At 41.8% G+C, this 72,089-nt stretch overlaps 1 pseudogene across 1 annotated transcript; it reads left to right on the top strand.

Annotated features, from left to right (window-relative positions):
* Window positions 1-843: 843 nt before the first annotated feature.
* On the top strand, window positions 844-53,259 carry LOC311054516 (high affinity choline transporter 1-like; annotated as a pseudogene). The gene is made up of 9 exons: window positions 844-942; window positions 6,741-6,931; window positions 9,102-9,215; window positions 13,108-13,263; window positions 16,128-16,276; window positions 21,954-22,088; window positions 22,942-23,095; window positions 38,166-38,383; window positions 52,699-53,259. The product of its transcript is annotated as a high affinity choline transporter 1-like (transcript).
* Window positions 53,260-72,089: the final 18,830 nt, after the last annotated feature.

Raw genomic sequence — 72,089 nt, forward strand, 5'->3', positions numbered from 1 at the left:
AAGGTTAAAAAGTGTAAAAACATTGTATTGTATATGTATTAAACTTTATTATTAGACCACAGGAGAGACTGGTGACAGCCGGAATGTAGACGTCATCCCGGGAGCAGTATGGGTTAGCGCCCCATGCTGTGTCTTCCGTGAGGAAGAAGCCCAACAAACCCGCGGTGAGGCCTTTAGGAGGGCCATTCCAGCGTACCGCAAGCGGAGCTAATACCATTATACGGCCCAATTTAGTGGTATCAGCCCAAGGAACCATCACGCCAGAAGGAAATGTTTGGATCGGGGCGGTGCACCTGATCTGGCGCAGCGCTCAGGTCCTGGACCTGGTGAGACGAAGGAGGAGCCGGGCCAGGAGACAACCCACAGAGCCTAGTCCCTCCACGTGCCAGAGCCTCCCCGAGTCCCAGCAGAGTACTTCCGGAGAAGCGGACTGAGTGGCCCTGTCTTTCCCTAGAGGACTGACCGTGGGTGCTACTGGGACGTAAGTCGGGGCTTGATCAACCCTGGCTGGGTCACCTGGGCGAGGGTGTATGTTGTATGTTGCGAGACCCGAAACACCCTATGACCCCAGGCTACAACACTGATGATACGTCCCAGTTGCATCCATGTGATGTTTTTCTTTATTTTGGTGCGGAACGTTCCCTGTACGGTCAAAAAATATATAAACATGATGTGATTAAAACTTTCTGGTGCGGAACGTTCCCTGTCTGTCAGTAGCACACACCATTATTGAATGATGTCATTACACACGGGTGGTTTAAACAAACCTGTTTGATGAAGCTCATCAAACAGTTTGTCATGTCATCTGTCTGTGAAACATTAAGCAGACTGGTACTATAACTACAGAGGCAAGTGTGTCCTTGATCACACCTGGACTTTTTGACAATGAGGCTCCATCTCCCAGCTTGATCAACAAATCTTCTGGATTGCAGACCAAATAAGGTTATCTGATCTTCATCTATTTTTGTGATACTGATATCATACATCTACATTGCTTGTACATACATTATACGTTTGTACCTGTACGCATAAGGACAGGAAGCTAAAGAGAGAGAAAATAAGCTAAAGTGCACTCAATGACAGTCATGTTTTGTATGCCAATGTTTAGAAGGCCTGGGGACCCCCAGGGGTCCGTGAAGGGGTTCCCACAGCATAATGAGTTAATGTAGCATCATAATCAGTTTAACCACTTAACACAATGTTATAGTTCTGTTATCGGGGTCCCTAGCACAAAATCTTTTCAGATGGGTGTTCGCGGCCAAATACATATCAATGTGGGGGTCCTTGGCATGAAAATGTTTGAAAACCACTGGCATGGAAGACAAAAGTTCCATCTGCTTGGTTGTATGGTGATAAGTGCTCTTGAACTTGGGAAGTTTGTTGCATTTACTGTGTGATCTTCTTTCCTCAGCATGATGACTTCTCTTTATTTATTTTACCTTTATTTTTAAAAAGTAGTCACTTGAGTTCAAAGATTTCTTTATCCAGCCTGTGCTTTAACGAACAAGACCTTGCCAAAAATGGCAGCATTTTAAAAAGGGGTCCACAGAGAGCTCTTACCACCAGTGCATTATTTGTTTTTGTTTTACTATTTCTTTATCATCAGTTGTGTTGCAGTATTATCGCATCACATACATGAACAATAGTTTCATTGCATTAGTTATTAGAATATTTTTAAACCAAAACAAATTAATTGCAACACAAACTGAAACAAAGCAAGACAAAAAATACTCAAAATAGTCAACCAAATTATCACACACATAAGATATAATATTACAAGTTAAACATTAGAGAATTAAGTAACTGTGTAGCTAAACATAATTTAAAATGCAACGTAAGTAGGGTGGTAACATTTAACACCCAGGGCCAAAACAGCAGTTATTAAATAAAACTCAAAAAACACAGGTTGGTATGACTTTAAGAACTGCATTGGGGAGCTCAGTGAAGACACTAGAATTTGCAAAAGATAACATTTTATTTCACATTAAATACAAACGGATACAGATTTTTCCACTGCTATACAATATAATGAATATGACTGGTCCTCAACACAATAGTGCACATTTTTCCTCCATACGTCATCACGAGCAGGTAAGCCACACCACTCCAAAAGAGAGCATTAACTCATTTAGTTTCACTGCAGAGCAAAAATAAGCACACACAATTAGTTTTATAAGCTTAACAATACCCAGGCATGGTATCAGTGGAGAGTAGCTCAGGCCTGATGGTGGATTTGAAATCACTGAACTACAGGCTTCAAAACGGGTCTGTATAGACGGATTTCCGCGCGACGTCATCACAGAGCAGAATGCGCAATCTGCGCATGCCCGGGTGAAAGGCGCGTTCGAAAATACAGCCCTGAGCGGCAGTGAGCGCACTGGCCAATACAAACTAATAGGCGAGTGTGCTCCGGTGCGTAATTTCCAAACGCACCCATAGGCTTCCCCCTCCTCTGTGCGGTCATATTCCTCTCATGTTTACTAACAGGAAACCCGTCTATAGAAACTGTCACGTCCCCTTAGTTTTTTGGTAACAGTCTTCCACGCCGACATCTCGCCACTCCGACTAGTGGCTTCCGCGTGCGGTTAGGGTTAGGGTGAGGGTTAGGTATAGGGTTCGTTAACGTCGGAAAGGCGACATGTCGGAAAGCCGCCATGTAACCAGTTTTTTCACCCCCTTTTCTTTTTGTTTTACTGTCTATGGTTGGAATAGTGCAGGCATCACACTGTGTGCGAGCACTAGGCCTATGGACATGATGTCCAAAGCACTTCTCAGCTCAAAAGGCGTTCTCTGTGGACACACACAGAAGGAGGGGGTAGAGTACAGCAGTGGTTCTCAACCTGTGGGTCGGGACAGATGACAGTAAAATGACAATTTGTCAAATAATATAAGAGGCATTTTTTTTTGTTGAAAATAGCCGATCTACAAGCTCACAACGTCTCACATTGCGAGGCGTTGTGAGCTTGTAGATCTGCTATTTTCACAAAATGTATCTGAAGGAACTGAGTCAAACTAAATGCAATGCCTCAACTAATTCCAAGTGCTTGTCAGGGTGGGGGGTCCCCAGTTCATATATGATTATTTTGGGGGGTCGTGTCCTGAAAAGGTTGAGAACCACTGTTTTAGAGGGTAGCTGCAGCTGCTGAGGGGAGAAGGTCACGTTAAATAAAATAAATATACAGACTAATATATAGTAAAACTTTTGCTCTGGCTTTGACCCAGTGGCAGTGCTGAGAGTTCTTAAAACAATTCCTTCTAACAATATTATTACATACTCCAAGCCGACTGGTATCAACACAGCAGGTAGAATGAGACATTTCTCCTGTAGAGAGAATCTTATCAGACAGGATAGAGCAAGTGACCTCGCATAGAGAGAAGTAATCAGAGACTACCTAACATTTTATATGCACTTCACATGAGTCAGGCCAGAGATGACACTAAACAAATGATTATTAAAACACATCTATCAGCCCTTTTCTCAAATCCACTGCAGGTTCTCGGTCACTGAGGCAAGTAAGTAGAGTCCCATATGCTGTAACATGGCTTTATTTGACGTAATAGTGATGTGTGAAACCAAGGTGGGGAGCTAACAATGATTGATTTATAGATGAAGGTGTCAGGGATTGTCGGTTGACTTTAGGACACTGAGTGCAATGATGGGTGAGTGATCTATAGCCAGTAACTTAACCTGTGATGGAAGAAGTACTCAAATCTTTTTAGCCGCATGCGCTAGCGCGGCTCTATAAACAGCACTAGTCCTAGTCGACACCCGAGTGACAAAGTGTCGACACCCGAGTGACATTTAGTGACACCTAAGTGTCATTGGCTGTCCTGGCTGTCCTTCACACTTCACGCCAATGGGGAGACGGTACTTTGAAGCACCCGCCTCTCCTCCTTTGACACTGTTACGACCCCCTGTCTAGGGTAGGGGAGGTGACATAATAATGGAGGACAAAGTCGCTTTCACAAATGAATTGTTTTTATTTCCTTTTTTTATGCAGAGATTTCAAACTCTTTTTGTCTTTTTTCACCAGTGCCAAAGAACTTCAGGGTGCCGGTTTACAGTTGTAAAAAGGCTGCCTAATAAAGAAAATTACCCCTAACCTAAACCTAACAAAAGAAAAATATACATTTACTAAACTTACTTACCTAACTAAAGAATATACAAAAACAAAGTGGTTTAACCAACAAAAAGACCAAACACCCCTACAAGGCGAGGGAATAACTAAATACAAGAAATAATGGAAGTGGACAAATAGTTACAAGACAATGCTTAACTCAAAATAATACTGGACAAAAAGCAACAAGTTTAACTATTATAGATTAAACTAAGAAACTGAAAAGTATAACTGAAGGGCAAACAAAAGTAGCTAAAGAACAAACAAAATAACTGATTGAATCAAAAGTCACTGATGGACAAATGAACAAACAGAAGGCAAAGAAACAGAAACAAAACACAACAGAACAGATCAGACCAGGCTACATGGGTTCGGGGAGACAGAGGGATTGAATCTCTGCAGCTCTTTCAAGTGAGAGCAACCAGTCCCCATGACAGACAGAGCAGAATGAGCTTTTGTAGGTGAGCTTCAGAGAACAGCCAGCCCTGGCTAGGGCGGAGACAAAGGGGCGACGAATGGGAGCAGGAGAACAGGGCCAGAGGCTGGACCTGTCAATCTGGACAGCTGGAAGGCAATCACTCACTCACTCATACCAGCACCACACCCAGACTCAGACTCACAGCTTCCACCACCACTCATGACCTTATATGGAACACAGAAAGACAACAATATAACACAAGCCACACATAGCACAGACATATAACCAAAATATAACCACACATAATATAACCATACGGCTAGGGCCGTAACAGACACCTATTTGTCATTGGATGTCCTGCCTGTCCTTCACACTTCCCCCCCTTTAAGCCAATGGGGAGACGGCGCTTTGCAGCACCCGCCTCTCCTTCTTTGCAGCAGAGAGAGAGAAAGGGAGATAGCCTCAGGCCGGAGGGATAGCCTAAATGCTAGCGTGCTTCATTAGACCTAGTTTGGCTATTAAGTTATTATTTGGCCATGTTCACACTGACTTCAATCTTAGCTATTGTTGGGAAGACCCGTGTGATGTTGCCACCACTTATATAAAAAACATTAGAGCGTTAATCTGCGTTAATCTGTTGCCAGGTTGCCAAAAAACAAGTAATCAGGTCTATGAAAAAATTGGGCCCAAAAAAGCCTGCCCTTGCGGCTTTATTATGACTTTGGTCATTCTTGTTTACTTGGTAAAAGTATCAATACCCTATTGCAAAAAATAGTCTGTTACAAGTACAAGTTCAGTATTCAAAATGTACTTGAAGTATTGGCAACAAAATGTACTTAAAGTACCAAAAGTAGAAAGTACTCATCATGCAGAATGTCCCATTTAAGTTAAATGTATAAAATGTATAACAATCTTTTGAAAATAGCAGATCTACAAGCTCACAATGCGTCGCATCGAGACGCATTGTGAGCATTGAGGGGTATTTTCAAATGGCCACAATGTATATGGGTTGAAGTGGTTAATGTGTGTTTCGTAATAATAATCAAAATCTACAAAGTAACTAGTAACTACAGTAAAGTTTTCAAATAATTGTAGTGGAGCAAAAGTACAATATTTGCTTCTGAGATGTAGTGGGGTAGAAGTAAAAGCACTGAAACTGTAAATACTGGAAAGTAAAAATACCTCAAAATAGATTTTTGTAACCCATTTTTTTCACCCAGTGCCAATGCTGTAATCATGGGCACTACTCTCCCTCTGCCAGCCTGGGGAGAGCCCCAAACTGAGCTCATGCTTCCTTCAATGGATGAGGAGTGAGCAGGCCGCTGCTTATCACCTGGCAGCCCGGCTGGCAGAATAGAGACCAGGATTACTGCATTTTTTTTGTGAGGGTACCTACCCGAGGGGACACAGGGATAACATGCAAATTCCACACAGTTTGGAGGCCCTTTCGCCAACCCCACCTAGGATATGGGCACTGATGACATGGAGGAGAGAACATGCCCCCAGCGCCCACAGTGTCCCTGGTGGGAATCGAACCCAGGCGACATCGCTACCGTCTGCACCACTGTGCCCGCATACCTTTAGTTTCTTAACCAGACTTTAAACATGGACATGTTGTTATCATTTCAAAAGCCTTTAAAAGTATTTAAGTTGATACAGTCTGAATTGGAATATGTGTGCATATATAGAGGCAAGACAATGCACTTTTGTTTTGGACTTATATTACACATTCTGCACTCATTCTAACCACAATAGTAGCAAAACATCAGCTATCGTAGGCTATGACTCAGATTGTGATACTGTACTGTACTGTAACTTACATTATGTAAGGAATTAAAAAAAAAAAAGGTTGTACCCATGCTGGGCACAAAAAGGGGGTGTAACTGATATGAGAATGTATATACAAATAACAGTTATTTACTTTTGATTCAGAGCAGTTTAGCGAGAGTCCCATCTCCAGATACAGTATGGTCCTTTTGCCCCTGAGGGGAAAAGAAACAAGTGAAAAGGCATGGAATTGACTGCATTTTGCAGCATTCATTATAACATTTCCGTGATAAATAATACATTTTATCATTAGACACACCCGATGGCAGCATCAGCCATGCATGGCAGCAACAGGAACAGTTAGGGATTCAATATATATCTCAAGGACATAATGTTAACTGTAACACATCATGTCTGCTTGCATTTGTGTGTTACAGTTTCACGATGGCTCTAAACATAGCTGCGTTGGTAGCACTGTTGGTCTTCTATGCCTTGATCCTGGCGATGGGGGTCTGGGCTTCTAGGAAATCCATGAGGGAGGAGAAGAAATGTGTGGGATCCAGAAGTGAAGTCACCATGATAGGAGGACGCAACATCAACATTTATATTGGCATCTTCACAATGACAGGTGAGAAAATACAATTTGTACGACGATGCATATATCATAGATCAGGGATACACAAACCTTTTCATGTCAAGGACCCCCAAATTGATGTGAAAGCCGACCCCCAATCCGAAAATCTGTGCCAGGGAAACTTTTCACAATTATTGGAACTTTTCACAATTGTTCAAGATCTCCAAATGTTTCAAAAACAGCAGATCTAAGCCCAAAAATATCTGAAGAAACGTAATTATCTGAAAAACATGAATTGACATAGCCTTCCGAGAAAATGGTTTCACAAAGACTGGTGGCGTCATCTTTGCATCGGTACGGCTGGGTCTATGTATACAGTAAGTCATCGCTCTCCACCAGACTTTGTCAGTTCGTAAAACCATTTCCTGGATTTTCGTAACCAACATCCCATTGTCAGCTTTAGGTAGAGCAATAATTCTCTGTGAGATTGCCTTTTCCCATGACCCCCCTGTTCCCATACTGTAGTTTGAAAATCATTGGTGTCGGGCAGAAAACTTGGCCCTCATTTATCAAAGTGGTGTAGACCAAAAAACGGGTGTGCGGCGAGATCACCACAATTGTCAGCATTTATCATTCTATCGTGACTTTGACTTGAGGGGGTACGGCATGCTCAGATCTCACGTCTGATCTGCTTGTTCCATCGTAGACCTGCGGAGCAGCATTGTCTAACAATTTGACAAGCATCTGGACACATGTATCCACTCCAAAATGAATATCTAACACACTTATAATAACTAATCCCTGTGAAAATATAACATTTTATAAAGGCATACATGGACATGCACGCCTATTTAATTTCCAAGTGACAATGACGAGCAATTAAACTCAAGCGATATGGACACAATCTAACATAGCCTATTTGCAAAGTTATAAGTTTGGTGCTTAATCATTCACCCATTTAAACAAGTGCTTTAACAGTCATTCAGATAAGATTGCGGATCTGGCTCAGACCTAGGCTATACGAACGCTTATGCGAGAGCTTTTTCGGGAGTCGGGACAGGCACAGCTGTAAATCTTTTCATAACAGTGAGGTCTCCAAACGTATATACAGAAGCTACGTCCTCTAAAGTTGTGCAACCTCGGTTAAGGATAAAAACCTGACGTTCCAAACATGTGCCCAGCTAGGTGATCTTTACGCTGTGGATTTATTTGGGCCACGGGAGATCGGAGCTATAACCATCCCAGCACACACCAGCCTTCATCCATTAATGTTTATGCATTCACTCATCAATTACTCCACAAACGTTCAGATTATGACTGCCTTCTCTCATTAACGTGGCTTCACGGCAGCCCGTGACTCACGGGGAATACATGATTGCTTTATTTTAGTGTAACTCGAACGCGAACTGCACACGTCGGTAATGGCTTAAATTAACATACAAACGTATTGCATTCATGACAATGGGATTGGTGTCATTCATGTAGGCTGCTAGCCTACTTGACAAAGATTGTACCGTTGACGGAATACATGAAAGACTGCTGTTTCCACAGTGTGTGTGTGTGTGTGTGTGTGTGTGTGTGTGTGTGTGTGTGTGTGTGTTGGGTATGTGTGTGTGTGTGTGTGTGTGTGTGTGTGTGTGTGTGTGTGTGTGTGTGTGTGTGTGTGTGTGTGTGTGTGTGTGTGTGTGTGTGTGTGTGTGTGTGTGTGTGTGTGTCTGTCTGTCTGTCTGTCTGTCTGTCTGTCTGTCTGTCTGTCTGTGTGCATTATAGGCAGCAAGACAGGCGAGGGTAGCACTTTCTTATAGAGCGTGCCAAAAAATCTTATGACAGCATTGTGAAAAAGTACTGAAAAGATGAAATGTGTTGTAGATTTGCTACTTTTGACAATGTGTGAAACATTTTGCCTATAGTGACATGTTCAAAATAGGGACACCAAGTTGAAAGTGATTAAGTCTTCCATGTGGTCTTTTTGCAGTAAATCATTTTAACCAATGACAAGTATTAAGACAATGTGGCTCTCAATACTACATTGGATCCATTGGAACACAAGTTCTGTATTTTTTCTTCTATTTCCTGAAAAGTAACGGTTTTGGTCATACAGTAGGCCTACAAGGTTTGTTCCCGGCAGCAACAATTTGTGTTGTGTGCAAGTGTCAATCTGTGTGTGTGTTCATGTGTGTGTGTGTATGTGTAACTGTGTTTAATGCCTTATCTTCATCATCAGCCACCTGGGTTGGAGGAGCCTCCATCATGGGTACAGCTGAGGCTGTCTACAGTCCCTCTCGTGGCATCATCTGGGCCCTAGCACCCCTTGCATCTGCGATGACCTTCCTCATCGGTAAAAAGCAGCATGTATATTCTTTCCAATTTCAACTGTAGTCCATTGTAGTCTGGGAAGAGCTGAGATTCAAGTCTGTGATGTAACAGACTTGGAAATCACGTTCAAAATATATGTATTCATTTAATAGAAAAAACTCAAATCACACTCCAACATCATGTTTATTATGCCCTCAACTTCATTAAAATGGGATTTGGGTACACAATCGGTGGGAATTCTTTTGAGCATTTGTGAAAATATAACTTTTTAGGGTATATAATTTGCTGTATTGGGGTATGAGTGTGCAAAAGTACTGATATAGTATATTAACTAGAAAAAGTGCTCTTCGGAGCACAGGTCTCCGCTATAGAGATCATGTGTACCGATTTGTGTGAAATGTTGATAAAATCTAAAAGTATAATATCAAAAAAATGTGTTTTACATAAGTCGGCCTCCTGGTGGCGCTATACAAGGCAAATGTGAAAAATGCAGGGCAGATGTTTTTCCTTCTTCCCTTCCTCTAGGGAGTGTCCTTGCAAAGTTTCACACAGATCGGTGCGGTTATTGTTAAAAATTCAAATTGGCCTGTTGTAGCGCCACCATGAGGCTGATTTAAACATTGATCACATGACTATAAATACTGTGTACTGATTTGCGTGATGATTGGATAAAATCTGTAGGAGTAATATAAAAAAAATGGTTTTGCATAAATCGGCATCCTGGTGGCGCTATAACAGGCCCATGTGAAAAATTTGGGGCAGAGGTTCTGCTCTGGCATCCTGGGAGTGTGTGTGCACATTTTCGCTGCGATCAAGCCAACGTTGCCAGAGATAGCTGTACACAGAATGACACACGGACGGACGGACGGACGGACAGAGGGTAAAACATACTCTCTTGCCACGCCTTCGGCCTGGTGGAGACAATAATCCATAATGATGTGATGGTTGTCATAAAACATGTGGACGTGTTTTGTGGCCCACTGAGAAGTGTCTGTTATCCAGTGATTCTCAACCTTTTCAGGCTGCGAGCCCCCAAATTAATCATATTTGAACTGGGGACCCCCAAAATAATCATATTTGAACTGGGGACCCCCCAAAATAATCACATGTGAAATGGGAAACCCGCAAAATAATCATATTGGAACTGGGGACCCCCCACCTTGACAAGCACTTGGAATTGTAGGAGTTGAGGCATTCAATTTAGTTTGACTTGGTTCCACAGATAAATATTGTGAAAATAGCAGCTCTACAAGCTCACAGCTTGTAAATCGGCTATTTTCACACTTATATTATTTGACCATTTGGCCAATGTTTGACCAGTTTATATAGTATAGTTTGTTGGCTACTTTTGATGCAGTAATGTATTTTTTCTTTTAAATTAAATTGTCTCTTCACTGTCTTCTGTGGAACCCTCAAAAAATAGTGGTCGCAGCACAATTTACGGTACACTAATTTGACACAATAAGCCGTTATCACAAATAATGTGTTTCTTATTAGCAATAATGTTTTTTATTAGAAAGAAACAAACGTTGTTATACCCTTATTTTCCACTATTATCCCTTAATTATGTTCTAATTAGAAATTGAATGAAACATAACAAAAGGCGTTATTAGAAATGGTGTGCTTTGCTATTAGACAGAAACAAATAAACACAGTTATACGCTAATTATGGAACATAATTCCTAGAGGCTAACAAAGCCTAATAAGACCTAACAAGGCCTAATAAGAACTAACAAAGCCTAATAAGACCTAACAAAGCCTAATAAGATGTTATTTCCACTTACTTGACCATACAACCCCGCAACTACTAACTACGCGATGTGATGTTAGGCTAGCTACTATTAGTCTACTGTAAGGGTTTCGTTAGAACAAATGTGTTCTTTATTAGGCCTTTATTTAATGTTATTTCCACTTACTTCAAGTTACTTTACATCTAATTACAACAGAACTGTACCGTAAATTGTACATCAGCTATTCTGGGCTAACTTCATGACCCATTATACTTCTGCCTACCTTTTTGCTTAATAAAAAATATTTTGTTGTTATTAGGAACAAATTACCTCTCATTACCACAGAACTGTACCGTAAATTGTACACCAGCTATTCCGTGCTAACGTCAGGACACATTATACTTCTGCCTACCTTTTTTGCTTAATAAAAAATAATATGTTGTTATTAGGAACACACTACCTCTCATTACTACAGAACTGTACCGTAAATTGTACACCAGCCAGTCCATGCTAACGTCATGAAAGGAAAATGTATGCTCGTTATATATCAGGTGAAGACAAAATAGCCTAAACACATCCTATTGGCTGGTTGCTGTATAGATCATAACATCAACTCGGAAAGCTTAATAAAGTGAAACAATTGCTGCAGCTTATTATTTTATTTTCACTCTCTGCAAAATAAGCCATTTTGACAATGAAATCCAGTATTATGGACACATTTCTTTTAAGCTTTGCCACTCCAAGCACTTTGGGGGAAAAAAATGAAGGACACTAAAACAAACCTTGACAATTAACAATAAAACATTTGTCTCACAAACGTTGAATAAAATATATAAAACAAGTGTCCGAAAGTCTTTATATTCCAAAACGATCCCGGTGTTGCTTGTCACACTGGACATTAGCTCAGCTAGCATGAGGCTAACACCAGTGTAACTCGAGACGCCTGCTTACTACAGTAACGTTAAAACCAGGACTCGTCTTGACTCCAAACAGGATAAATATTAAACACTATCAATACAGATGAGTAAACTCATTCATCATTTATGCACTAAGTGGTACGATTGTCACGTAATGCTCCCGTTTACATACACATATGAGTCCTTCAGACACACCAAAACCACTTCCTCTAAAATTGACTTGCACACACACATCCCAGGTCGTCCCGCCCCCCAACCAATCATATGCTATGGAAAAGTGATGGACCGTCATAAAGACCAATCAGTCAACAAGTTAGATAGCCCCTACGGAACCTCTCCCTCCGCTGTATAGCTCCAAGATGAGGTTCCTCGTTTCTCTGTGCCGTTTTAGCAGGACGTTGTCGCACATTTTCCACTTTACATGTTTCTTACCCCTTTCTGCACATCGTATCCAAAAAGTAAGGGTTTTCTGCCATGCTCTCAAATGTTTTAAGTTCTAGCGCACAATAAAAGCTATCCAACAAGTTGAAAAAAGTATTTAATTTGCCTCTGTCCTCATCCGGTTACATGTTTTTAAGACATTGCGCAAGAGTTGCGCCCGTAGACATAACATTGCTGATTCCCCTACTGGTCAAATGTTGAATTGCATCTTCTAATGCAAAATATTATGGAACCGGCTGAGGACAGAGGCGAATTAATTAGATGTAAAGTAACTTGAAGTAAGTGGAAATAATATTAAATAAAGGCCTAATAAAGAACACATTTGTTCTAACGAAACCCTTACAGTAGACTAATAGTAGCCTAACATCACATCGTGTAGTTAGTAGTTGCGGGGTTGTACGGTCAAGTAAGTGGAAATAACATCTTATTAGGCTTTGTTAGGTCTTATTAGGCTTTGTTAGGTCTTATTGGGCTTTGTCAGCCTCTAGGAATTGTTTCATAATTAGCGTATAACTGTGTTTGTTTGTTTCTGTCTAATAGCAGAGAACACCATTTCTAATAACGCCTTTTGTTACGTTTCATTCAATTTCTAATTAGAACATAATTAAGGGATAATAGTGGAAAATAAGGGTACAACAACGTTTGTTTCTTTCTAATAAAAAAACATTATTGCTAATAAGAAACACATTATTTGTAATAACGGCTTATTATGTCAAATTAGTGTACCGTAATTGTGCTGCGACCAAAATGGTAATAATGTGGGTTCCCGACCTACAGGTTGAGAACCACTGGTCTAATCCATCACCTTCATGTTGTTTCCCAACAGGAGGCTTATTCTTTGCTAAACAAATGAGGTCTAAGCGCTACGTGACGATGATGGATCCATTTCAGCATCGCTATGGCAACGCAATCACCACAGCCCTTCTGCTTCCCAGTCTGCTCAGTGACATTCTGTGGGTGGCCGGCACCCTGGCTGCCTTGGGTCAGTCATAGCCTCGTTCCCTGCCTTTTCTCATCTACTAGGAGAAAAGCCTGGTCACGACCTAATGCAGAGAGTGTCTATAGGGGCGGGACTTCCATCGTATGTACTTCCCCCGGAAACAATCTTTTTCGACCAATCACAACACTTGTTTGCTTCACAGAAAAAGTAAACAGACTTCTAAGCCTTAAAAGGCAAGACCACTTTGGTAGAGGTTTGGGTTGTGTAGTTACCTTGCCATGATCTAACTCCAACGGTGGACAAGAAATCAGAAATAACTGCTCCATTGATTATAAATTCATATATGTTCCTCATTGACTTACATTGTACGGTAACACAACTCTCAAAGTCACTCTTTTAGCACATAAACAAACGCAAACAAAGTTGATTCAGACAATATAGAACGTCACCAAACCCAGTACTGTTTGTTTTTTTAATAACATTTTTAACTTTAACCTGTTGATTTTGCTATTTTTACTAAGAAGAAAACCTGGATCTGTGGACTGGATCCACCGATCCGAATCTTCAAATAGTAAAATCTGAAGGAAGTTGACATTAGTATAAAAAAAAATAAACAGTACTGGGTTTGGTGATATTGTCTGAATCAGCTTTGTTTGCGTTCGTTTATGTGCTAAAAGAGTGACTTTGAGAGCTGTTTTACCATACAATGTAAGTCAATGAGGACCATATTTTGAATTATCAATTTATAATCAATGGAGCAATTATTTTAGATTTATTTTCCACCTTTGGAGTTACAGCATGGTAAGGTAACTACACAACCCAAACCTCTACCAAAGCGGTTTTGCCCTTTAACATAATTTCCTTGGGTGGTACTTCCGCCAAATTCCGGTACTTCCGTACACACTCAACACACAACCAACTAGGTCTTGCCCAGTGTGGGTCAGTCATACTTTATATCACTGTTTATCAATGTCGGGTCCAGTGACCACCTGTGGTCCAAATGGACCCGTACAGATCTGTAACTCTGAGAGTTTACAAATGGCACACAGGATGCAGGCAACATCAATGCTGTTTAACTCTGTTTAGCTGTTCACTATTGCTTATCAGTCAGTACTTCCTACCTAGAGCTCCAAACAGGTTTCAGGAGCAGAAACAAAAAAGAAACAGAAACAAAAGGATATTTTATAGGAACAGAAACCTAAATGGAAACGTCATCATCTTTAAATGTTAGAAATTAGACATCTCCATTACTGGTTAAATAACGTTATGTTTTCTTTCCTACAATATTTAACAACTAGAAAAGTGCGCACCGTGGAAGGCATGTGAGGTTGTAAATCTGCTATCTTTGCTGAACGTTTACCTATTTTCGTGTTTTGTTTCACCTACAGTATTGTGACTTGTGCAGAGTTGGGACACTAGGGTTAAATTGGCTTATTCTGTTATTAAGCCGTCAGAACAACTTCCGGGTCCAAGTGTGTGTGTTTTGCCAATATGCGCAGTGCTGTGTCCCTCACTGTTTTAACAAATCTGAGACAAAAATAACGACTAAAGTGTCATTTTACCGATTTCCTGCCAACGCCAAAAAGAAGAGGAAATCGAAGAGGAAATCGTATATATATATATACTAGAGTTTCGGGGGGCTACGCCCCCCTCAACCCCAGCCGCGCACGGGGCCCAGCGTGGGTGCGTGTATATTGGGGTACCCAAATGGCCGGAGTAAAAGTGTCCAAAAGGAAAAAAAAAAAAAAAAAAATTTGGAAAAAATGTTAATAGTGATTGTTACTTTGGTGGTCCGTGGACCCCCTGGTGGTCCGCCGACCCCTGTGAGTGTTGGGACCCCCGGGGACCCCCCTGGAACATGGCGGACCCCTTCGGCAGTTTTTTTTTTTTTCATGCACGGTTTGCTTGTTTCTGTCGCTTGTTTTTTAAAACCTGGCAGCAAACTTGGCAACCCGACTGACATCACTGACCTATCCTTGGTATTTGTACTTCCGGGTTGCATAATGATGACATCACTGTCGAGTCCTGTGGTGTCATGAACCTAGGCAGGTTTGTTTACCAGATTACCCTGGCCAGCGTGCTGTGCTGTGGCCGACTGGCCGTGGCTGTTTGTTTTTGTGTTTGGGATGAACATGGCACGTGAAGGACGGACATATTGTGATCGAGACATGAGTGAAGTGAAAGTAACGGCCTGGGTGGAACAAAGGAGGTACGTAAGAAGGGGGGGGGGGGGTTGAAGCAAAGGAGGTGTGTGTGTGGTGTTGTGGAGGACATGGGCAGAGTGCAATGGCGGCCGCTCGTGTTGTTTCGGCGAAACCCGTCGCCGTGCGGTGTCGGTGGTGTGCACGGTAAACGGTACGAAGCTGCCTCCCCTTCCGTTTTGTCCGACATTTGGTGAGTAGAATTAATTATGTTGTGCGGTGGAAAAGGTGTAGTGAGCAATGAGATGTCCCCTACGCGACGCGTAAATTCAGCGCGGCCGCCGTGGCGAGTCAGTTGGCGACATGTGGTCTGGCGGTGCGTTGTTTATTCGATAACAGAGCTGTGGGGTGTCGCACCGAGGGTGCGGAAGTCGCTCGCCATTTATATAGTTAGATATATATATATATATATATATATATATATATATATATATATATATATATATATATATATATATATATATATAAAATATTTATATAAATATTATCCTACTTTTTACTGTGTATGATATTAGCATTAAGACCCCTTTTAACCCTCAATGGTTACTTTCTGAAAAAGGAAGTTATTGTTAAAAGATTTACGGGTTCCAACATGTTTGTCTACAATGAAGAGTGGACGGCGCTTGATGCCTCTTGGACCCGAAAGTGACGTCGAACTACAAAAAGGTGTCATACTTAATTGTTTTTTTTTTTTTTTTTTTACAGGTGGGACAGTCAGTGTGATTCTTGATCTTCATTCGTCCTACGCCATTGTCCTGTCTGCAGGTGTTGCTATCACCTACACACTGCTGGGAGGCCTTTACTCAGTGGCCTACACCGATGTCATCCAGCTGTTGATCATCTTCATCAGTCTGGTGAGAGCAGACATAATAATAACTAGAAAAAGTGCTCCTCGGAGCACAAGTCTCCGCCAGCAGACTTGGGAATGTTTGTATAAGTGTCCTATCCGTCCTGTCTGTATAAGTGTCCTATCCGTCCTGTCTGTATAAGTGTCCTATCCGTCCTGTCTATGTAAGTGTCCTATGTAAGTGTCCTATCTGTCCTGTCTGTGTAAGTGTGATTATTCCTGTCTTACCTCACTTTGAAAAAGGCTAAGACTCTTTCAAAGTGACACATGTATTTATAGGCCCCTATACGTCACTAGCCAATCAGATCACACTATTTCACCGAATCACCGTATTGTCACGTGTCACGTGAGGCTTGACCAATGTTAGCTTGACATGTGGAAAGTGAAAACAAAATAATAATACATATAGCTGCAAGCAGCGATACACAGGGTCAAGGAATGCAGAGTGAAAAAAGAAAACAAAAGAAAGAACAAACTATAAGTAATATGCACAATAAGCCATAGAAACATAGAAGACTGAACTTGAGAGAAAGAAGACCATGCAATTAACAAATGAGCATTTTAAATAGCTGACCCTAACCTACTGGCATGCAAACAGCCCTGGGGTGAAAAAAGTAGTGTTGTAGTACTGGAGACCGGTCTCAAGTCCGCATTTTGATTTACTCTGTCTCGTCTCTCGTCTCGCCCATGATTTTACTCGGTCTTGACTCGGTCTCGGACTAAGGGACTCGGGACTCTACCCCCACCGAGTCCACTCGAGTCCAAGTCACTACAATGCAATGTAGGTGGTCTCGACTACAACCCTATAGAAAAAAGTGACAATGTACTTCCCCCACCTCCACCTGTCTCCACCCACCCCCACCCACCTCTACCATGGGCCATCTTGTATGAGGCTGCTGTCCTAGAAACTTTCATTAACTTCAAAGCCACTTTGTCCTGTGCGAGAGTTTGAACAAGCCCCCCTCACCCAACTCCACCCACACCATGGACCATCTTGTATGAGGCTGCTGTCCTAGAAACCTTCATTTCCTTCAAAGTTACTTTGTCCAGAGCGAGAGTTTGAGAAAGCCCCCCCTCACCCACCTCCACCCACCATCACTAACCCTAACCTCAGTAAAACTATGCCTAACCCTAAGCTCAAGAAAAACTATGTCTAAACATATAAATGCCAAATCATGAACACCTCAATACATTGTTGGGGACAGGGATCGGAACCACTGACCTTCAGAGGCTGCCTCTCTTCCCATTGAGCTAGAGCTAAGACCACGCTGTTGGTGTCTGTTGATATGTATAAAGTATTTCCTTCCATTATGAATCAAGCCCCTGTTTCACTATAACTACTCTAGATCAGTGATTCACAAAATGGACGATCTACAAGCTCACAGCGCGTTGCTATCTGAAAAGTTGTGAGATTGTAGATCGGCTATTTTCACAATGAAGTATGTCATACAGTGGAAAAAAACACTCTCAAATAAGCATTTCATGTTATCTGCATTCATGTTTTGTGCGACGCAATTGAAATGTAGCCTGCGTGAGGTGAGGCTTGAATCGGGAACCTTGTGTCTGAGAGGCAGATCCCTTACTGACTAAGCCATTTAATCCACAGACTTGAACCTGTGAAAATTGAGCCCACACAGATGACACAGTTTCACGCAAATTGCTCAAAAATCCTAGGTATAATGCTTTTTCAAACGGCTCAAAATGATAGATGTGTTCCTCATGAGTCAAGGCACATGTGTAAGCAAGTTTCATGGCTGTCGGCCCTTCCTCACGGAGAAGGCAGCCCAGGTGCTCATCCAGGCTCTTGTCATCTCCCGCCTGGACTACTGCAACTCCCTCCTGGCTGGCGCTCCGGCATCTGCCATCAGACCCCTGGAGCTTGTTCAGAAAGCTGCGGCTCGTCTGGTGTTCAACCGCCCCAAGTTCTCTCACACAACTATCCTTCTCCGTTCCCTGCACTGGCTCCCCGTAGCGGCTCGCATTCAGTTTAAAACCCTGGTGCTAGCCTATAGGGCAGTGAAAGGAACAGCTCCCTCTTACCTCCGGGTATTGGTCAATGCCCACAACCCTTCCCGACCACTCCGGTCGGCCACCAAGGGGCGACTGACTCCCCCGCCACTCAACGGTCCTTCTGGTCGATCGACACGGTCACGACTTTTTTCTGTTCTGGCCCCACAGTGGTGGAATGAACTTCCCACTGATGTCAGGACAGCAGAGTCACTGCCCATCTTTCGCCGCAGGCTGAAAACCCACCTCTTCAGGAAACACTACCCTTCCTCTTTGCCTGGCCTACTTGTTGTTAACTAGTTTAGGAACTATTGTTGTATTGGATTGATTAGCTCGTGCTCATTTGATTTGGCTATTTTATCTCATGTGCTTGAAAGTAGATAGCTGATATATTGCACTTTTACCTTAGCGCTAGGTATACTCTTGGTTGCTTGTTTTTACAGGGAAATACACTTAAGACCTCTGGTGATTAGTAGTTTCGTTCCCTACCTATGTTGAATACACTTATTGTAAGTCGCTTTGGATAAAAGCGTCTGCTAAATGACTGTAATGTAATGTAATGTAATGTAATGTCGGCCAAACTAGGCATGACTTATGCCTGTTTAAAGTTAGCATTTTCTTTGGCCAATTGGAATGAGATTGGTTTCAGTGATATTTGGAATGACCCTCTACATTACTGCAAAGTTTTAAAAAAAAATAGTATGCATGTATGTGTTAGGGGCATATGCATAATTTTCATAAAACTGCAATATTCATTGGCTCATAAAAGCTTCATTTTTCACTTGTTTTTTTTCAGGAAGAAGAAGAAAACAAAAGTGTAGAGATGCAATAAGGGTCTAAAGGCCCTATGGCCTTGGCCCCTTAATAATAATAATAATAATATCTCAATTTTATATAGTGCTTTTCGAAGTACCCAAAGACAATTAAAATGGGGGGCATGAGAAAACAGCGAAGAAAAAATACTTTTTAGGGGGAAAAACTCTAAGAAAAGACTAAGGAATCAAGGAAGCAAGGAAGAAAAAAGAAAGAAATTACCTAACAGCATACATTTCCATTACAAATGAGGGGCTAAATACATGTAATACTCCCCCCTCCCTCAATTACAGTACATGTAGGACCCAATACAGCACATTTGAATACATGAAGGAGTAAATGACAGATTTCTTTGTTATAGAGCTCTCTCCACGCTCAGTGTTGCCATGTCCTCTAAGCAACATTGCCCTTGTTTTTCTGTGAAGGTACTTGTAAAGACTGGTGGCTGGGCTTTGTCCCTGTTTCTAAAACGTTGTTGATATATGGCATGAGTTATTTGTTGAAAGCTTGTAGATCTGCTATGTTCTACTACCACCACCACCACTAGTAATAATATAAATAATAGCTAGAAAAAGAGCACAGGTCTCCGCCAGGTCAGGTAGGTTATTGTGGCCTCCTGGTGGCGCTATAATAGGCCAATGTGAAAAGGGTGGCATTTATTCTTAGGCCTTTCATGGCAATCGGACGCTTCATGCATGATTTGCGGCATTTTGTTCCAAAAATGTGTATTGCTAAATTAGATAAGGATAATTCCTTTTAACAGGTTGTTCATGAAAGTCCTTGCGGTCTTGTTTCCAATGAGAACCTGTGAGCAATTAGGGGTTAAGAGTCTTGCTCAGGGACAAATTTCATTTCATTGACACATATGCTGACATGGCCTGGAATCGAACCTGGGAAAACCACGGCCTCTGGCTCCCTTGGCGGGCTCACTAACCATTCAGCTATGGCCGCCCCTGCTGGTGACACTATAACAGGCCAATATGAAAAGAGTGGCATTTCTTCCTCGGCCTAGTGGGAATAAGCGTGCAAAATGTCACTGAAATTGCATGCTGCATTTTGTAGGTGGAGTTAGATTGATTAAGAGTCTAACTGTAAAGACTAGTGGTTGCGGTTTGTCCCTGTTTCTAAAACGTTGTTGATATTTAGTATGAGTTATTGGTTGATATACTGATTTTTGTACCACACCTCCTCAAGTCCATCTGTGATTATTACCAAGATGTTTTACTCTACCAATTCTTATTAATTAAATATTGAAATAATACAGAATCCCAATCAATTGTGATGTAAACATTACAAATGTAACTAGAAAAAGTGCTCCTCGGAGCACAGGTCTCCGCCAGGTCAGGTACGTTATCGTGGCCTCCTGGTGGTGCTATAATAGGCCAATGTGAAAAGGGTGCCGCCTCGTCTTAGGCCTTTCACGGCAATCGGACACCGCACTCATGATTTGAGGCATTTCGTTAAAAAAATGTGTTTTGCTAAATCAGACCTGCTGGTAGCGCTATAACAGGCCAATGTTAAAAGGATGGCATTTGCTCCTCCACATAGTGTGAATGTGCATGCAAAGTTTGACCGTAATCGGATGCTGCGTTCATGATTTGCGGAATTTTGTTCAAAACAAGCCACTACTGCAAACTGTAGATGTCAATCTTAGCCAATCAGGATGGAATATGAGAAATCAAACACATCCGTCTTGATCCCATGACTATAGACATCATGTGTACAGATTTGCGTGAAATTTGGATAACATCAGAAGGAGTAATATAAAAAAATGTGTTTTACATAAGTCGGCCTCCTGGTGGCGCTATAAAAGGCAGATGTGAAAACTGAAGGGCAAGGGGTTTTCCTTGACTTCTAGGGAGTGCGCTTACAACATTTTACACAGATCGGCGCAGTTATAGGTAAAAACACTAATCGGCCTGTTAAAGCGCCACCATGAGGTTGATTTGAACATTTTCAAGTGGCATTTTTTCCTCGGCATAGTGGAAATATGCGTCCACAATTTCAAGGAAATTGCATGCTGTGTTCATGATTTGAGGCATTTTGTTCAAAACGGAGCACTCCTGCAAACTTTGGAAGCTATTTTTAGCCAATCAGGATGGAATATGAAAAATCTGAAAGACCTGTTTCGTTTAATGACTAATAGAGATACTGTGTACCGATTTCCGGGATTTTTTGACAAAATCTGTAGGAGTGCTGTCAAAAAACATGTTTTGCACAAATCGGACTCCTGGTGGCGCTATAAAGGGCCCATGTGAAACATTTGGGGCAGAGGTTCTGCTGTGGCATCCAGGGAGTGTGTGTGCACAGTTTGGCAGCGACCGAGCCAACGGTGCCGGAGATTAGCTGCTCGCGGACGGACAGGACACACGGACACACGGACACACTGACGGACAGGGGGTAAAACAAATTATACAAATTCACAATAACAAATTCTGAACAACTTGTTATCATGTAACAACTACATACTCTTGTAAATCAGGTAACAACTACATATTCTTGTAACTCATGTCTTGCATTACCAATGCTGGCCAAATCAATTAACTACATGACAGAAAACACAAGCATCACACATCCCACTATCCACTACATGCCTGACCTAAAAAAAACGCCTCCCACAGACATACAGGGGACTGACTTGTTTCACACTGTCGCCAGTCTATGCTTGACATCTATGTCATAGGTTCTTGTTTTTTAAAGAGTGTGGCAAGTTTTGGTTAATTTTGATACATTTTAGAATGTGTTAAGGCAACCTCCATCCCCCATCCCTGATAGCATTGGAGGTACACTTCTTCACTGGCGGTGAACATAATTATGTTTTTGTTTAACTATTTCCTTGTTCTGTTTTATCTTGCCTTCCCCAGTGGCTCTGTGTTCCCTTTGTAATTCCCCACCCATCATCATCTAATGTGACACTCACACCTTTACACTCACCGCCCTGGATGGGGGAGCTCAAGACAGAGGATGTGGGAAAATGGATCGATGAATTCCTCTTATTGGTTAGTAGTTGTTTTCCCCCAAATCCTATTCATGTACAGTGAGGGTGCATCTGTGTTGACATAATCCGCACTGTCAGGCAGAGACTTTCAATGTCCATATTTCATCTTTTTATGTTTTTCTCATAAATTAACGCCATATTTTATACTTTATGGTGTGACAGTGTTGCACAAAAGTAGCGGAAACAGCCTACATGCTGGAAGATCTACAATTTTCACATAATGTTTGCCTCATAGCTATTGGGTTCATGTGGTAACAAGAGTTTGTGACTAAGTAATAACTGCATAAACGGTTTGTCTACCCTATCTAGAATAATAAAATGTTTAACATCGTAATAATATGAACTTTGGGTTTTTATGAACTGTCATTGACATTTTCAGATTCTTCTATTAGCTAATATTCTTTGAAAAGTTAAGATGTTTTCCCATTCCAAGTGGCTATGACTGACTTCCAAAGTTTGTGGGCCCTGGGTAGACAAACCGGCCTGGCGGAGATTGGCGGAGATCTGCACTCTGAGTGTCTAGTTAAGGCAGTCCATCAATTCTACATGGCTCAGTCCTTTAGTAACTCTTGCCTTTACTTGTGCTCAAATGTGATCTGCTGCCACGGCACTTTGTAACATTCTAGAATACTCTTTGAATATTTAAATCCAGCATTCTCCACCACTGCAAAGGCTCTTCTTGAGCGCAACCCGCGGGTCGAATCATGGGAGAGTTTGTGGGGAAACACACGGTTTCTCTCTCTGTCAACTCTTCCTTTGTGTGTGTGTGTGTGTGTGTGTGTGTGTGTGTGTGTGTGTGTGTGTGTGTGTGTGTGTGTGTGTGTGTGTGTGTGTGTGTGTGTGTGTGTGTGCAGTCTCTGGGAGGACTGGGTTACCAGGCATTCTATCAGAGGATTCTTTCTGCTGCATCACCTGCTAAGGCCCGAATCACATGTTTTGCATCAATGATCATCTACTTCATCACGTTGATTCCCTCAGTCATCATAGGAGCAGTGGCTGTTTCTGCAGGTACTTTACAAACACACAACTTTCACTGTTAAAGCTGCAATCCGTAACTTTTGTCCTACCCAGGATTCGAACCCTGATCTCCTGCATGAGACTGAATTTCTACCGCTTAGCTAAGACAGATCGCCAGCTTGGCTAAGGGAGAATATTGCCCTTCAGGCAATACCACTTGTCAACCTAGCCTGGAATCCAGACTGATTTGCTCCGTTCGGTGGATTTGTTTTTTTCTCACTTCGCTTCCCAGTCTGTCCATGGTCCTATTTGACTCATATTTCCAAACGTCACCAAATACGTAGGCAAGTCAGGAAGTGATCAGAATTTCACATTGGAAGCCGCTGGTCGCCCCCACAGACCAACCAGAAGCCGCTGCGCCTGGGTGCCTGTGGGTGCTTGTCCTGCCTGAAAAAACCTGCCGAACAGAGAGAATCAGTCTGGGTCCAAGGTGTAAGGTTGGACAATATTGTCCAACCTTACACTTGGGTCTAAATTTGTCAATGGAAGATAGGCAGACCTCCTCCAACCACTGTAGATGTACTAGTTGTATTTATTAACATTGTTAACCGTTCCAGACCACGACTGGAGCGGTACAACACAGATAGGAGGTCCCCTTCACTCAGGGACCTTTTAAACAAGCAACACACAGAAGTGCAGACAACTGTATATTTACTTGTGGCGACGTGAGAACTACCTTTTCTCCGCCATGGTGAATTCAGAGCAAACTCGACCGTGTTAGCAGGCCTGTGGCCTCCGGGGAAATAGCGGCTAATTTTGGATCTAAGTCTGGTCACCACCCGTAAGCCCTTTAATAACTTGATCCACTACCATAATATCCAGTCCCCGACTTAAGACAACCTATGGATCTGAGGATACTGTGTTATAAGAAAGGCAGGAGGCAGAGGGGCCCCCTAAACTTACTGACCAGCTTCAACAGAACATCAACTTGACCTTCACTCAGTCAACAGACACCATTGAAACAACCTATCTTACTCCTATGACTAGAGAAATGCATAGAAGCTCATGCGTTACAACAACCCATTACCTCCCTATGGCCTGCCACCCAGAACTTCACTCATTCTTGAGTCCAGTCACACATAGGGACAATGAGCCCCTCTTCACGCCAAAATGCCAACTCTCAGCACATCATCATAGCACACAGTCCTTGCAACACACCTAAATGCTTACAATTCATTGCATACAAAACATTGCGCTCTTAAAACAGTTGCTCAATACATTACTCCGCTTAGCATTGCATCAAACGTTGGCATCTGTATTAGCCTCAATCACAAATCTCCACCTGTATGGGGTGTGTATTGAATGTGTATGTATATTGCCGTAGTGTGGAATTCTCATACTCACGAGGGCTTGGTGGTGTCCTTCAGAAGAAACCCCTAGTGCATGCCTTATTCTTAGAAGTCAGACGCTATAGGTGATTCTCAGAAGTCAGTGTGTCTGCATGTGGGTGTATGTGTGACTTGACCAACAGCTACCCACACACACAAAAAAACGCTTACTTTGCACCTTGCAAGACATTATCAGCATGGCCATATATGGGCATACTGAGGGGTTAAATGTCCCCCAAAATGTGTCTTATACCTGAGCATAATTCAGTAAATGCAATTATACTACATATTATCAGCAATTATATATGATTAAATTAAATCATTAATCAGAAAATCAAATGATTCACACTTGCATGTGTGCATGTAACATTTGGTTAAAACTATCAAATCCTTGGTACTCTTTGACCTCACTGATCAGCCATAGATGCAAGCTGTATGTCACGTACGCCGCGAGTGCAGCTCACATACAGGAAATGCACATAAAGGAAATGCAGGCCTCTGCCTGCTGCAAGCCTTCGAGTGCACCTCAGCAGTCATTTCAACCAGTCAATATCATATTTTTTCTTTAGGTAAATCTAGTGATAATATAATTTAAAGCCTATATCCTAAAGTGAGCTGTCCAACATAAATTACGTTCTAATCAGAGCACGTGAGCGGAGCGGGTGGGAATGCCGCTCGGCGCTCCAGGGGGCTGGTTTCACGCTCGCTATTCGCTCACGTCGACTCCGCCCGCGCTCCGCTCCCCGTCGCTCCTCACTCACGTTGATTTGCGCAAATCTCGCTCCATGCTCCGCTCAAACCGGGTCGCTCAACAGTAAAAAAAAAGAAAAGAAAAAGAAAGTAGAAATTCTAATGAAATCTGGGTGCGCTGTGCACTGCTGGATGTCTGTGTGTCTCTGAGTCCGTGCGACCGGGCATGCTCAAACATTCGGTGCGCGGCCCCCGCGAGGGCGGCTTGGAGCGGGAGGCGGTCCTCGCTCTGAGTAGCGCTCCAACCTTTTATAAACCAGCTCCGCGCTCACGTCAATATCGCGTCGCTCCGCTCCGCTCACATGCTCTGGTTCTAATACATCTCCAGATGTTCAACAACATACTCTACAATACAGATTGGTTCAAATCATGTTGAAGTTCGAGATTGCAGCTTTAAACTCACACTAGGCTACGTAGGATTTTGGATATCATTTTACAATCATTTTTCAATCATTTTTCAATCAGAATAATTATTCCACATAAAAGTGTTGTGTCCACCACTAATCTAAATACAGTTTTTATTTGCGAGTGTCTGCCCCTATATTCCCACTACACTGAGCTTTTGTCCTTGTGAGATGAGAAAATTATGGAAATGATGTTACATTCCCACCAAACAGCCTATTCTTAATGCAGTGCTTGCACAGGAAATGATGCATGCACGTGCAGGAAGGCAGTAATAAACAAATGCAGCAAAATGCCTAAAGAAACCCATATGGTTTGAATTTGATCTTTAGCAACTGAAAATGTTATTCCAAACATAACATCCAGCATTAGCGAGAAAGAAGATGAGACTAAAAGTATACTATGCTACTACAAGCATGCTAGCTGTGGCTAACTGGAATGCACTGGGATTTGTATTAAATTAAATCACATTTGATGTGGCCACTAGTCACCATAAGGTGTCGCCAAAATACCAAAGATCCAATGCCCCCGATTCACTAAGCTGGTCGTAAATAAGGTGTAAATAAAGTTACTAAAGGAGGGTGAATTTTCTGTAAGCTAAAACTGACATGCAATTCACAAAGGGGTGTGTATATCCCTCAAATGTGCGGATCACAGGTGTAGGTCATGATGAATCTGGACAACTGCCAGCTCGTCGTAATATCTCAAGTGCGTTCCAGAGAAGGTCATTTGCATTGTTCCACTCCCCTTTTAAGGCAACATGAAATTAAATATCCAACTTCAACTTCACCGTACTAAACAGTGTTGCCAGATCCGCTTATTAACTTTGTAAATATTGGTAGTTACAGGCTGAGTTTTTTTTAGCTTGTTTCTAATCTCTCAAGAACAGATTCAGAGCTACGCTACTGAATCTATCGAGAGCCCCGTTCAGAATGTGTGCGCGTTAGCTTACAAGTGGGCGTGCCTTCAGATCAGGAAGCAGGCCGTGCTTTACCCAATCAAATGTAGTGGGCGGGATTGACTGTCTCTGCGCTCCCTTCCCACTGAAAACAAACTGAAACTCATTTAACAATAGCGTCCTTGGAGCAGACAAAACCACGGAAAGATATTCACATTTTAACTTGCTCTTTCATCATAGAAACAAGTGGGCTTATAACCAAAACGATCCATCTTCTCTGGGAGAAGTGGTGTTAGTGTTCCATGTAGAAATATTGTTAGTGGGAATGAGCGTACCACCGGAAGTGGAGTGCTGAGGGCAGACCAAAACCCTGGTTTCCTTGCGTACGGGTGCTCCATTCAGCTTGGCCCAGAGCCAAGTGAAAGAGTAAAAAACAGCAGAGGGCGCTGTTTTTCCTTTTTGTTTGGCAATGGGTTCCCAGATTGGCTTGTTTCTAATATGTACAGTAGTTGCTTATTTGGGCTTGCTTCACAATTTTTTAATTATTTCAACCAGTACTTCTCAAATAGTTTCATGTCATGGACCTCCAAATTAATGTAGTGTGGTGGATAAGTGGTATGTAATGATCTCATGTGTGATGAGACTAAAGCAGTTTACAACGGTTAACCCCCACCACCAAATAATAGACTAATAAAGCCTTTTCTACTGAACATTGCTCACCTTTACCGAGGTTTCCTCATCAGATGGTAAGAAGACTTATTAGGCTATTGTGTTTTGCGTTCATGTGATCAATACAGTATTAGAGTCTACTAGGCATGTAACGATTTATCGTATATCGATTTAAATCGATTCAAAGTGGTGACGATTTAAATCGATGCAATAAAATATGACATCGCGATGCAACCAGCAGAGGGCGCAATCGAGTCAGACTCCCTTCCTTGTTCTCCGCCTACTATTTTGTCCCCTCAGGGCCACCATAGCTTCCTGCCTTCGGTCTCTTCTTCACTCACTCAACGGCAGGCTATGAACGGCAGAGTGGGGTTCACGTCCTCTCAGGCTATGAAATCTAAACAACTAGGCGATCGCACTGTATAAAGAGGGAAATGTGCGTCGCATGTAAACATGTTTATTTGATTGATGAATTGCCCAAACTATACCGTTTACCCCCTCCCCCGTCTGACGACGTTGTTAGCTGTCTGATTTAAACTCTGTAGGAAACATACAACTGATAGGCTTCCAATGAAAACGGCTAATTCTGGAGTGCCTCGGTGCGGCTGCAGAGTACAATGAATGATAATCTAATTTAATAATTTAACAATTGTATCAGACCGCTGACAACGCCAAACTCCTTTCAACACTGTCTTTCAGATATATAGCGAATTTCATTGATATTAATCAATTAATTCTTATCTTATCTCATTTGGAGCAGTTTAAAACAGTTTCCCTTTTTACTGTACATAAATGTGTTGTTTTATACAGAATGCTGAGAATGTAGCATAGATAAAAAATAACTTTTAAATCCCAAGGCTAAGCCTTAGTTTGTTTATTTGAAGGTTTTCTTTATAATTTATTTCATTTGGGATATATGTTTTAAAATTAATTTATTTCACAAGACTTATATATTTAAAGTTATTATTTTACAAATAAAAAAGTATATGTCTTAATGTGACAGTTAATGCATGTACCTCGTGAATAAAAAGGCTTTATTTAATTTCATGTATTAAAAAGAGGATAAGAGAAAATATAGTTTTTTTTAAAATACATGATTTAAAAAAATAATAATAATCAAGGTTTTTCAGTAATTTGTCTGGAAAATAAATGTGCTAAAAAAAATCGTAAACAAAACGTGAAAAATCGTATCGTGAACCTCGAATAGTGATTTGAGTGAATCGTTACATGCTTAGAGTCTACAGTATTAGAAATTAATATCGCGGACTGTGCTAACCTGACTCCCAGATGGAACAAACTTGCGTCACATTTGTTTCACACGTTACTTCCATCTGGGACCCCGGTAGCAGAATCGATGCAAGACGGCGATCCCTTTTTTCAAGCTATTTGGCAGGTTATTGGATGGGACGGTCTGTCTATCACCTTCTATCAACCAATCATATTGACATGTCTACATGACGTATAGTACCTGCGCCAGCAGTAGTTCTTTTGTATACTATTCAACCATGAAGAACTACAACGCAATAAGCGCTTCTCGATGGCGTCACATCCGGTCTCGCCAAGATCCCGATCCTAGCAGCCGCTGATTGGGTCGCACACCCAGCGGTGCGGAGTAGCCTTACTCTCTGAGCGAGCCCAGATGGATGCTGTATTGTGAACCTGTGTCAATACTGCCCCCATCTGGCGGAGTCAGGTTACGTCTGTGCCTGCAGTGACATTAAGGCATGATAGCCTATTTTCATCATTAAGTGAAACTTTGTCTGAGTTGGCCGACACTGGCACCTAATAATTCAGCTCTAAATGCAACTGATAGCCTAGAACATTGTTATTTAACGTTAAATAACAATGTTTAAAAAAAAAAAAAAACTTAAAAACGTAATTAAAAAAAGCAGTGGAATCTGCATCATGTCTATTTTAGGCATAGGCTACAAGCAATACATCGTTTGACATATTTTTTCCTTTTATATATATATGTGACTGGGTACAATGGTTGATGCCGCAAGGTGGCATTTCATATGTAAGCTTTATGATGTATCATTCATTGAAATTGGAATTGAAGATAATTGTCACTTCTAGCACCTTTCAGCTCCAGGTAATGGGCGTGAACAATGGGTAATTTATTCAACCTGGCCACTCCTCTAATCACTCCCCCATTGACACCTTTCAGTCAGCTGTCCACTCTATAAAATATTGTGTGCCAGGGACCCCCATACAGGATCTGTGTTGTAAAAAATAGGCATATTAAATAATCATCATCATGATAGATTTAAAATAGCAGATCTACAAGCTCACAATGCATGCTTGTAGATCGGCAATTTTCAAATAGCCGATAAGTACATGTATTTATAAAATGTATATGTTTATTTGTATAAGATGTACTGTATATAGGGTTAAATGCTTAGAAAACTAAGCATTTAACCCTAGCTATAGCCTAAAGACCAGTCTGGTCTAGGGCTTTCACTACTAGTGATTTATACAGACGCAATACCGTCTCAGGCACCCGCTAGGTAGCAATATCTAGCCCTGTGAAACTTCAACCTGGTGTTTGCACTTTACCTGTACATCTACATAAACGTTCAGATTTTAAATATAAAGTGCTTACCCCATGGCCACAGATGTTACAATTCACTTTGGGTGGGTATAAGTACCCGTATCTTCAGCATTGTTCAATAAAAAGCATTTTAATCCGATCAGCGGCCATTTTCTCATAGAGTTGTAATGTATCAGAGTGCAATACACCTCCCAACCGATACGGTCGCGTAGTTGAAAGCAAATGGTGAGAATGGCCACCGATCGGATTAAAATGCTTTTTATTGAACAATACGGAAGATACGGGTACTTATGTGGTCCCGTACATAATTGTAACATGGCCATGGGTTAAGCACTTTATATTTGAAATCGGAACGTTTATGTAGATGTACGGGCTGTAAATGAAGAAAGTGCAAACACCAGGTTCCAGTTCAGGCAAGACGCTCGCCTCAACGAGCTAACAAGGCTATGCTATCTAGCCTAGATTCACGTTGTTTTGTCCACATCTTCAGTGGAATACTTACATACAAATGAATGTCGAGCGGCCTGTTTAGCTGAAAGGTTGGTATAGCTCAAAATGGGGGGGGGGGGGGGGGTCATCAAACACACAGAGGAAAATTAATGAATAATCCTTTCTGCTGAGCAGATCAGAGCAACTTTCGCTATGCGCCGAAAGTTTAGCAACAACGCCATAGTTTCAGAGACCAGTGTTGCCTGATTCTATGAGAGAAATAAGCAACCAGGTATAGGAAAACAAGCCCAAAAGAAGCGACTATGGGCCACATGAGCACTTTAAACTTACTGTATACATCGGCTATTTGAAAATTTGCCATTTCTACTGTTTATCAACTGGCGACATGAGGAAGGTTCCACCAGGAGAAGTCACACGTGTTGACAAATGTTGGGCACATGCATATTTTATTTGAGGATTGTCACTGTTGTAATTGATTTTGCATGAAGAATAAAGCATTCTAATGACATATGCACCCATTGTTCCTGGTAAGTCAGACTCGGAGCTGACTTGAGAAAGAGCGTCTAAAATCACAGACAATAAAACATTAGTGAATCAGACTACTAACGTAGGAATTGTCATAAATGCCGGTACAATCAAAATATGGGCGTAAATTGCTTTGTGAATCCGGCCCAATGACTTTAAAGATTGATTGATTTTGTTGAATCGTTGCCATCTTGCTGATCAATGATGACATATTTGTCATTGGGCTGCCCTCTGCTGGTCGACAGACTATAAGACAAAAAACATATTCAAGTTCATCTTCTCGTCACTTTGGATGTCCGGTTCCCCCTGTAGTGTGTATGGGGTAATTTAGTGATTAATTATCATTAAATGTCATGAATATCAATGAAATTATATATCACCAGTTTACCAGTTTTTAATACAGATCAGTCTCATAAAATCTGAAGGATTTTGAATTCTTGGCTGAGGCAGGGTCATAGATCATCCAACAATATACAAAAGACAAACAAGTTTTATTTCTAATCAAGGAAGTTTTATTAACTCAAAGGCATAAGCCATAGGAAATATTAATGTTCCAATACAGCCGTACAAGATGTAATTTCTGCTGTGGTCCCTGATTAGAACTTTTTGTGCTAAAAATGGTATACTAATTGTTGTGAGCTCCTAGACAGAAAGAGATAGAAAGAGGGGAAGGTAGGTGAGGGCTGAAAAGAAATAGAAACAGTAGTTAAAGAGCCCTGTCAATAAGGTGATGAAAACAAGCCTAATACACATACAATCCTATTGCCGTTGCACATCAGATGATGGGAACAGACCTGTGATTGACAGGGGTCACTTCTCAAGTAGCGTTCTGGGGCTGTTGGTATTTGTCGCCTGCCTCACTGCCTGCCTGCCTGGCTTTCTTCACACTCCTTAAGTGCCAGCAAATCTTCACTGATTCAACAGCCGTCTTCATGCTGGGTAGACCAACTTTTCTTCGACACTCCTCAAGTGCCAGCAAGTCTTCACTGTTAACAACAGCCGTCTTTTATTCTTCTTTAGAGTCTATATTCTTCACGAAAGAGAATGTAGGTGATACTTTCTCTCTCGACTTTCCACTTTCCACTTTCAAACTTTCGACTTTCCACTGTCCACTTTCGACTTTCCACTGTCCACTTTCCACTTTCCACTTTCCACTGTCCACTGTCCACTTTCCACTGTTGTGTTGAAAGGCACAACTTTGATTCCTTTGCAGTAGTTGAACGCAATATGTAATGACTTGAAAATGTCAATGAATCTTGTAGCTCCCGTTCAAATTGAACAAAACAAAAATACACCTAACTGACACTAAGACAAGAAAAGGGGAGGATAACATAGATGAGACCAGAGAAGACGAGACCTAGACTGGACTGGACATTGGTCACTAAGAGATGGTCTTTTATTCTCCATCCTAAATACCATGCGAAACTCAATCCTCTGCCTGTCATTGGCTCAAACACAGGAAGGTATGTTTAGAAAGAAAGGGGGGGGAGAAGAGAAATCTGAACCCACAACAACACTAATTAACTCAACCTAAAGTTGATTCTCTTACAAGGATTTATTCATTATATTATCGATATTCTCCCATTGTAACTTAGTGTCACGCATCTGGTTCCTATTTAAAAATAATATTGGAAATATATTGGAAATATAATGAATAATAACAATCAAATGATAATATAAATGTACCTTCATGCATAAGTGAAAATATGATAAACAGTTGTACTTAATCATACTGAATGTTACAAATATAACAGCAAGCTTACACAGTAGGACACGTAATAACCACTTGTTTAAAATGGATAATTAACTATGAACGTATGAAACGAACTCTGCCTCAATTCTTTGAGGAGTGCTTGAGGATCGATGATCTCAAGGTCATAGGTCGCAGGCCATTTGGTTGGAAGCAGAGCTCTCCCTGTGACAGCCAACTGTCACAGACTGCAAATTATGGCATTATTTCCAGTTAAATTTGTCCCAAGTTCGTGTCCTGATATCATGGTTCCATGTCAGCAACATTGTCAATCCTAGCCAGTGGGTCTAGGAAACTCTGTGTGTATGTCCGTGCACATCAGTATATTTGTGCGTGCATGTGTGTGTGCGTGCAGGGCACGTAGACTGCAGGATGTGTGTAAACAGAGCTGTTTGGGGCATTTGACCTCTGGGGTCAGCGGCTCCTTCTTCATATGCTTGTAGAGTTGTGTTCATATGCATCAGCAAAAATGGAGATCCAGTTTGGATCGGTGAATGGTTTGATCATAGTGGAATATTCAATTGATAAACCCTCCCCCAAAGCTACTACATAATCCCCCCTTGACAAATGAAAGATGACGTCAGGAGCATCTTGGAATTTGGCAAAGTAGAGAAAAAAAAGAAGAAGAGGATCAATTGAATACATCCACATGTTAGGCACTGTTCATGCACCATCTGTATGTGTCACGGCAAGAGGATATCTAACAGACAGAGTTGAGAGATAGAATTAGAGCGGTAGAAAGTATTGTTGAGAGTGAGTCTTTAGTAATATATCTGAGCTATACTTATCTATGAGTATAATATCACTGAGACAATATAGGACCGTTTGAAGTTTAAAACTCAAATGAACAAGCACTAACTAAATCAATCAAAATTAATCATGCATGCTAAATACTGATAACTTTGATATTGGCTGGCTCGGATCTTTGACTTTTGGTGGCTAAAGAGGGAAAGTCCGGCCTAAATTTAGAGTATCCCTCGTCTTTCAAGTTCAGCGACTAACAGGTCACGGATAGATTGGTTCTCATGATCGTCATCCTCTGTGTCACTAGGTGACTCCATTAATTCCTCTAGTTCCCTGTACGGGGAGGAAGATCTAGATCGGTCATCAGTAAAACTGAGCTCCCGATATGAGCTATGGTTTTGCGATGGACATTGAGAACCATTGTCTGAGGAACGGTATCGATTGTCACCCCCCTTTGACTCCACGGAATAGACCTCCTGGGAGTCAGATGGTTGTTGCTTGTTGTTCTTGTTTGTCATGAAGACTCTATTGGCATGCTCTCGTAATTTAGTGCTATGCATCGTTATGGGGTCCACCATGTGCATTAGCGGGTTGCGGGTACTTGGATGGAGGTTTTGGACAAAGAGTGTCTTAAAATTCACGTCTTCTTCCATGTCAACCTCCAAACGCATGCCAAAATAAGCATTTCTCAGCCTGTTGAAATAGATATTTGGTAACTCATTTCGTTCTTGCTTAGTATGCATAGCGATAGTCAGGTTTCCTTTGGCATTGGGGTCAGAGAACTCAACCATCAATGCCTGCTTGAGTACATCGTAGTTACCCAGAATTATTGGTGACTGCCTCATCAAGAACTTCCTCACCTCACGAAGTGGCATTTATTAGATAGAGCTTCTGATCTACTGTGGCCTGGGGATAGTCTGTAAGATGCATGTCAATATCCATTAAATACAATGCTGTGTCAGCAGACCCCTTGGTCTCAGGCTCAAACTTAGTCATATGTCGTGCAATCTTGTCTAGCATATGATTATTTAATGGAGAAAGAGGTAGTGCGGGCTGAACATCTTCTGCCCATGGAGGCATGTGTTGAGCAAAAAGGCCACCTTGGGCCCCAAAAGGGTGTAACTGCTTTGTGGCAGCTTGGGGGTCAGGGGGCATTGAAGCTGGTGTTGGTACATGTTGGACTGACATGCTATTTTGGGCCCTGTAAGAGCCTGGGTAAATGTATGGTGCCGGTGTTTGTAAGTCCTCATCTGAGTCGAGGAACAAAGCCTGCCTAAGTTGTTCAATTCTCACCTTTTGCTTAGCAATCTTGGCTTCGGCTTTGTTTAAAAGGTCATGGCACTTGCGGTCAGAAGTGGCAGTATCTTGGGCATCGAGAAGGGCTTCCTCGAGCCAGGAAACTTTCTCTTCCAGTTCAATATTATGCTCATTCGCCTGTTTGAAGCGTTTTTGAAATTCAGCAGCAGTGGCCTCGCTAGCCTTGGCCTTGTTGCTTTCAAAATTTGCACTAATTTGGTGAGCAATAACGCTTTGTTCCAGGTTTGTCACTTGGTCTGCGGCGAGGTCGAGGCCACGAGTCTGACGAGCTGACAGTTGACATTTAGCATCTAAAGTGTCCTGTTGTATTTGACAAAATCTGTGAAGGTTGGATAAAACCATTCGAATGACGTTAGAGATGTTTGATGGTTGCTTTGAATCAACCAGTTCAGCTGTTATAGCTTTCAGATTATCATGGATAGTGACCTCAGCCGCTCCTGCCAATTTGTCAAGATAACCTTTGTCAAGATCCCTGGCTAACAGTCCGATGACAACCTGAACTTGATCAAAGGTGTCTGGGTCGCTTGGCGAGGCAGACATTTTGAGCTATGAGCAATATTGCAAAACTTTCTGGTGGAAGAAAGTTCACCAGCGCACGCTTTTATAGGGATAATGAGAAGCCCTATTTAACGTTTAGTGGGGCTAAGGTTGTGCACAACTCTTAACTTTAGATAAAGTGAAGAATTTCACCACTAAACTTATCAAATGGGTATGGTTTATACCTACCCAACGTAGCACTAGGACGTGCACGATTATAGATGAGATTGACTGATATCTTCCTGCGATTCAATTAAGGAATGCAATTGACTGACATTCGACTTGATAATGAAATTACAAGGAATGCAACTGACTTAAATACAACTTTAGAATTAAATAAATAATTGCAGGGAATGCAATCATGAGATTGACTGATATCTACCCAATATTTAATTAAACAAACCGTAAGGAATGCAATTGACTGACATTCAACTTGAAAATTAAATCACAAGGAATGCAATTGACTTAAATACAACTTGGAATTAAGTAAATAATAGCAGGGAATGCAATCTAATCTGTTTTGAAGCACAGGGAATGTGGCACATGTAAACCAACTTAAATCAACCTGTACTAAGGATGACTCATATACAACTGGCTGTTACGAAAACCGCCAGGAATGCACCCCAACAAAGTGTAATAAAATACACTAGGGAACGGTCGACCTGGCTCTGTTTGGACGCACAGACTTAATTTCAACTCACTGCGACAAAGTAAATGGGAGACTTAAATCAACACGTGCAATGACAAGGGATGTCAGTTTGATTAACCAATGAGTAATTGACAGATCAAAAACACCCCATCATAAGCACGGAATGCTTTTTAAAATAGACTTAACGTCAACGCGGACCGCTAATTTAGGGCCAGATACTTATCCTACAGTAAGGAACACTGCACGACTTTTAACCAACAGGTAGAGAACTCCTGATGTGGTTAAAAATAGCTGGACCACGGAACAGAGTAGCTAATTCTGTTCAGCCCAGTAAATGGTACCAAAACATTGAACGATTTGGGAACGTAAATTGACAATAAGTCACAATTTGCCGGACTCTGCTTTTTAGCCAACAAAGTCTGTCTTTTATATATCGCTGAATGATATTTATGAATAAACCTCAGCCTCACAGGGGGCGCACCAATTATGTAGTGTGTATGGGGTAATTTAGTGATTAATTATCATTAAATGTCATGAATATCAATGAAATTATATATCACCAGTTTACCAGTTTTTAATACAGATCAGTCTCATAAAATCTGAAGGATTTTGAATTCTTGGCTGAGGCAGGGTCATAGATCATCCAACAATATACAAAAGACAAACAAGTTTTATTTCTAATCAAGGAAGTTTTATTAACTCAAAGGCATAAGCCATAGGAAATATTAATGTTCCAATACAGCCGTACAAGATGTAATTTCTGCTGTGGTCCCTGATTAGAACTTTTTGTGCTAAAAATGGTATACTAATTGTTGTGAGCTCCTAGACAGAAAGAGATAGAAAGAGGGGAAGGTAGGTGAGGGCTGAAAAGAAATAGAAACAGTAGTTAAAGAGCCCTGTCAATAAGGTGATGAAAACAAGCCTAATACACATACAATCCTATTGCCGTTGCACATCAGATGATGGGAACAGACCTGTGATTGACAGGGGTCACTTCTCAAGTAGCGTTCTGGGGCTGTTGGTATTTGTCGCCTGCCTCACTGCCTGCCTGCCTGGCTTTCTTCACACTCCTTAAGTGCCAGCAAATCTTCACTGATTCAACAGCCGTCTTCATGCTGGGTAGACCAACTTTTCTTCGACACTCCTCAAGTGCCAGCAAGTCTTCACTGTTAACAACAGCCGTCTTTTATTCTTCTTTAGAGTCTATATTCTTCACGAAAGAGAATGTAGGTGATACTTTCTCTCTCGACTTTCCACTTTCCACTTTCAAACTTTCGACTTTCCACTGTCCACTTTCGACTTTCCACTGTCCACTTTCCACTTTCCACTTTCCACTGTCCACTGTCCACTTTCCACTGTTGTGTTGAAAGGCACAACTTTGATTCCTTTGCAGTAGTTGAACGCAATATGTAATGACTTGAAAATGTCAATGAATCTTGTAGCTCCCGTTCAAATTGAACAAAACAAAAATACACCTAACTGACACTAAGACAAGAAAAGGGGAGGATAACATAGATGAGACCAGAGAAGACGAGACCTAGACTGGACTGGACATTGGTCACTAAGAGATGGTCTTTTATTCTCCATCCTAAATACCATGCGAAACTCAATCCTCTGCCTGTCATTGGCTCAAACACAGGAAGGTATGTTTAGAAAGAAAGGGGGGGGGAGAAGAGAAATCTGAACCCACAACAACACTAATTAACTCAACCTAAAGTTGATTCTCTTACAAGGATTTATTCATTATATTATCGATATTCTCCCATTGTAACTTAGTGTCACGCATCTGGTTCCTATTTAAAAATAATATTGGAAATATATTGGAAATATAATGAATAATAACAATCAAATGATAATATAAATGTACCTTCATGCATAAGTGAAAATATGATAAACAGTTGTACTTAATCATACTGAATGTTACAAATATAACAGCAAGCTTACACAGTAGGACACGTAATAACCACTTGTTTAAAATGGATAATTAACTATGAACGTATGAAACGAACTCTGCCTCAATTCTTTGAGGAGTGCTTGAGGATCGATGATCTCAAGGTCATAGGTCGCAGGCCATTTGGTTGGAAGCAGAGCTCTCCCTGTGACAGCCAACTGTCACAGACTGCAAATTATGGCATTATTTCCAGTTAAATTTGTCCCAAGTTCGTGTCCTGATATCATGGTTCCATGTCAGCAACATTGTCAATCCTAGCCAGTGGGTCTAGGAAACTCTGTGTGTATGTCCGTGCACATCAGTATATTTGTGCGTGCATGTGTGTGTGCGTGCAGGGCACGTAGACTGCAGGATGTGTGTAAACAGAGCTGTTTGGGGCATTTGACCTCTGGGGTCAGCGGCTCCTTCTTCATATGCTTGTAGAGTTGTGTTCATATGCATCAGCAAAAATGGAGATCCAGTTTGGATCGGTGAATGGTTTGATCATAGTGGAATATTCAATTGATAAACCCTCCCCCAAAGCTACTACACCCCTTTCAGACTGGAACCAGACAGAGTATGGTCTTCCATCTCCGTTGGAGTGAGGGGAGGCAGGGAATGTGCTTCCACTGGTCCTGCACAACCTCGCCCCGTCCTGGGTGTCTGCGTTGGGCATTGGGGCATTGACTGCAGCCGTCATGTCCTCCGTAGACTCTGCCATGCTTTCTTCTGCATCCATGTTCACTCAGAATATCTACAAAGGCTACCTCAGGAAACAGGTTGGATACTTTGCTTTATGTGTACTATAACCATAATATGGTTATAGTACATTATGTACATATTATGTAACTATGTGTTTCTGCATGTGTGCGCCTGCTTGTGTTTATGTGTCTTCATGTATAGGAGTGACCATAACACTTTGCATCCTGCCAAGAAATGCTACACCGTTGTTGTGATAAGCAAAGAGGACCTGTTGTGCAGCAATACGCAAAAGAGGTTTTGATGTGATAACAGATGGGTGCTCTATTAAAGCTGCAATCCATAACTTTTTTTTAGCCGCTAGCTGAAAGCGCGGCTCTGTATTCACTCTGACTCTGACCCGACAGATTTCCGACATGTATTCAACACTTTTTTTGCTATTGGCTGTCCTGGCTGTCCTTCACTACTTCACAGCCAATGGGGAGACACTACTTTAAAGCCAATGGACGGCCGTCCTAGCCAATGGACGGCCGTCGTTTGCAGCACCCGCCTCCCCTCGCAGCACCGCGGCGCAGGCACGCCCTTACCTCTGACTGCAAAGGTCTAATAGCGGCCAAACAACGGATGCACGCTTATACAGTACTTGAGTAATGTACTTAGTTACTTAGAACATTTATTTTTCGCCGACTTCACATCGCCCGTCCCCGCAGGGCAGGGGGTTCCCTGGCTCAAAACAGATGGGGGGGGGGGGGGGGGGGCTGTTGACAAATACATATTAATCTGGGGGTCCATGAACATGTTTGAGCACGCGAGTTTTCCTTTCGCCTCCGAGGCACCCAAACCAGTAGAGACGCGAAAGGAGTTGGGGAGAGCCTGGCTGTGTTGTTGACTGACAACGGGTGCATTTCTCCTTTCCGACATGTCGCCTTTCCGACGTTGACTAACCCTATACCTAACCCTAACCTTAACCGCACGCGGAAGCCACTAGTCGGAGTGGTGAGATGTCGGAATGGAAGGAGCACCCCACTGGCAACAGATGCACGCTTTTATGCGAAACAACAACAATACAACCTGGCGCAACAGTTGCGTGCATTAGCACAAAGGAAACGTGTGTTTCAATCACCGTCACACAGAGTACTCACACACGCGCATACTGTCTGAAATACTCTGAAAACAGCCGATCTACAAGCTCACAATCATTGTACTTTACTGGAGTAAATGTACTTAGTTACTTTACACCTCTTAACAGACGAACATACGTGTTGAGGCTCCGAAAAACTCAATGAGCCACAACTCACTATCTCTCGCCCCTAAACACGGTCGCCCCTGATCGCAACGGTCTGGGGTGAGCGACCAGTGCCGTTCTGCCTCGCCCCTAAACACGGTCGCCCCGGATCGCAAAGAACGGTCTGGAGTGAGTGATCTGCTCTGCCCTTCAGTGCATATTTGCATGCACATAATGATATTGTTGTTGTGGTTAAGTTGAAATAAGTTGCACAAGTTGTAACAATAGTGCTGTATCCTTACTTTGTTGCAGTAATCAATTCATTACAATATACGTACAATGACTGACAGAATATATATATATATATATATATATATATATATATATATATATATATATATATATATATATATATATATATATATATATATATAAATACATATATATATATATACATATAAATACATATTCCAAATATTATTTAACTTTTTCTCTCAAGATCTTTTTGAAAATAGCCGATCTACAAGCTCAAAAAGCGTTGTGCATGCAACACTTTGCGAGCATGTAGATCTGCTATTTTCAAATAGCCAATGTACTAGTCTGTGCTACTGCTCGTATGTGCATATATATATATATATATATATATATATATATATATATATATATATATATATATATATACATATATATATCTATATATATGTATATATATATATATTCCAAATATTCTTTAACTTTTTCTTTTCAAGATCTTTTTGAAAATAGCCGATCTACAAGCTCAAAAAGCGTTGTGAATGCAACACTTTGCGCGCATGTAGATATGCTATTTTCAAATAGCCAATGTACTAGTCTGTGCTACTGCTCATGTAGCCTAGTCGCTTCTTTTGGCTTTGTTTTCATAGAACTGACTGCTTATTTCACTCATGCAAGAGAGCCTAGTCAGCCTACGTGACACATAACATCACACTTTTGCGGATTCCCCTGTATTGCACGTTTAGATGGAGAAGCGAGGCTGCGTCATTTTCACCCTGAAAGGTGGTTTCACTAAGGATTAGGGTTGCACTTAACTTTCATAGCCTAAGCATAAGTAGGCTAGGCTAACTATTTTTGTTGCTGATACAAATTTAATTTACTTCTACTCAACTACATCTCAGAGGCAAATATTGTGCATTACATTATAAAACATACATTTAACACTTTAGCCCTATTTTACACCTACAAGTATAATACCTACTTGTAGATCTGCTATTTTCAAACATTTTAGTACTTTCACTTTTGGAACTTTACGTACATTTTGATACCAATACTATTGTACTTTCACACAAGTACATTGCGACACACGCGCACGCGCACACACACACACACACACACACACACACACACACACACACACACACACACACACACACACACACACACACACACACACACACACACATCCTTTATATTGGTAGCCAACCGATGAACCTCTCTGTTGAGTTATTTTGGTTGCATTGGAATGGCTGAGATTTCATTTTAAAGACCACTTTTACATTTTGTGCTGCAGATTGGGGCAAAAAAAGCCTGCCGCTAGCGGCTATATTATGACTTTAGTCATTTCTTGTTTTTGAATAAATTCAAAGGGAAATGTCTCTAATTATCTCAACAGTAGAAATGTCAGCACTCGCAAGGGGAACAAACCGAATCCTGGTTACTACATGGTACAACTTCCTAAATCTCTTAAAAAGAGTTTTCCTGTATCACATTTAACCATGTTAGACGGATATGTAGCTCTGATGAGGACTTTAGAAACCTGCTGACACTTTTGGTGTTAGTAGGTCAAATTTGACCCGTTATTTAACCCTGTAGAACCTGAACTATGAAGGAAAGGTCCGAAAATTCCAACATTTTGAAAAGGGACACTTTACTAGGTCTTAAAACATTTATTTTTATTTTTTTTAACAGTCCTTTGTATGATTTATTTGTTGTATCATAAACTGCTCAAAAAAAGTTCGGAAACTTAACTTCGGTCAATTATATCTCCACTTTAATAATACCAATTTTTATCGTTGATTAGTCACCTTTACAACGAGGTACAGCTTGTAAGGATCGGGCATTCGTGGAATGAGCAACACAGCTAAACGTGTGGGTAGCGCCTCCAAAACATTTGGCAAAATCACCCAATATGCTTCTGTTGGTAATCGCTCTTGTTTTGAGCAACCTGCCAGCACACACCTGCTAAGTGGTGTGTGCCAGTAGTCACAGGTGTGTGACTGCCTCACAGGTGAGTGACTGGCACCTGAACATGGGTCCTGCAACTTTGTTGAGTTGGGGGTTGGGTTGTCTTGGGTTGTTGTCTTGCTTGTTGACTTCACCAGTCTCACAGAATTTGGTTCTAAGTTTGCAAATGGTACCAGGGCTGACATCAAATAATGCGTAATCTGCGTAACGGAACACCAGCTTCACTTGCCCTATTGCACAGGCCTTATCCTGAAGGGACAAACGTGGCATCTTTCCATGGGGGCAGTGTTGCTGCTTGGAGCATACACACTCCAACTCAACAAAGTTGCAGAACCCATGTTCAGGTGCCAGTCACTCACCTGTGAGGGAGTCACACACCTGTGATTATTGGCACACACCTCTCAGCAGGTGTGTGCTGGCAGGTTGCTCAAAACAAGAGCGATTACCACCAGAAGCATATTGGGTGATTTTGGCAAATTTTTTGGAGGCGCTACCCACACATTTAGCTGCGTTGCTCATTCTACGAATACCCGATCCTTACAAGCTGTACCTCGTTGTAAAGGTGACTAATCAACGATAAAAATGATACAAAACACAATACCAATTGGTATTATTAAAGTGGAGATATAATTGACCGAAGTTAAGTTTCTGAACTTTTTTTGAGCAGTTTATTTGATACAAGGGGTATTACTGCCTTTAGTCCATGAGCCAGACAAGATTTCATTACCGAAAGAGTGGGCAAAACCAAACCTATATAAAATTGTTCATAGGGTCAGTACGAGTAAATAAATATATGATAACCTCTCCACAGGAGCAGCTTTTTCATGGTTATCACACATTTTGTGATTTTCCCCATACGTACATGACAGGTGAAAAAATGACAACATTTAAAAAAGAGTTATCATAATGAAACTTCCTGAGTTGATTACTTACATGAAGACAATGATTTTTCGTATTACAAGTTTTCTGAAATTGTATATTTAAATATGCAAATTAGGCATTAGGAAAATATGCCTGAATTTGCATAACTTTCCAAATCAACATTGGAACATTGGACAAAGCCAGAGTCAACATTCTTATTTAATTTTGTTAAGATGTTGGAGTCAAAGGTTTTTAACAAGGGAATATTCAATATCTGGCTCAATTTTGGGGCTCTGGCTCATGGACTAAATGCCAAATTTGCATATTTAAATATACAATTTCAGAAAACTTGTAATACGATAAATCATTGTCTTCATGCAAGTAATCAACTCAGGAAGTTTCATTATGATAACACTTTTTCAAATGTTGTCATTTTTTCACCTGTCATGTACGTATGGGGAAAATCACAAAATGTGTGATAACCATGAAAAAGCTGCTCCTGTGGAGAGGTTATCATATATTTATTTACTCGTACTGACCCTATGAACAATTTTATATAGGTTTGGTTTTGCCCACTCTTTTGGTAATCATTTGTCAATTTTGGGGCTCTGGCTCATGGACTACTTGGGGTATTACTGGTTTTACTGCCTCCCCCTGGCCAGCCGAGGCGCCTGATGGAGGGGAAAGGAACTGGTTGGAATAACGTGTTCCTTCCACGCGCTACGTCCAACCAGGGAAACTCTCCCCTGTCAGGTGACAAGAAGGTCAGTTGGCTCTTATGCATTGAAGGAGGCATGAGCTCGGCCCTGGCCTCCCTAGGTTGGTAGAGGGAGTGTAGTGCCCAGGATTACATAGAGATTGGCACTGGGTGTAAAAAATAGGGTTAAAAAAAAAAAATCAAGTCGGTTTTAACATTACAAAAAAATATATTTTAGACCTAGTATCAAATATACAAATTGTAAAGGACTATAGACCTGTAGTATCAAATATGATACAAACACTTTTGACATCATAAAAAACAAACTCCAATGCTACATTTTGAGAGCTCATAAGTGCATTCAAGTTATCCAACACTTATTTCAAAATATTAGTAAAGATATACTAGGAAAACTTGCCCGAACTGAAAATAATTGTTTGTTAGTAGTGCATCAACCTCTCCTGTTTAGTTGATGGCAGCCATTTTGGGTCAGACCACCTGAGGCTCTGTGACTACCTGCAATGCAAATGGTATGGTCCAGGGGGAAGTGGGGATGTGTCAGATGATACAACAGGTTATTGGTCCAAGTATTGATTACACTGATTTATTAAAAAATCAGTGTAATGTGTGTATCATATATGATACGTTTGGTGATATAGGGTTAACTAAGCCCAAAATACTAAAGAAAAATTATGTCCCACCTCATAGCTGACTTATTATGCATTCATACATGTTAACACTATTTAGAATATTATTTTGGGTTAGGGTGTCATCTTTCAATATTAGCTTGTTTTCAATTATACAAATGTAAAAATGTACTCATTACATTTCCTATAATGAAGACAATGGATAATGATGTTATCTGGTTATAATAGACTAATATTAGAACACACTTCCAAAAAATACCAGTACCACGAGAAGGCAGCCGGGAATTCCACATTTTCCCGGCCGTGAATCTATAGACGAATCCACGGAGCACTGCCCTGCCCGCATCCATTGCTGCGGTGTCAGTCTCAGTCAGCTGTTGCTGCAGTGTCAGTCAGCTGCAGACAGTCACTGACTGCTCACCTTACTCTTTTACCTGCTTTTTACTAACTTTTACTAACACTAACTTTACAAAGATGTACAGAAAATCGGGACAAACCACCTACGTCAGGTGCCAGTTGGCTAGTTTATGGCTGCTCTGCTAACGTCAACAGACGGACAGAACCGCAGCAGCAGCTGACTGACACCGCAGCAATGTGGCGCCCTCTACAGGGTAGCGCTCCGTGGATTTGTGTATAACCTTGTGTCACCAGGATTTTCCAAAGAGCGAAGTTGAGTCGGTCACATGAAGATACCAAGGATGTGTCAGTGATGTCAATGTGGTTTATAAACAGCTTCGTCCGTGCTACTTCCTGTTTTATAACAGTGACATCACTGTTGAATCATTCATTGCTATCTTTATCTTTGCCTTTGTTTCAACGTGTGTTGAATTTCAGCGCCATCGCTACAAGCGATGGTAGCCAATTTTGTCACGATCGCGCTAATGAAACACTAAACGGTATTGTTATTTCATGTCAGTATTCAAGTACCAGTATCAGAAGATGTAACCCAAGTAAAGTAAGTCACTCTGCAAGTTGAACTTAAGTTTTCCACCTGTCCAAAGTCATTTCTGATACAGAAATAACCTTTATTTAAAAAAAAAAGGTCAATGATATAACATTATGTAGTGATATAATAATACATCAATAGCAGCCAGTGATGTGTCATTTGGCAGCTACACCGCCCCCCCCCCCCCCACCCCCACAGGACCATGCTGGCCCGCGAACATTTTAGGAACTGTCAGCCAGTCCGTGGTAACAGAAATAGCTGGTAAAAATTTAATTATTTTTCATAAACCAAAACTTTATTTTAATCCTAATAGCAAATCAAATTGAGGCCAAGTTTCTCTCTCTCAAACATGTAAACATTGAATATTGACAATTTGGGGGGAATTGAGCCACACTTATCTGCCGGTCATATTTGACCCATCTCTTTTTTTTATAGAGACCAATTCTGTTGTTGAGCCGTGACGTATGCGCCCCGTCACAACGACTTCCGGGTCCAAGTGTGTGTTTTCCCAATATGCGCAGTGCTGTGTCCCTTGCTGCTTTAACAGATCTGAGACTAAAATAACGACTAAAGTGTCATTCTACCGCTTTCCTGGCAACGACAAAGAGAAGAGGAAATCGTTTTATATATATATATATATATATATATATAAAAATGTAATATTATACTGTTAATAATAATAATACATAAATATGTATATAAATATATATATATATATATATATATATATATATATATATATATATATATATATATATATATATTAGCATACCTTTTACTGTCTATGATATTAGCATTAAGACCCTTTTTAACCCTCAATGGTTAATTTCTGAAACCTTTTCTTTTCTGAAAAATTGTAAAAAGATTTACGGGCTCCAACATGTTTGTTTACAATGAAGAGTGGATGGCGCTGGTGCCTTTTGGACCCGGAAGTGACGTCGGACTACTAAATGACGTCAGACTTAAAAACCGAATAACTAAAATAGGGATATTTAATTTTGGTGCGTTAAAATAGCTGTTTCTGAGGATATCATGAAGCCTTGTTCCAATAAAGCAAATGTAAAGGCTTTTTATCTATTTAAACTTGAAAATTACCCTAACACAATGGAATGGTTAAGGAACAGTCAATTATCCTTAAAGACCATTTTGAAAAAAGTGTTACAAAGAAGTGACCTTGAGATCCCTGAATAGCAGGATCACTGATTGCAGGAATGCCCTTCGTAACTATGATGCATCCAGTCGAGTCTAGCTGTCCACTTTACTAAGGCTAATCATAGTATTTCTACTCAGTCCAGTCTAGCTGTCCACTTTACAAAGGCTAATCGTAGTATTTTTACTCTCAAAATATTACATTTTGATAGGATATTTTAGCATCGGAACAGTATTAGATTAGTATGATTCATGGACTCCATGGATTCATCATTATGATTGTAGGCCTTGCACTCTGGTTTTATGACTGTGGTGGATGCTGACTGGGATTTGCTATTTCCTCCCCCCCATCTGTATTACCTTTGAAAACTGGGGTATGGAAGGCTAAACTTGAAAATGACTTTGTTGTTGTTGTTTTCCTGGCAATAATGTGTTTGCTTCATCTATTTGTTTTTTGATCTAGCATTACTTGTGGTACATTTGTATGTTAAATTAGTTTATTACACGGCTTGGTTGAATGCTCGATTCTGATTGGTCAGTCATCGGTCATTATTTCTGGATAATGACCGATGATAATGACCGGTGAGACCGACGAGGAAACTGTGTAATCAGAGACTCAGAACACCTGCTCATATCAACCTGCGCTGCTTGGTTTTATGCTTTATCCAACATGACAGCCATGTAAACAAACAACCAATGTCATTTACAACTAAACGTTGCTCTCAAGAATGTTTTTGAAAACATTTGAAGTGAGAAATAGATGATGCAATGACCGAAAAGTGATTCTATTTGATCCACTGCACTTCCTTGTTTATCGCACAACAACGGGGGAAATACTAAAACGCTCGCCCCAAAACACAGTCGCCCCGGGGCAAATCCGGCGGTATTACAGGCAAATCGGCAGTATATACAGTAGAATGGGGGGCGAGTGTGTTTTGGGGCGAGTTTTTTTTAATTTTGTCATTTGTTTTCCGAAGCGAACTTGTCCGCCCAGGCCAATACTTATGGGATACTTTCATTGCCGTAAGCAAGGAAATACTTTGTTTTGTTGTTACTTTTGGGTACATTTATTTATGTATTTTATATGTATTATATTAAGTAGCCGTGTAATAAGCGGGATAATGCATGGGGAGGTAGTCATTATTGAAATTTAAAGCCCGACAGGGAGATTAATTATATTGTATGATTGTTCACTATTGTCCTAAGGTCTGGACACGCTGGTTTCATCAGGTGATGATCACATGACCTGCACAGATATTTGTCTCCGCCAGGAGACATTGTTTTCACTTTCTGTCCCTCCCCCCCTCGGCCAAGCTAACATTGGTCAAGCCTCACATGACACGTGACAATACGGTGAAATAGTGTGATCTGATTGGCTAGTGACGTATAGCGGCCTATAAATACATGTGTCACTTTGAAAGAGTCTTAGCCTCTTTCAAAGTGAGGTAAGACAGGAATAATCACGAAATGGCTGAGAAATGGCGGATACTGTAACAATTGGATAGGACACTTACACAGACAGGACAGATAGGACACTTACACAGACAGGACGGATAGGACACTTACATAGACAGGACGGATAGGACACTTATACAGACAGGACGGATAGGACACTTATACAGACAGGACGGATAGGACACTTATACAGACAGGACGGATAGGACAGTTATACAGACGGATAGGACACTTGCGTCATGTTACTATGACACAGTAACATGTTCTATTTTTTGTAAGAATTAGAACATAAGAATTAGAACATTCCCAACATTCCCAACACAAGTCTGCTGGCGGAGACTTGTGCTCCGAGGAGCACTTTTTCTAGTTAAGACTGTATTCAAGATGATGTTTCTGTCATTCATATTTAGTCTAAAGAAGAGCTTTGGCTCTAAATGTTACTCACTCGTAACATTTACACTTGACGACTTCACCCATTTTCAACCTTTCAATCTTCATATAATTAGGCCTCACTAATGCTCATGATAATAAGGTAAAAATAATAATCTACTCGTCCTGAGGACACTTCAGAAACCTGCCTACTAGTGACGTCATCGTTATTATTATTATTTTTTAAAGTTGAATGCGAGAACAATGGCTTCCATATAGCATGCAAACTTTCCAGGATTAGAAAGCCTGCAATTTCTATTACAGTAGCTTGGATTCCCCAGCAATGTCACTGGTAGAAGGGTTTCTGAACTGTCCACAGCCCTTCTCTGAGACACACAGAGTAGACACAAATTGTACCATATTATAATGAGCATTAGTGAGGAATAATTATATGAACATAGGTTGAAAATGGGTGAAGTCGTGCTTTAAGGGAGCTACAGTGTGCAGAGCTTCTTTTTATATTTATTTTTTGCTTTTGATCCGTGTTCGTTTGAGTCCATCACCTGCCTTCAAGGTTTTTCGATGTCTGTGATCTCTTTTGACCTCTGTTCGAATCCCGGGTAGGATATGAAAGTTATGGATTGCAGCTTTATTGAATTAAAGAAATACATTTGGGACCTTATAGACTAGGTCAGTTTTCCAAAAATCTTAACCCTGAAGGCAAATCGTGTTAATTTATGGCACACATGTTTTCTAGGGGTATTAAGGTGTGCTGAATCCAAATCTGCTGTGTGCCAAGCTCAAAAATGGCCACTAAGCCCTCAAAATGGACCATTTAAAGATGGCGGCCACCACTATGCTGAAACATAATAAAACGCTATATGTTTGATTAAACAAGGTAGAAAATAGACTGAAATGTCTTTTTTTATGTTTACATATATAGGGAATACAATGCAATATTCTGATTTAAGATAAATTGTGAAGGAACCACTTTTATATAATTTATATTGTTAAAATTGGCCTCTTTGGTAATGAATAATGTTGTTTTTTGGGGGGGTTGGTAATGAATAATTGCTTTAAGATGTATAATTGCCTTAATTTGTGTTTCTGACTTGTATTTGCTCAGTGTTCTGGCAGGTTTCTTGCAATTGCACGCTTCAATGCACTCCATGTGTACTTTCCTGCAGCCGCAGCGTTGGCTGAGACATCCCTTTGTGCAACTGCTTGACGTGATCTCCCTGCATGCTTTTGGCATAGGTGCAGGGAAAACAGCCGTGGCACCAACTGACCATTCAGGTGCATCCATCCCATTTCGGTCACTGGAGGAAGACCAGGATGTGGCAAGTGAGCTTGGTTCCAGACAAGAACTTGAGAGTGGGACTCATGATGTGAAACTGCTGCATCTGAGATTGGTGGCAGAGTCTCTTGTGCACGACCTATACAAAACAACTTGACTCTCGCTTCATTGCATGTATCAACTTCAGGCACACCGTATATCTTACAGATGAATTTCTCTGTTGACCTCGCTATGTCTACTGTGAGAGGGCCTTTTCCAAGCCCAATGAGACCTGTGTGATGTTGCTGGAACACCTGCCAGGCTGTTTTCTTACTGTGGCCACTGAACTATGACATGCTGTCACAGCCAGTGACAGCATGGAAGGCAAGTAGTGTGTCAACTTGATCAGCAGAAAGCAACATGCAAAGTTCATGTACTGGAAGATACTTCGGCGCCTTTGATGTCCCAGCTTTCATGTAGAGACGCTTACATTGCATTCTGACATAGTGTGCCAGAAGTAGAAGAAGCACATCTGTATCACGTGCTGACACAACTAGTGTTTCCATTTGAGCATGGATGCAATGCAAAATCAGTTGTGCGTCAGCTTCCTCATGGTCAGCACTTAGAGAAGAGACTTCAAGATCTGGATCCGATGACAAATCCTTCGGCAAACCCCCCTGATACAACTTAGATTATTAGGGCTGTGTTTAATCAGATGGTTTGAAAGCAATTGAGCAAGGTCTGGTGGAAGAGGAACTGACTTGTTCTCTATTTTACAACGTATTGGTCGGTGGCGCTGCTTGCGTTTAATCCTTGTGCCCGCTTTGATTGTTTCCTCTTGATACCTGTCAAAGACTACATCAATTCTCTGGTAGTTGTCTCCCATTCTAAACACAGCTCCAGCAAACATGTTGGCATATTCACCAAATGTTCCAGGTTGCTTTCCTAGTGCCATCACGAGTGCTTGGCCATCAACGACGACGAATGTGAACATCTACTTCGCGCCCACGCAGAAGCTCAAAACATCGAGGACAGGGACAAAGCAGCAGATGAGATCTTCAGCAGGCTGGATGAGAATCGCAGGTAAAGATGGACTGAGACTATGGAGTCAATCGACTTCACACACTCCAGCCGCCGGGCGTGGCAGACCCTGAACAAGCTGACTGGAAGGTCAACAACCCCAGCACAATGTCCCATCACAGCAAATTCCATTGCGTCGCTTCTGCTGAGTAATGGCCGGTTCCCTAATGCAGATTTCACCAGAAAAACATCAGCAAGAGTCCATGAGCTGCTCAGGAACCCAGGATGCGACTTAAACCTATCCAACGACTTCACGGCTCAGGAAATCGAGCAGGCCATCCAATGCATGAAGACCGGTAAGGCGCCAGGCATAGATGGTATCCATGCGGAATATATTAAACATCAAGGCAAGAAGGCAAACGACTGGCATTGCTCCTTCCTCTCCGCATGTCTTCACCACTCAAAGCTGCCGAATATCTGGCGTTGTGCTAAGGTGATCGCCCTGCTAAAGCCTAACAAGCCGAGCGATGACCCCAAGGGATACCGGCCCATCTCACTGTTGTGCATCCCATTCAAGCTCCTGGAACGCCTCATTCTGGCCCGCATCACCCCAGTGATCGACCCCCAGCTACCCAAAGAACAAGCAGGGTTCCGAAGTGGCAGGTCAACAACAGACCAGGTAACCCTCCTGTGCCAAGACATAGAGGACAGCTTCCAGGCAGGAGAGAAGGCCGGTGCCGTCTTTGTGGACCTCACAGCTGCCTACGACACGGTCTGGCTACGTGTGCTACACATGAAGCTTCTGGAAACCATCCCAGATAAGCACATGGTGAGCTTTATAATGGAGACGCTGAGCAACCGCAGCTTCCGGCTACTGACCAGCAACGGCCAGAGCAGCAGGGTGAGAAAGCTCAAGAACGGTGGCCCACAGGGTTCGGTGCTGGCACCCACGCTGTTTAACATCTACATCCATGACCTACCCCCAACAACATCAAGGAAGTACGGTTATGCAGATGACCTGGCCATCCTAACCAGCAAACCATCCTGGCAGGCAGTGGAGGAGGGCCTCTCGGAGGACATGAGCATCCTGTCCTCGTACCTGAAGGACTGGCGCCTCAAGCTCAGTGTGGACAAGACCGTGTCTACAATGTTGCTGGACTGGCAACGGAGCTGAGGATCTGATGACATACGCAAGAAGAAGAAGATCCACTTTGATAGTGTTTTGCTTTCCCTTGGAAAGTTGCACAACTTAATATAAAGAGTCAAATGTCTTGGCCTTATTCTTTCGAATAGGTGGTTTCAGAGCCAGGTGCTGGTCACTATCTGGAGGCTCACACAGACGTTTCTCGACAAAGACTTTCATTTGTACTATTTGTACTCCAAGTTCTTCTGCATTAAGCAGAGATTCCTGAATCTTAGATGTGACTACATCCTTGTTGATCATGTTTTTCAATGTGTCGCCACCATCTTGAAACACACCATGCTGTTTCAATGACACAACTATTCTGCCTTCATCAGAGTCGTCTTTTTCTTTTTTTTTGTGCACTCATTGTGTGTGTACTCATCATCTTCATTGCCTGATGTCATTCCTAGCAAAGCTGTTGTCTGATAAACTATGTGTGTCCTCAGATTATATGACAATGTCCATCTACTCAGTGCAGACCCTATTCTGGTAATACCTACTAAGCCTCCACTCTTCTTTCCTGTAGCATTTAGCCATTCTCTACTTTGGTCCGCTGAGCAAGGTGTTTGTGGCTGATATTTGAGTTAGGCCATCACTTTATACCACAGGCTTGCAATATGCTCTTTCAGCAGTTTCTTCACAAGTATTATGGACTTGGTTACCTTTATATAATGACACATTTATGTACATCATTATTGGGAACATATATTGGTGAATAATATTCACCAATAAATGACAATTTTCACAATATGAGTTTTAAGCAGTTTCTTCACACTTGATTTCAAATCAAAATATTTAATTGGATTCCTCATAAATGAAAAACTAAAAAAAAAAGAAAAGTTTCTACCTTGTTTAGTCAAAAAGATGCTTTGTAATATATTCCAGCATAGTGGCGGCCGCCATCTTTAAATGGTCCATTTTGAGGGCTTAGCGGCCATTTTTGAGCTTGGCACACAGCAGATTTGGATTCAGCACACCTTAATACCCCTAAAAAACATGTGTGCCATAAATTAACACGATTTGCCTTCAGCACTTTAAATAAGCACATTTTCTGAAATCCTGCCTAGTCTATTATCATTGAACAAGTATAAACACTCCTGAGACCAGAGTTTTAAGCCCAATGTATACTTTGTCGTATGATGGTGTCACGCGCTGAAAATAGCAAATGTACAAGCTTGTAGATTTGCTATTTTCTGCATGCCACACCGCCATACGACGGGGCATAAATTCGGTATTAGTCACAAGACGGAGATCAGACGGCCAACACTGATCTGCATCGTCATTAAGCAAATACTTAGATTTAATATGTCGTCATTTTGTAATAAGTCTTTTCCACTCTCTCTCAAGGCATCAGAGAGGGAGTATGCATGGGTGATCCGCCTAAGTGTGCTGCTAGTGGGCTTGGCTGGCACCGGTCTGGCCTTCACTGGGAAAGGAGTCATGGCTTTCTGGCTGATAAGTGCAGACCTGCTGTACTGCATGATCTTCCCGCAGATCATCTGTGTCGTACATTGTCCCTTCGCTAACGGATACGGTGCTGCCACCGGCTACTTCCTGGGGACTTTTCTGAGACTTCTGAGTGGGGTGCCTCTTCTCCACATCCCCCCTGTCCTGATGTTTCCCGGTTGGAGGGAGGATGAGTTAACAGGGGACATCCACCAGTATTTTCCCTTCAGGTCTTTGATAATGTTGCTAACCTTGCTCATCATTCCCTCAGCCTCCTTGTTGGCACGTATGGTGTTCACCCGCCACATGCTGCCTCCTTCCTGGGACGTCCTTGGTGTCTTTAGGGAGGCTGGGAAGGCTGTAAAGGGTTTAAATGGAGCGGGGAGAGCAGAAGTAAGCTTACCTGCTGCTACTGAGACTACTGAGAATTTGCTGGCTACCTCCTCCACCTCCAGCTGCTAGGAGGACGGTAGAACCCAACCGATGATGCATAGGTTATATGCCAATAATCCCGATTTTGGAGAAAACTAGACTACCGATTACCAATGTTTTGTAAGAAAGAAATAAAAAGGGCAAAATCTTGAAATGTTGGATTTAATTAAAGTTCTACTAATTATACAATGAACAAGCAATGATATATATTAAAAAAAGTGTATACACATAAACTGAACTGCATTTTATTTAACTGCTTAAGCCCTATTCATGAATTAAAAAGAAGAATCAGCTTTTTTTTTAAATGTTTAAAAATGGTTGTTAAAATTCTACAAAAAAGTCAAATAATGGCCACCATACCACCCAAATAGATATATATATCGGTCAGCTCTATAGGAGCTCAAGGCCCTGATGCTAGATAGGAGAGTGTGTGTTGGCTAGACTACACAGCTGCTTTTTCTTCATCTGGTGATGCTGGTCATTCTAGGTCAATCGAGTTATTTGTGTGTATTAAAATCAACTAAATGTACCGGAAATTACAAATTAAAATTAAAATAAGGGTGTGGGGGGTGTCCTCTATGTTGCCAACACGTTGTCTGTCTCTGCAAGAACTTACTGCCTTTTTCATAGAACGTTTTTTCTTTTTTTATATAATTTGAATAAAAGATCACAGCCCGAAATTCCGATGTGGAATCGGTGCTGGGTCTCACTCATTCCCCAAACTTAGTCAAACAGCCCCATAATTTGTCCATTTACTCCATCTTCTATTAAACTCAGGCTCGTTGTTTCTAATTCGAAACGTTATTCTCTCCATTTCAAATCTTCTAAAGGGTCTTTACTTGGTACCCTCCTTTTTTCCCTGTTCACAAATATCTTTGCCAAAAATAGCCTATACAAGCTCGAAACGTATATCTTGTAGATCTGCTTTTTTTTGCCAAATGTTCACCTGTTATGACCTACCCATAAAGGGGACGCTGGTTCAAGTGGTTAATCGTAGTGGTAATTGTAGTGGAAATGTTCTTCTCTGCATAATATAATATTATGGCACTGTAACTTTTTGAATTAATACATTGTCATTTTGTCCAATCTGTATGGTAGAGTATGTTAATACAATATAACTTATACAATTGGGGGGGGGTTGTATTTGGTCTCCCTACTCTTCTATTGAGAAATTTAGATTGTGTCAAAGGTCATGTCTCACCTAGACACAGGATTTGCCACACATTTTGACCTATTGGTCAAGATTCAATTTATCCCTTGAGCAAGCAGGCCTTAGCCTGGTAAACCCCCCTCCCTCCGGAAATCTCATTTGCATTTGATTTCAGGAAGGAGGTCTGGGATCGCGCAGGGAGTAAAGCTGCCCGCAACGCTGCGTATTCGAACCAATCAGCGGCTGCTAGGGGCGGGATCATCCAATCACCTGCCTAATAGCTTGAAAAAAAGAAAAACCTCTCTGTCATCGATTCTGCTTACGGAGTCTCAGATGGAAGTAGGCTGTGAAACAAATGTGTGCCGCAAGCTTCTTCCATTTGACGGTGTCAGGTTAAGCAGGCCGGCTCTATTAGCTCAATGGTAAAAATGTTAGCACTTGCACAGGAAACCAGGTTAAAATCCGGAAAAGAAGAGGAAAGTTACATCTTTAAGTGAGTATAGGTTTGAAAACACTGAGCAAGAGCTAACCAGCTATCCTCAGACAGCTGCTGTTTGGACTTTAGTCGTGCACAGGGATGATGTCACTCACACAGAAGAATGAGCTCTGGGTGACTTAAAAATAATGGCATCCATGATTTAATATTTCTAGATATGAACAAGAATTATTTTATCTCATGCGTTTTTCAAGGTACTTTATGACAGTTTTAGAGGTGTGTTTTTCTCTGGGTGTGTATGCAAGGGGAATATGCTTTTTGGGTCAAACTGTAGTATCAGAGTTGGCCACTATACCACCTGCACCACATTCACCCCTTCCAGTCCAGGGAATCATTCACCCCTTCCAGTCCAGGGAATGTGTGCATGCACGTGTGCACGCAAGCGCGCGTGTGCACATATGCACACACACACGCACACACACACACACACACACACACACACACACACACACACACACACACACACGCACACACGCACACACGCACACACACCACTGACTCCACTGACTCCACACACTTCCACACCTCACTGTACATTTTTATATTCAAGTCGATTGAGTTAAAAAAACATTTGTTTTGTTTGTACTTTAAAGTATTGTATCCCTTTTTATTATGATTACTGAGCTTGGTTGCCAATAGAAGCATATGCTGGGGCTTGGTTGTAACAGTTGGTATGGTCCATAATTATGGATGAGACTTGCATCCATGAAACCCCGTTCCCAACAGTTGGTACGGTCCATGGAAACACAAGTTCATTGTCTGTTTTCCAGACGAAATTGACCTAAACACATGTACCTTAAAGTATGCATTTCGCTTTGCACGTGACAGCAGCGTTAAACATTGAATTTATACAATATGTTGTACCTTTGTATTGTTGTACCTTCATACAACAATAAATAAAGGGAAAACTGGTTGAGGTGTCCTGTGTCCTAAATGTTTAATGTGTAGTAGAGGAAGTGTGAATGGCATTGGTCGATAACGTACTGTGTCGTCCCCTTAGCCACTTAAACCCTATATACAGTACTTTGTTGTACGTCAAATATCAAAAATGCAGATCTACAAGCTCACAGCACATCACAAAGTGATGCGTTGTGAGCTTGTAGATCTGCTATTTCCGTCAGATTTTGCCTATTTTCTGCAAATATTTGACTACGACATCCCAGAAAAGGGACAGTAGGGTTCAGGTGAAGGGACTTAGACCTGCACTAAAGCACCTTAAATCACCCGTTGCTTCAGAGGCTAATTGTCCACAAGAAATAATACATGATTAGCCGACGGGTTACAAGGTTAAAACTGGTAAAACAGCAATTACATTACAAAGTGTATCTTTTACATGTACAATGTGTTGGTCAAAGGTGCAGTAAGAGATATTGTGTTCAAATAAGTGTTACATAGCTCTATATTCTTGTATAAATCATGGCTATAGAGTGTTTCAGTAACAGGGGTCTTCTGTCTCTCCAGCTCTTTGGTCAACAAAATAAATTCACCTTCACTGACACTAGAGGGAGCCAACAGCACATGCAGTGGGTGAGGCTGAGGACTGGGGATGTTTTGACCAACCTTTATACTTGTTGTAACCATTTAAACCCTGCTTTTTTCCCCTTCTACAACACATCTCAGAAGTCAATCAGAGTTCTAAGTAATTTGATTGTCTCTAATTTGATTGTCTGTCTGTCTGTCTGTCTGTCTGTCTGTCTGTCTGTCTGTCTGTCTGTCTGTCTGTCTGTCTGTCTGCTCCACTCTGGTGTTAAGTGGCCTACTTTGTTGTATCACATGGTGTGTCACTTGCACCCCTAAAGCACTGTCCAACTTCATAGTCAGTAGTGAATATTACCATATTTGTATGTATTTACTTTTTTCTCTTGGCTGTATCCACCTGTTTCCTAGGCTTGTGTTTTCCACTTCCTGTCGGATTTCATTGGATATCATTAGTCATCTGACCGGTTTCATTGGATTTCATTGGATCAAAAGACAGGAAGTGGAACACAGTGAAAAGCCTAGGAAACAGGTGGATACTTTCTTGTCTTGCCCTGTAACCTCTATTGTTTTTAACTGCTGTACTGTCCTTGTTGACTGAAAAAAAAAAATCACCTTCACTGACGCTAGAGGGAGCCAACAGCACATGCAGTGGGTGAGGCTGAAGACTGGGAATGTTTTGACCAGTCCTCTGGTCAAAACATACTTGTATTTGCACACTGCTTTATACTTGTTTTAACCATTTAAACCCTGTATACTGTGTTGACCCCCAGGCTCTATCCTTGGCCCCCTGCCCTTTTCCCCTCTACAACAAATCTCAGAAGTCAATCAGAGTTCTAAGTAATTTGATTCTGTCTCTCTCTGTCTCTCTCTCGCTGTCTCTATCTCTGTCTGTCTGTCTGTCTGTCTGTCTGTCCATATTCACTGACAACAACCCACTCACTTATGTCATGAACACATGCAAACTTAATGCAGTTGGTCACCGCTGGGTGGGAGAATTGTCAGACTTCTGCTTTAACATCAGATACAGGCCTGGGAGAGCTAATATTGATGCGGATACCATGTCCCGAATCCCTCTTGATATTGATGGCTACATGTCAGGGTGTACAGAGGAGTTGTCACAGGAGGTGGTGAACGCATCTTGGGAGGGAAGTCAAGTAGCTCAGAGAAAAGATGTTGCCTGGGTGGCTGCTCTCCTTGTCTCCTCTGGTGATGTGATCCTACAGCCTCGTACATCCCTAAATGAAATCAGCCATGATGAGTTGAGTCAAGCCCAGAGAGAAGACCCCACAATCGGAGAGATCTTAAGGCTCAAAGAGTCGAATGATAGAGTCTCAGAGGAGGCTAGAACGGCAGTGAAGGGATCTGCTCGCAAGCTTCTCCACGAGTGGAACTGGCTGCATCTGGATAACGGAGTCCTGTACCGACGGACACCAGGGAGAAAACAGTTAGTCCTTCCTTCCAAAATACCAGTCCCTTGTATTGAGTCACCTTCACGATAACATGGGGCATGTGGGTACGAAGAGAGTACTACACCTAGCCAGAGAAAGGTTCTACTGGCCCTATATGAAAAGATGTATAGAGGATTATGTGACCAAGAAATGTTGCTGTATTGAACAGGACAGAGTCCAACATGAACCAGTGTTGCCCAAACCAGTCCGAAAAAATGATAACGGTCAGAGACAAGTGGAGATCAGAAACTTGCCTGAAACAGTCTCAGAGTCAATGGAGACTGAAATACATTTTGAAGAGGAACAGGTCAGGCCTCATCAAATTGAATTAGAGGAGGATGATGTTCAGACAGTCTGCAATGTACCATCAGTCTGAAGAGGAGCAGGAGCTGCTTCAAGATGCCCAAGATTCTGATACAAACTCCCCTACCCCACTGAGACGGTCTGAAAGGGAAAGACGTCCAGGCCGTATGCTCACCTATTCATCCCTTGGCCACCCCACATACCAGTCCCACCCCTCAGTCAATGCTGTTGATACTTACCTCATGCCGTACACCCACCTGTTCTACCCACAACCATACTTACCCTCAGTCCAATATGCCACTCTTCTCCAGCCCCATCTCATCCAACCCTCTCTCCCCCAATTCCCATATACCTACCCAGTACATGATACCTAACCCAATACATGATTATTGAAAGATCACAGCACACCCAGTCAGTTCTCAGGAACATATACTCTATGGTGTGAAGGTTTTGTACTTTGTATTTTGATTGCCTTAAAAGGATGTTGAAAGTTTTCTTTGAAAGAAATTGTTTATTTTAAGAAAGTGTCAAGAGCCACTTTTGTTGTTGGGAAGCGTGTGGCCCCCCCAAGAGAGTATGACCCCATTTATATGTATTTTAAGTCTGATATTTATTTTCGTTGTACTACTGTTTACATTTCATGTTAAACATCCGTGGAGCAGTGAGGACGGAACGTTTGTTCTTAGCCCAGTTTCTCTGGGGACCCAATATAAGGGAGCACCCCTTCCGGTTTTCTTCAGTTGCATTCTGGAAAGAGAAACAACAAGTCAAGTCTTTTCATTGTTCCGTGTCTTTTCCTGTTTTAATTCAGGAGCTGTTTCGTCACTGTGGTACCCAGCAGCCCTGGGACCCGTAACACACACATCTGTTTCTGGATCGCTGGAAGAGGAATCCGAAAGGGTACAGGATATTCACACCAACTGGGCTGAAATGGTTGAGAATGCGAGAATCATGATTTATGTGTCATGCCATGAGCATTACACTATAATAGTACATGATGTATTCTAAATGATATAACAAACAAACTAGAAAAAGTGCTCCTCGGAGAACAGGTCTCCGCCAGGTCAGGTAGGTTATTGTGGACTCCTGGTTGCGCTACAATAGGCCAATGTGAAAACGGTGCCATTTCTTCTTAGGCCTTGCACGGCAATCTGACACTGAGGCATTTTGTTAAAAAAAAAAGTTTTGCTAAATTAGACCTCCTGGTGGCGCTATAACAGGCCAATGTTAAAAGGGTGGCATTTGTTCCTCAGCGTAGTGCGAATTTGCGTGCAAAGTTTCACCGCAATCAGACGCTGTGTTCATGATTTGCAACATTTTGTTCAAAACGGACCACTCCTGCAAACTGTCAATGTCAATCTTAGCCAATGAGGATGGAATATGAAAAATCTAACAGATCCGTCTTGATCACATGACTATAGAGAGCATGTGTACCGATTTGCGTGAAATTTGGATAAAATCAGAAGGAGTGATATCCAAAAATGTGTTTTATATAAGTTGGTAAAAATTTGAAAAATGCAGGGCAAAGGTTTTTCCCTGGCCTCTAGGGAGTGCGCATACAAAGTTGTACACAGATCGGTGCAGTTATAAAAACACGAATCGGCCTGTAATAGCGCCACCATGAGGCTGATTTGAATTGAATTTCAAGTGGCATTTCTTCCTCTGCCTAGTGAGACTGTGCGTGCAAAATGTCACGGAAATTGCATGCTGTGTTCATAATTTGAGGCATTTTGTTCAAAACGGAGCACTCTCACACTCGGAGCAAACTTTGGAAGCTATTTTTAGCCAATCAGGATGGAATATGAAAAATCTGAAAAACCTGTTTTGTTTAATGACTAAATACTGTTTACCGATTTTTGAGATGTTTGGACAAAATCTATAGGAGTACTGTCAAAAAATGTGTTTTGCAAAAAGCGACCTCCTGGTGGCGCTATAACAGGCCCATGTGAAAAATGTGTGGCAGGGGTTCTGAATTGGCATCCAGGGAGTGTGTGTACACAGTTTCACTGCGATCAAGCCAACGGAACCCGAGATTAGCTGGTCACGGACGGACGGACGGACAGACAGGGTGCAAAACATAATTCAGTGTAACGTTAGTTCATGTAGACACGGAAGGCAGAATGTTTATACTACATTCATACTCCCCGGACCCCCCCCCATTCGCTAACAAGCTTATACAGTCGTACTCCTTTAAGTCATTTGTTCAAACTCTTGTCATTTCATTCGCTACAAGTTAACTCACTCACGCCTTTATACCCACAGTGCATCTCTGGCGGTTCATTTAAGCAGCCTCTGTTCTCTGTTCATTCTACGTGCTTAGCTGTCAGTGCCGGTCGTACAGCTGTCAGTGTCAAAATTGGATCAACACTAGCGATCACTCCTAAAACGGTAACTTCTGTCAGCAGATGCGAGTTAAGGCGTGGATTTTTGCTTTACTCACCCTTTTTCTGGTGCGGATCATGTCCCGAAATGGCGATCAGGAGAACGATTCCTACTCAGAGGAGGGTGAGGAGGACGTCTTCATCGAGGACACCCAGATGGAAGCCCGCCGCTCCAGTAACCGGTTGGCTAGAAGAGGAATTCCATTCCCAGTCATCATGGATTGGCCAGTGGGAAGAATCCTGGAAGAACTCTTCAGGCTCGGCATCCAACCTCCGGCGGGTAGTTCGCATGAAGCCCTGTTCCAGTTCCTTTGCCAGCAGCAACAGGGCAGCACGAGCACGGCTCAGGCCAACGCTGCTCCGATCAGCCCAGCTGTAAACCCCGCCCCCCAAGGAAAGCTAGAGACAAGGCTAAAAACATCGAAGCTAGCGCTCAACCTGCTCCAAAAAGGGCCAAAATTCAAAACCCTGCGGTTAATCCAACTGTCACTGATCCTGTGCTTGCAGCCCTAAATCAAATCCAGGTTTCGCTGTGCATGATGGATTCCAGGGTCCAAACGCTGGAGAGCGGAGTGCCTGCAGCTCCTGTTCCAGATCCAGTCACCGGGCAACGTGCGCAGGTGGATGACGTCATCTCCCCTGGCCAGGTGATCCCTCCGGTCGTGCCCCAGAGGACTCTGGGATCTGCAGTTCCAGCTACGGGTTCAGGAGTTCCATTCTTCTCTCCGGCAGCTGCTATTTCCCCGCATCTAAGAAGCCAAATTCTGGCAGGTAACGATGTTAACTTGATTAAGATCTTGCTAAGCTCTGCCGAGTCAGGCCTCGGAGAGAAGCGCATTATTAACTGTGGGGACATATCCGTTTGTCTTAAAGATAGTGATCCGAGACTGACCAAGGACATGACTTTAACCGAGTTTACCGTAGCATTCGGGGTTTTCAGAGACGTCATCTGTGAAACGTACCCTGACCGGAGAACCGAGCTAGACACCTACTTGGCCATTGTAGCAGACCTGGCTCTGTCTTATGGGGGGACTTTATTCTATCAGTACCATAAGTCATTTTCCGCCAAAGCTGCCAATTTCATTCAGAAATATAACCAGCGCCTGGATTGGTCACTGGTTGACCTGGCCTTAATAAGTAGGCATTTCACAGCCTGCCCCCGCAGCAAAGATTGAGCCAGATGCGGATCACAAGGTGAAGAAAGAGTTTTCAAAATCGAATGTGTGTTACAAATTTAATGAAGGTGTATGCCGGTTTAACAACTGTACATTTTTGCATGTTTGCAGTTTTTGTGGAGACAGCCACCCAAAATTCATCTGTCCTCGGCGCACATTCAAGAAAAAGTGACCATTAAACCATCCACTCCGGTGAACATTCCAGAGATGAAAAAAGCTCTGGCTAAGCATCCAGATCGTTGTTTTGTGTTTTATTTGTTGTCAGGGTTAATTCACGGGTTCTTTGCTGGCTTGTGTAGTCTCCCCTCCAAGATTTTTGTTTGTGGAAATCTTTTATCCGCTAAAAAAGAACCTGAGGTTGTAGACAAGATGTTGGCTAGGGAGGTCGAGAAAGGCTACATGATCGGACCTTTTGATGACGCTCCTTTTCCTAACTATCGGATTAATCCGATCGGGGTAGCTACGAGGAAGTATTCCGGGAAAAAACGATTGATTGTTGACTTGTCGAGCCCTCATGACGAAAGCGAGGATAGTATTAATAATTTAATCCCCCTCGCCCCGTTTTCCTTATGTTATGCCACTGTGGATCATGCAATCAGTTTAATTAAATTGGCATGGAAAGGAGCTTGGCTCGGAAAAGCTGACATAACAGACGGTTTTAAAACAATGCCACTCCATCCCTCGCAGTGGCCCCTGTTTGGGGTTAAATGGCGAGAGAAGATGTATTTTGCTGTCAGACTCACTTTTGGTTGTCGGAGTAGTCCAAACATATTCAACAAACTATCAGAAGCGCTGTGTTGGATATTGCTCAACACCTACAGGCTGCCATTTCTTGTCCATTTGTTAGACGACTTTTTAGTGGTAGATTTTCCTAACGGTAAACCAGACCACTGCATCAAAACAGTCAAAGAGGTTTTTGCAAAGTTAGGAGTTCCCCTCTCTGTGGAGAAAACGGTGGGCCCTGTGAAAAAAACTAGAGTTTTTGGGGATCAATCTAGATACGGAGCTTATGCAAGCGTCGCTGCCTCTCGAAAAATTTGAGCGCATCAGAGAGGTGGTGCAGCATTTCAACGACGCGGTGTCCATTTCCAAGAGGGAATTGTTGTCCCTATTAGGGCATCTAAATTTCGCTATGCTGATAATTCCCCTGGGGAGATCATTCATAGCGAGACTTCTCGACCTCTCTAAGTCTGTAAAAAATCTAAACGATCAAGTGTATTTAGATGATGGTTGTAGGTCGGATCTGCGGTTTTGGTCAACCCTGTGCAACCAGTGGAATGGCATCTCTTTTTTCTATCACAACGGTTCGAAATCGTCAGTGGATTTGGGTTTTTACACAGACGCAGCCCCTTCCATCGGGTTTGGAGGGTTTCTTAACAACGAATGGTTTGCCGGTCCATGGCCTAAAGAATTACTCGCGCTGCCAAAAAACGAGTTATCTACAGCTTTGTTTGAGCTTTACCCGGTAGTGGTCGCATCCATGCTATGGGGAAATAAGTGGGCAAGAAAACAGATTATCGTGTTCTGCGATAACGAAGCAACCGTTCACATTATTAACAAGGGCCGATCCGCAATTCCCATTATCAATAGATTCGTTAGGAGACTGACTTGGACAAGTGTGTTGGGGAATTTCTCAATTTGCTCGTCCCACATTCCGGGACTAGATAATAAAATTGCTGATGCATTGTCACGTTTTAAATTTCAGGAGTTCAGGGATCTATGCCCAGATGCAGCTCCATCAGGTCTGGTTTGCCCAGCGTTCGACCAAATCACGCTATACTAGACGAACGTTTACAGTCCTACATGGATTCGGCTTCTCATTACATGAGACTGGGCCTTTCCAGGAACACATTAAAGGCATATGATGCTGCCTGGTCTTTTTTCATTTCTTTCTGTGCAGCTTTTTCAGTCTCTGTTTTCCCGGTCAATATTCCCATGATTTGCGCATTCATAGTTCATTGTGCAGAATCAAAAATACTTCAGCCCTCTTCTATTAAAGCATTGGTCGCCGGTGTGCAGTTCCATTTAAGATGCCTAAACCCATCCGTGGGTAGTCTACTCGGGGATCCATCCATTAAAGGGATATTTCACTTTCAAAAAAACTTTTGGTCATTTTATCGTCTACTCAGGCTTTTGTGAGCCCCCATACAGTTTTTAAGTTGCTCGATTCAGTATTTAGATATTTGATATTCATTTTATCAGACACACCCCCTTCCCATACAAACCCATTGTAACTTCAAACTCCATTTTAGCCATGTTAAATTCATCGAAAACACCCGTCCTTGGTTCTGGTGACTCATCCTGCCCTCCTAATGCGTGAGGGGGCCGTGTTTTTCCGCTAAATGTTTTAATTTATTTTATTTTATTTTTTTATTGTATCATTTTTTTTTCATTTTCCAAAAAGATTATTAAAAATAAATGAAAAAAGTAATTGAAAAAACACGGCCCCCTCATGTATTAGGGGGGCGGTATGAGTCGGGTGAACCAAGGACAGGTGTTTTTGATGAATCTAACATGGTTAAAATGGAGTTTGAAGTTACAATGGGTTTGTATAGGAAGGGGGCGTGTCTGATAAAATGAATATCAAATATCTAAATACTGAATCGAGCAACTTAAAATCTTACCCAGGGGGCAAAGTGGAAATAGTGCACCCGAGCGTTGTAAAAGGTTGTTCACCAGAAATGATATCTAGGACCTTCACTGATCACAACCAGGATGGACAACCCGGTCAACTAGCTGCTGGAAAGCCACAGGGTGGGTTTAAACATATGCCACCCCAATCTCTGAAAAGGCAAATTCGAATAGGGCAAAGAGAGACAAAAAAGCCTATAACTTGATAATGATCACTCTAATCTTCACCAAAATAGCAGAGGTATGAACCAACAGTCTACCCTACATCACCAAAGAGTCAGAATGCAATTTACATAAACAAATACTGAAATATTCTCCTTTTAACATAATTTTAATTTAGGCGGAAATGTATTTTTGTGATTAGGACTCCTTTACTTTCTCACATATACAAGAAAAAACATAAATTCCTGTCAAATAAGGTGTTACTGCATTGCCTAGGATGCTATTAAACAATAACAAGTGGTTGTGAGGACATAGCTATTACAGTTTATTTGCAAATCGGATTTCTTCAGACATACAACTATTGGCAGAAAAAAACACATACTTCACAATAAATTGGCTTTTTCCTTCTGCATTATGTCCTTGTAGCTATTTTAAAGATTTTTGGGGTTTTATTCAGAGTCACTGCTGCTGTCACTACTCTCAAATGTGGCAGTTTGTATCCTGTTGCATTTGGTTGCCAGTCCCTGACAACGGCATCCTATGTAGCATGGGACGGCCTTCTTTGAGCATGAGCAGTTCCTCTGGCAGCCTTTGACACATCTACATCTGTCTGGGGGGCTCACAAAGGCCTGAGTAGACAATAAAATGACAAAAAGTTTTTTTGCAAGTGAAATATCCCTTTAAGCTCCTCTTCAACGGATTAAAGAAAGCACATCCCCAAGGCAATGATAAACGTCTCCCCCTTATTCTTCCACTGGTGCATAAATTAGTGTCTCAATTAAGAGCAGGGTGTTTTGGTCCTTTCGTTGATTGTCTCTTAGTTGGAAGCAGTTTTTCTTTTGGCATTTTATGGGTTTCTTAGATGTGGGGAATACACTACGTGCACCGAAAGCTTTAACCCTTTGCATGACTTGTCAATTTCAGATTTCTCTCTTCAACCTCACATCTTTTCTATCAATTTAAAGCACTCTAAATCTATCAAGCATTCTAACGGGATATCAATATTCATTGTAAAAACTGATACTGCTTTATGTCCATTTTCCTCCATGTCTCGCTACCTTCAATGGCGGGTAAATCCGGGGGGAGATGAACCGTTGTTCGTCACGGATATCGGGAGAGCCATGTCAAGGCCGTGGTTCGCTGCCAGGCTGCGTACAGTGTGCCAGCGATGTGGACTTTGCCCCAAGCTGTACACTCCTCACTCCTTTCGGATCGGGGCAGCAACCTCAGCAGCATCGTTGGTTCCATCATCTACTTTGAAAGCCATGGGTCGCTGGTCATCTTCTGCTTATGAACGCTATATTCGTTTAAATACGGATGAAATTCTTGCAGCCCAAAAAGCTATGAGTGTAAATGTATGATCAATTTTGGAATAAACACATAGGCTAAATTGTGGTATATGATGGTTGGTAACTTCTGTTGCTTAGCTTGGTCACGTTGGTCTCATGTATGCTTCAGTGGTATTAGGAGGGGTAGGCATGGTAAACCGCTAAGCATTGGTCGTGTTTGGTCTCACGTATGTGGTAGGCTTCAAAGATAGGTAATAACTGAGCATTGGTCGTGTTGGGTCTCACGCTTGCTTAATGGTGGCTTAGATGGTAGGTTTAGATGGGTAATTCACTAAATAGTATTTCCTTCTATATCAGGTCACCGCTCGGGCGAGCGTGACTTGCCATAAGGGGTTCGCAGGGCTGCCATCATATAGAAGGAATCTGACATGTTTGTCATATACACATAGTTATTCATAAGTTCATAGTTTATTTCCTTTAACATCAAAGCACTGTAGTGTTTTGCCAAATGTTCATCTAATCGTTGCTGCTTGCGCAGAATACCGGCTATTAGATGTGAAGGGCATATCGGGTTATGCATTTAAAGCAAATGATCGACACTCACATAGTTAATTCATGTAGCATATTTCATTTATTTAATGGATATAAATGAAATTGCGTCACACTTGACGTTTTAACTGATAAACATTCTCATATAGATTAAGGTGTGGCTCTGTATTTGCTCACTGCAAGTGAGCGCGTGTTGGGGGTTGTGATTGAAGATCTGTGACATTTTGCACAGGGAATCTTTTAATATCACATGAGCAGAGTCACACCGCCAAACTTGAATGCAATATCATTGCATATATGGTAATGGTTAATATGTTAATAAATGGTAAATGGTTCATTAATGGTCTGGTTATTCTGAGCTGAAGTGTCTAAATGAAATTCAGTGTAACGTTAGTTCATGTAGACACGGAAGGCAGAATGTTTATACTACATTCATACTCCCCGGACCCCCCCCATTCGCTAACAAGCTTATACAGTCGTACTCCTTTAAGTCATACGTTCAAACTCTTGTCATTCTCATTCGCTACAAGTTAACTCACTCACGCCTTTATACCCACAGTGCATCTCTGGCGGTTCATTTAAGCAGCCTCTGTTCTCTGTTCATTCTACGTGCTTAGCTGTCAGTGCCGGTCGTACAGCTGTCAGTGTCAAAATTCTTCCACCTCCCCGGCCTCCTCCCTGTCATCTGGTTCTTGGTGGGATAGTTCTGTAGATGGCGTCGTTTAAGGTGATGGTTGTACATTAAGGGTTTAATGTCATGTCATGTCATATCTGTGCTTAATAACTGTGTCAGGTAAAACACTGTTGTGTTTTATTTATAACTGTTGTGTTATAACTGTTGTGTGATGTTATAACTGTATTACGCTCTGCTCAGGGGGTTGTGATTGAAGATCTGTGACATTTTGCACAGGGAATCTTTTAAAATCACATGAGCAGAGTCACACCGCCAAATTTGAATGCAATATCATTGCATATATGGTAATGGTTAATATGTTAATAAATGGTAAATGGTTCATTAACGGTCTGGTTATTCTGAGCTGAAGTGTCTAAATGAACTCTCTCACCATGCCTTACAGCCTGGCGGAGACCATAATAATAAATAATAAATATAGCTGCAAGCAGCGATAATATGGGGCCAGGAGAGAGAAAGAGAAATGATAATTCCTTTAACAGGTCAGTTCATGAAAGTCCTTGCGGTCTTGTTTCCAATGAGGGCCTGTGAGCAATTAGGGGTTAAGAGTCTTGCTCAGGGACAAATTTCGTTTCATCGACACATTTGTTGACCTGGCCTGGAATCGTACCTGGGTCAACCAGAGCCTCTGGCTCCCTAGGCGGGCTCACTAACCACTCAGCTATGGCCGACAGGGAAACGGAATCGATTGAAGATAGAAACGGAATAGATTGAAGAGACAGAGACATTGAAACGGAATAGATTGAAGATAGAAACGGAATAGATTGAAGAGAGAGAGAGAGCCATGGAAACGGAATAGATTGAAGATAGAAACGGAATAGATTGAAGAGAGAGAGAGAGCCATGGAAACGGAATAGATTGAGTCATGTTTTTTGCAATTCAACTTAAATGAGTCTGCATCAAGTGAGGCTTGAACCGGCAACCTTGCGATCATGAGGCACTCTTAGGTAGCTGCAACACTACCTATAGTGCTATAGCTTTGTCCAGGCTGATATCGTCTGTTGAGGATCACAAACTCTTGCCTTCTGTCATGACCCAAGCCCCTGTTTCACTAACACAAAGATCACTCGTTCACAAACCATTTACCAATGAAGAAATTGTACATCTCCTCAGAACCAAAACTAGTGAAAGTAGCCGATCTACAAGCTCACAAACCATTAAAAGTTGTCAGATTGTACATCGGCTATTTTCACAATGAAGTATGTTATACATTGAAAAAACATACTCTCATTGCTATCTGAAAAGTTGTGAGATTGTAGATCAGCTATTTTCACAATGAAGTATGTAAAAAACACTCAATTAAGTATTTCATGTTATCTTTAACAATTGCAAATGTATTCATTGATAGTCATGTTGTGTGAAATGCAACTTAGATGAAGTCTGCACCAAGTGAGGCTTGAACCTGTGACCTTGAGGTTGTGAGACATACACTTAAGCGGGACGCTATTGGACCAAGAGACAAACCTCTGAAAAAAGAGATCACACTGATCATACAGTTTCACGCAAATAGCTGAAAAATCCTGGGTTTAAGTGTTTTTCAAACTGCTCAAGATTGCGGACAACCTAAGGGCGGTGCTTACTGGTCAACGTGATAGATGTGTTCCTCATTAGTCAAGGCACATGTGTAAGCAGGTCTAATGGCTGTCGGCCAAACGAGGCATGACTTTTGCCTGTTTAAAGTTTCAATTTTCAAAAAATTGCTATAGCGCCCCCGTTTGACCAATTGGAGTAAGATTGGTTTCAGTGATATTTGGAATGGCCCTTTACATTTCTGCAAAGTTTCAAAGAATGGTAAGTCTGCATGTATGAGTTAGGGGCAGATGAATAATTGTCATAAAACTGCAATATTCATTGGCTCATTAAAGCTTCATTTTTTCACTTATGGAAGATATTTTGCAAACGTTTTTTGGTATAGGTCCAAAGTTCATGTGTAAAAAGTTTCGTGCAGATTACTCAAAAATCCCAGGAGGAGATAGGTTTTAACTGTTTTTCATATAATTCAAAATGGTGGGAGATCTAAAGGTCAGAGGTCAAAAGTCAGAGTGTGAAAGTTGTTCAGCATGAGGAGACGCATGTGTGCATCGAAGTTTCATGGCTGTAGGTGAAACAGGGCATGAGTTGTACCTGATCAAAGTTGGCATTTTTCAATTGAGTGCTATAGCGCCACCTTTTGACGAAAGATTGTGAGAATTATTTCTTGATCGTTTTTCATGACCATCTATCATATGGCCGAGTTTCATAAAAAGCGACTGCACGGTTCAGCCAGAACTGCCAAAAGTGGCAGAAGAAGAAGAAACGGAATAATGCCAATAACAATATGGGTCCATGCTGGAAGCCTGGCCCCATAAAAACACTGCTTAAAAGGTCAGCAGGTGGCGCATTTTAGCTAAACATAGCTATAAGTAAATGACCCACGTATTTATGGGTTGGCCCTCAGTTTTTGAACCACTGCCTTAGAAGGTCAGCTGGCGACGCATGAGTTCACTGGTCTCAGCAACATTGTCAATAATGGCATCATTGTCAAGGTCCTTCTCACTTGACATCAGCAAAAATGCCTCTAGGTGGTCCTGACTCATGGACGATCTAAGTCTGTTCTTCACAAACGTTAGTGTTGAAAAGGTCCTTTCACAGGCCAGTTGCGTTACATACAGGGTCAGCAAAAACGTATATCCTAGACCAGAGGTCATCAACATGTCCGTACACAGACAAACGTGTCCGTGGCAAGACATGTCTATGTCCGTGGCACTTTTTTTATTTGGGAAAATAATTCAAAAATATAGCCTAGGATATTTTCTTCATTATGATGTAAAAACATATAAAAAATGTGTTTAAATAACTTTGGTGACTCGTAAAGTAACATGCTCATTAATATGTGCAGGAGATTTGTATTGCACATGGTACCGTGTATCGTGTACAGGTCAGACAATTTGGTGTGGTCAGACAATGACATCATTAGTGTCAACGGCATGCGAGGGACCACAGTGAGAAAATGGTGCAGGAGAAGAGCAAAAACAGAAGGCATGTCATCTGTTCAGAAGGAGCTATTTGCTACCAAGGCAAAGGAGGGCAGATCTGGACAAGTAAAGCTGATTGTCGTTAGTTGAGAGACTGTTTCAAAGTGTCCACTAATGACAATAACAACTATAATAACACTCAACAATCATAATCCATGGAAACCATCCATCCACAGCCTGGTCCTTCTCCAACCTAAAAGTTAGCTCACCTCTGATCAAAGTTACCCACTGAGCAATAGTCGTCTATTAGACGTCCGTCTAAAACAGGGTTATAATTGGTCTACTGGTGAAAGTTTTTTAGCGGTCTAGGCTTAGCCTAGACGTTGATTAGCTGTTTTTTAAACGTCTATTTATAGACCGTCTATATTATAGACGTCATTTCAACGTCTATAATATAAACGGTCTATAAATGGACGTTTAAAAAACAGCTAATCAACGTCTAGGCTAAGCCTAGACCGCTAAAAAACTTTCACCAGTAGACCAATTATAAACCTGTTTTAGCCTACCCCTTAGACGTATTTTAGACGTCTAATAGACCAAAAAATGCTCAGTGGGTAGGTGCCTTCGCATTAAATGCTCGCCTCTGAAATCGACTTCATTTCTTGCCCTGCAATTCATGTGTTGTATCTGTTAGTCATTACACTATCTGTGCTTCCATAGTTTCTGATTAAAACAGGCCTTGTGTATTTAGAACTAGTGTTTTCTCTTCTCGATGGTACATATTTGTCACTCAGTAAAGGTTGTTTAGGCAGAGATTGATTGATTTATGCTATGCTTACTTAGATGAGTGATTCACCACATGTACGTGTACTGAGTCATGCAGATAAAGGTCATTAATCATGACAGTTGCCAGGTGCCTTCGCATTAAACTATGTGACACTGCATTCAATGAAATGGCATGCCCTTCATTAATCACTCATCATGTAGGCCTACATATCATTGTGATCTCTCAAGTTTCCTTGTTCCAGTGTTCCATTGGTATTTCATCCTTGACGTTTCCGTGAGAAGCATTTAACATGTAATTATGTCTAATAAATCAAAACAAATCAAGTGTAGCTTGCAGGGTGTGTCTTTTTCCATTTCTCATCAACAGAGAATACCTGATCAGCTTAAAGGGATATTTCTTGGCTCTCATGCATTGAAGGAGGCATGAGCTCGGCCCTGGCCTCCCTAGGTTGGCAGAGGGAAGGTAGTGCCCAGGATTACATAGACAATTGGCACTGGGTGTAAAAAAAGGGGTTACAAAATAGTGGGTTAAAAAAAAAAAAAAAAAAGTGCTCCTCGGAGCACAGGTCTCCGCCAGGTCAGGTACGTTATTGTGGCCTCCTGGTGGCGCTATAATAGGCCAATGTGAAAAGGGTTTATTCCTAGGCCTTTCACGGCAACCGGACACTGCATTCATGATTTGAGGCATTTTGTTCCAAAAATGTGTTTTGCTAAATTAGACCTGCTGGTGGCGCTATAACAGGCCAATGTGAAAAGGGTGGCATTTGTTCCTTGGCCTAGTGGGAATGTGCATGTGAAATTTCACGGAAATGGCACGCTGCGTTCATGATTTGAGGCATTCTGTTCGAAACGGACCAATCCTGCAAACTATAATAATATAATAATAATAGAAAGACGTGAAAAACAAGCCCAAAGTCGCTTATAATAAGCACACATGGCAACATAGACTCGCTGCGCAGCAGATTCTTCTCGTCTACGGGCCGCTCTGCGGGGGGTCTCGAGGTGTAAACTGCTCTTCCCAGGGGGAGAGAGGGGGAGAGCGGTCTATTTAGCCGAAATATAACGGCTGGGATGGTACACACACAGAAATAGTGGTATGGTTTCTGTACCCTAAAGGTACATTTGTCATAAAAGTACCCTGTGGATTGGTAAAGGGTACTTAAAAGGCCCTTATGGGGACAACTGTGGACCTTTACCTAATTTTAAAGGTACAAAATCGTTGTTGGCCACTTAAGGTACATAGTTGTACTTTTTGACCAGGAGGAGGAGCTACAGTTTATGGGGGGAAAGTGAATCTGGCAGATAAGTTTGTGAGGGACAAGACAGAGAGAGATTTAACAGTGTATCTTTTGTTCTGAGCAAACGT

The sequence above is a fragment of the Gymnoscopelus microlampas genome (genome assembly GCF_963454915.1).
Source record: "Gymnoscopelus microlampas genome assembly, chromosome: 11".
Lineage (NCBI taxonomy): Eukaryota > Metazoa > Chordata > Actinopteri > Myctophiformes > Myctophidae > Gymnoscopelus > Gymnoscopelus microlampas.